At 36.6% G+C, this 72,089-nt stretch overlaps 2 protein-coding genes and 3 pseudogenes across 2 annotated transcripts; 1 reads left to right on the top strand and 4 right to left on the bottom strand.

Moving 5' to 3' along the window:
* On the bottom strand, positions 4,848–5,786 carry LOC108636129 (annotated as a pseudogene).
* Positions 18,697–19,635, top strand: LOC102178148 (olfactory receptor 6C70-like). The gene has a single exon (XM_005680449.2). The coding sequence runs from the start codon at positions 18,697–18,699 to the stop codon at positions 19,633–19,635; it is 939 nt and encodes a 312-aa protein (XP_005680506.2).
* Positions 27,568–40,717, bottom strand: LOC106502105 (annotated as a pseudogene).
* Positions 43,075–44,520, bottom strand: LOC102178431 (annotated as a pseudogene).
* Positions 51,039–51,974, bottom strand: LOC102178706 (olfactory receptor 6C76). Its single transcript, XM_005680450.3, has one exon. It carries the CDS (start codon positions 51,972–51,974, stop codon positions 51,039–51,041), a length of 936 nt encoding a protein of 311 aa, XP_005680507.3.

The following is a 72,089-nucleotide window of genomic DNA, read 5'->3' on the forward strand; positions in this document are numbered from 1 at the left end:
AGCTGGACTATAAAGAAAGCTGAGCGCCTAAGAACTGATGCTTTTGAACTGTGGTGTTGGAGAAGACTCTTGAGAGTCCCTTGGACTGCAAGGAGATCCAACCAGTCCATCCAAAAGAAGATCAGTCCTGGGTGTTCATTGGAAGGACTGATGTTGAAGCTGAAACTCCAATACTTTGGCCACCTGATGCAAAGAGCTGTCTCATTTGAAAAGACCCTGATGTTGGGAAAGATTGAGGGCAGGAGGAGAAGGGTATGACAGAGGATGAGATGGTTGGATGGCATCACCAACTCAATGGACATGAGTTTGGGTAAACTCCGGGAGTTGGTGATGGACAGGGAGACCAGGCGTGCTGCAATTCATGGTGTCGCAAAGAGTCGGACACGACTGAGTGACTGAATTGAACTGAAAGCCTGATGCAGTATTTTCTATATTGGATTCCCTCAAGAGTTTTAAAAATATGAGTCTAACTTGCCTACTTTTAAAGATTCTGGAGTAATAATAAAGCAGGCAATTTGTTACACCACTTTATTTGACTAAGCTAAAACAAATTTACTAAAAATCCTCAGTCTTTTCAACAGTTATGCTGGAAAATATTAATTTTTCAGAAATATTTGTTTTTCTTAAATTTCTCTCTATATTTAAGCCCTGTAAGCTGTTTTCACTATTTCAGACACTGTGTATTCAAACTTACAATTTCCTCCTTATATTAATATCTATTCTTTGTTTCTTATGGCACCTTCAAGAATAGGACTCATTATGTTTCTTAGCTATAAAGAACAGTTTTTTATTTTCAGTTTGATATGCTGGTGATAAATTCACTTTGATATTTTCTGGAAATTTCTGTTTCACTTTTTAAAAGTTTGATATGTAACACATTACAATGAGGGCACATCACCAGGTCTTCCTGTTTTCCATAGCATTGATAAGAATATCTTGCATACAGTTTTTTTTTAAAACATATACATATGTTGCTTGTGATAATATACCTAAGGTTTTAATTGCTGATCATGCAGTGTATTTTACAAAGTGCATGTACCAATTACACTCCTGTGGAGAGTGTATAAGAATTCCAATTTTTTGCCATCTCATTTGGACTCTTTGTGGGTGCCTACATGTCTGTTTGCAGTCATATGTCATTTTCATATACTTCAGTTCAGTTCAGTCACTCAGTTGTGTCTGATTCTTTGTGACCCCATGAATCGCAGCACGCCAGGCCTCCCTGTCCATCACCAACTCCCAGAGTTCACGCAGACTCACGTCCATCTAGCCAGTGGTGCCATCCAGCCATCTCATCCTCTGTCGTCCCCTTCTCCTCCTGCCCCCAATCCCTCTCAGCATCAAAGTCTTTCCCAATGAGTCAACTCTTCGCATGAGGTGGCCAAAGTACTGGAGTTTCAGCTTTAGCATCCTTCCTTCCAAAGAAATCCCAGGGTTGATCTCCTTCAGAATGGACTGGTTGGACCTCCTTGCAGTCCAAGGCACTCTCAAGAGTCTTCTCCAACACCAGAGTTCAAATGCATCAATTCTTCAGTGCTCTGCCTTCTTCACAGTCCACCTCTCACATCCATACATGACTACTGGAAAAACCATAGCCTTGACCAGACGGACCTTAGTCGGCAAAGTAATGTCTCTGCTTTTGAATATACTATCTAGGTTGGTCATAACTTTTCTTCCAAGGAGTAAGAGTCTTTTAATTTCATGGCTGCAGTCACCATCTGCAGTGATTTTGGAGCCCCCAAAAATAAAGTCTGACACTGTTTTCACTGTTTCCCCATCTATTTCCCATGAAGTGATGGGACCGGATGCCATGATCTTCGTTTTCTGAATGTTGAGCTTTAAGCCAACTTTTTCACTTCCCTCTTTCACTTTCATCAAGAGGCTTTTTAGTTCCTCTCCACTTGCTGCCATAAGGGTGGTGTCATCTGCATATCTGAGGTTATTGATATTTCTCCCGGCAATCTTGATTCCAGCTTGTGTTTCTTCCAGTCCAGCGTTTCTCATGATGTACTCTGCATAGAAGTTAAATTAGCAGGGTGACAATATACAGCCTTGACACACTCCTTCTTCTATTTAGAACCAGTCTGTTATTCCATGTCCAGTTCTAACTGTTGCTTCCTGGCCTGCATACAGATTTCTCAAGAGGCAGGTCAGGTGGTCTGGTATTCCCATCTCTTTCAGAATTTTCTGCAGTTTATTGTGATCCACACAGTCAAAGGCTTTGGCATAGTCAATACTTACTTCCCAAATATGTATTTATTTAGCCAGATGATGCATGAGGCATGCAGGATCTTAGTTCCCTGACCATGGATTGAACCCTTGGCCCTCAGCAATGAAATTACAGAGTCTTAACCACTGGACCACCAGGGAAATCCCAAAATATTTATTTATGTGAGGTACATATTGAAGACAATTTCCTCATTTTCGTTGCTTTTCAAATCAGTTTTATTTGGATATAAATTATATACAATGAAATGCATCCATTTTAACTGTAAAATTTGACACATTTTGAAAAATATAGCCATCCAAGTAATTACCACACTGCAAGATATATAATGTCTCCCAAATCCCCAAAGCATTCCCTCATCTTGCTTCCAGTGTATAGCTCACTTTGATCTCATTTAATCATTGACCTGCATTTTGTCACTACAGGTTTTTTTTTCCCTTTCTAGATTGTTAAATTTAGGGAACACAGCATGTACTGTTTTGTGTCTGATATCTTTCACTTAGCATAATGTTTTTGAAATTTTCTATTTTAGTTGTTTTAGCAGTTTATACTTTTGCACAGTTGAGTGGGTTTTTAACTGTATGAATAAACTAGAATATGTTTCTCTGTTTTTTATTTAATTTTATTTTACTTTAAAATATTGTATTGGTTTTGCCATACATCAACATGAATGAATTCTCTGGTTTGTTTTAAACAAGCATTTGACATATTTGCAATTTTGAGCTCTATGAGTCAAGTGGCTACAAACAATCATGTATATCATTTTGGGGGAAGTCAATTTCCATTTTTCTTAGGTAAATAGGAGAGTAATAGCTGAGACATAGGGATACTATGTTTAACTTTTTAAGAAACTGCCAGAATGTTTTCCCTAGCGGTTGTGCCACTCCACATACGCCCACCAGCACTGAATGATAATTTCAGTTGCTCTCTGTCCTTGTGACTTACATTGTCAGCCTATATCCTAATAGTGGCCATTAGAGTGAATGTTTGACTCATTTCAATTTGTATATTCTAATGATAATGATTTTGAGCTTCTTTCCAAGTTCCTATTGACTATTCATGTAATTCCTTTATGAAGTGTCTACTAAGTTTTCTTGTCATTTTTATCTGGTAGTTATCATTTACCTGGTAATTATAATTTATCTGGTAACTATAGTGCTGGCTTAAACTCATAATTCGAAAGACTAAGAGCATGGCATCTGGTCCCATCACTTCATGCAAATAGATGGGGAAACAATAGAAAGAGTGACAGATTTATTTTCTTGGGCTCCAAAATCACTGTGGATGGTGATTGTAGCCATGAAATTAAAAGATGCTTGCTTCTTGGAAGAAAAGCTATGGCAAATCTAGACAGTGTGCTAAAAAGCAGAGATATCACTTTGCCAACAAATGTCTGGATAGTCAAAGCTATGGTTTTTCTAGTAGTTACGTGACACGAGAGTTACATCATAAAGCTGAAGAATTGACGCTTTTGTTGGTTGTTGGCTCACTGGTTGTTTTAATACCGAAGCTAAAGTTCCAACACTTTGGCCACCTGATGCAAAGAGCTGATTTGAAAAGGCCCTGATCCTGGGAAGGATTGAAGGCAGAAGGAAAAGGGGGCTATGGAGGATGAGGTGGTTGGATGGCATCATTGACTCAATGGACATGGGTTTGAGTCAACTCCAGGAGATGGTGAAGGACAGGGAAGCCTAGCATGCTACAGTCCATGGGGTCACAGAGCTGGACACAACTGAGTGACTGAATAAAAACAACAACAATTATCATTGAGCTTTGATAGCAAATTGTTAAGGATGTTTGCATGTGTCATCATAAGGAGTGTTGATCTACAATTTTATTCTTGTAATTTCTTGGCCTGGTATTTGTATCATTTATATGGATTTCATAAAGATTGAAAAGTGTTATCTTTTGTGTGTTCTGTAACAATTCACATAGAATGTGTTATTTATCTTTTTGATAGTATTCATCCACATGATTTTGAGTCAACATGATTTTGGAGTTTTCTTTGTGAAAAGATTTTTAGACATTAATTTAATTTCTGAAACAGAAACAAAGGTACTATGAGAAAGATTCTTTATTTATTTTTGAGTTAGGTTTGTAATATTTATCTTTCAAGTAACTTGTATTTCATCTAAGATGTTAACAATATTGGTTTAACATTGCCAATAATCATCTCTTATTAATATGTTAACATCTAGAAGCTCAACAGACTGACCATAACTAGATATACTGTGGTGATGATTTTACCATGTATAACAGTATGGAGTCACTGTGCATTTGAAGGTAATAAATAGAGCATATCAATTATAATTCTAAAAAAGGAAAGACTTCTCTATGCCAGTAATATATAATACCTGGGGACATAATTTAAAAGAAGTAAAAGGAATGACTTAAACATGGTAGGTCTGGTTAAAGAATTATAAGTGATATATTTTGTTCTTCATAGAGCAATGTTCAATAATTAGTTCTTCAGTATATGAATAGAAGTGAAAATTAATGACTAAGTGGCTCTGAAGTCAAGCTGATTGGTCTACAAGCTAAAAAATATGAAATTCTCTCTTAAATTTGTGAAAATGAGACAGATGTGCACCTTTGGAGCTGGCTTATTGACAGGTACATTTTACTTTCTTAAGAGAAATGCAATTTTTTTGAGTGAGTCATCAAAGGCTTGTTTAACTTGCTTATTCCTCAGAGTATATATGAAAGGATTCAACATTGGTGATATGGAAGAAATAAGCAGTGATACACCTTTGTTAATATTTACCTCTTCTTTTGCAGACGGCTTGATATAGATGAAAATGCAACTGCCATAAGAGATGGAAAGTACAATCATGTGGGAAGAACATGTAGAAAAAGCTTTTTTTCTTTGTTAAAGAGAAGGGAATTTTAGAATTGTCCTTATGACATAAACGTAGGAGAGAACTACACAAAGGAGAGTGATGATGAAGATCAGTACGGAACAGGCTATAACCATCTGCTCAATTAACCATGTGTCTGAGCATGAGATCTTCAGGAGAGGTGATATATCACAGACAAAATGATCAATGATGTTTGAATCACAGAATTCCAGATGAAAATCTAAGCTGAGTGGTGGGAGGATAGTCATAAGTGCTGCCATCCAGCAGCAGATGACCATTGTTTTGCACAGTTTGTTACTCATGATGGGCATATAATGCAAGGGTTTGCAGATGGCCACGTAACGATCATATGACATGGCTGCCAAGAGAAAAAATTCAGTTACCCCAAAGAGATCGGTTAAAAATAGTTGTATGAAACATGCCTTATAGGTAATCACTCTGTCCCCAGTTGACATATTGTAGAGGAATCTTGGAATACAGGTGGTTGTAAACAAGATTTCTAAAAAAGAGAAATTTTGGAGAAAAAAATACATGGGCGTTTTAAGGTGAGGATCCACCAAAGTTAGGATAATGATGGTCAGATTTCCAGTTATACTCAAAATGTAGGTGATAAATAGAAAAATAAAGAGCAAAATCTGCAACTGAGGATCATCTGTCAGTCCCAGAACGATGAACACTGTTACTGCGGTGTGATTTCTCATTATTGACTCCTGGATTTTGCCAAACCCACCTGTAAATGTCAGAGAGATTTGAACTGCAGAATTGAATGATGAAAACAGCCAATGATGAGAACTCTCTTGGTTATCTGAGTCATCCAATATCCATGGGCTTTAATTATTGATGTAAGGAATACATTTCTTGTTTTACATGAGCTGAGTTTCCCCATCTATTTGTACCTAATGATCAAGTGAAACTTTTATATATGTTTTAGTTGCTGAATTGCAACCTAACTTTTCTTTTAGTAAACTCCAAAATTAATTCATAGTTAATTAAGGATTTAACTTTTAGCCTGGGTGGTATAGTAATTACATTAATTTTTCATTTTCTATATTATAGATCTTTTTATATGGCCAAATGTTTCCTTTAACTCATAAGTAAATAAAAAAAATATTAACTTCAATCTCATTCCTTTGCTTTAGAATTTGGGAAATATTAAAATCCTAAAATAAAATTTTGTATGCTCACTCAGTCTGGTCTGACTGTTTGTGATGCTATGGACTGTAGTCCACCAGGCTTCTCTGTCCATGGAATTTTCCAAGCAAGAATACTGGAATGGCTTTCCATTTCCTCCTCCAGGAGATATTCCTGGCCCAGGGACTGAACCTATATCTCTGTGTCTCCTGCATTGGCAGGCAGGTTGTTTACCACTGTGCCACCTGGGATTTTAAACTTTCAGTTTTCTCTAAAACATAATTGTTGCTTTCTAAAGATTGAGAATTCATTATAATGGCAAAACATGTCTTTATTCTAAAGCATTTATATTTGTAATCTTAACTTTCTAGTCTAAGCTTAATTACCTGTATCTTGGATCTTCTCATTGGATAACACTATGTAATACAGTCTGGCTATTTTGTTACACCCTTCATCACATTGTGAGGTAACGCTGAGTGCAGTGAATGAACTGCTGAAGGATATAAAAGGTTTACTTTGATGCTTTCATTTAACACTCAGGTTGAAGCATATTTACATGCTCTATTATGGTTAAAAAGTCAATGCAAAAGTTGGTGAATATCCTCACTATGAAACTCTCTTTCCTCCATTTTCATTTCTTTCAAGTCCACATTTTTGCCTTTACTTTTTTGTGTTGCATTTATTTCTCAGACACTTACTGTCTGGATTTGAACCTCAGCAGCCATTATAAAGCACTCCATCATGTATCTTCCTGGGACTTACTTCAGTCTAAGTCATATATCCATATAATTAAATATAATCATAATACTCCATGCCTTAGAAAGCATCACTATGAACAAAGCTAGTGGAGGTGATGGAATTCCAGTTGAACTATTTCAAATCCTGAATGATGATGCTGTTAAAGCACTGCACTCAATATGACAGTAAATTTGGAAAACTCAGCAGTGGCCACAGCACTGGAAAAGCTCAGTTTTCATTTTAATCCCAACAAAAAGCAATGCCAATGAATGATCAAACTACTGCACAATTGTGCTCATCTCCCATGCTAGCAAAGTAAAACTCCAAATTCTCCAAGCCAGGCTTCAACAGTACATGAACCATGAAATTCCAGATGTTCAAGCTGTATTTAGAAAAGGCAGAGGAACCAGATATCAAATTGCCAACATCCATTAGGTCATAGAAAAAGCAAGAGAGTTCCAGAAAAACATCTGCTTCTGCTTTATTGATTATGCCAAAGCCTTTGACTGTGTAGATCATGACAAACTGTAGAAAATTCTTCAAGAGATGAGAATGCCAGACTACCTTACCTCCCTCCTGAGAAGTCTGTATGCAGGTCAAGAAGCAACAGTTAGAACATTCCAACATTCCAATCAGCAGTTAGTACATTCCAGACCATGGAATGACAGGCTAGTTCCAAATTGGGTAGGAGTGTGTCAAGTCTGTATACTGTTGCTCTGCTTATTTAACTTATATGCGGGGTGCATCATGTGAAATGCCAGTCTGGATGAAGTACAAGCAGCAAACAAGATTGCCAGAGAAGTGTCAATAACCTCAGATATGCAGATGACATTACACTTATGGCAGAAAGAGAAGAGGAACTAGAGAGCTTCTTGATGAAAGTGAAAGAGGAGAGTGATAAATATGGCTTAAAACTCAACATTGAAAAAACAAAGATCATGGCTTCTGGTCCCCTCACTCCATGGCAAATAGATGGAGAAATGATGGAAACAGTGACAGACAATTTTCTTGGGCTTCAAAATTAATGCAGATGGTGACTACAACCATGAAATCATAAGATTCTTTCTCCTTGTAAGAAAAGTTTTGACCAATCTAGACAGCATATTAAAAATCAGAGATATTACATTGCTGACAAAGGTCCATATAGTCAAAGTCATGGTTTTTCCAGTATCATGTATGAATGTAAGTATTGGACCAAAAAGAAAGCTGAGCACCGAAGAATTGATGCTTTTGAAGTGTGGTGTTGGAGAAGACACTTGAGAGTCCCTCGGACTGCAAGGAGATCCAACCGGTCAATCCTAATGGAAATCAACCTGATTATTCATTAGAAGGACTGATGGTGAAGCTGAAATTCCAATACTTTGGCCACCTGATGAGAAGAGCTGACTCATTTGAAAAGATCCTGAGGCTGGGAAAGATTTAGGGCAGGAGGAGAAGGGGACGACAGAAGATGAGATGGTTGGATGGCATCACCAACTTAATGGACATGAGTTTGGGTAAACTCCAGGAGTTGGTGATGGACACGGATGCCTGGAGTGCTGCAGTCCAGTTCAGTTTAGTTGTTCAGTCGTGTCTGACTCTTTGTGACCCCATGGACTGCAGCACACCAGGTTTCCCTGTCCATCACCAACTCTTGGAGTTTATTCAAACTCATGTTCATTGAGCCGTGATGCCATCCAACCATCTGTTGGAGGGATATTAATTGAGGTTCAGGGTAGATAAAGTTGGATGAAAGGTTGATACCCTCTTGAACAGTTTATTGTCATCTGATGGTGACTGTAGCTCACACTGAGAGTCCCTGTTTTGTTTCCTTTTCATGAACTCAGTTCACCACCCAGTAGTTCCCTTCATATCTGATTCAGATTTGCTTGGGTCTTGAAACAATCTTATCTTTAGTAATCAATATATTGTTTTTCCCTGAGTCCAGCTGTTCATTGATAAATATTTAATAATGTTGACATATTCAAATTGGCAAAATCCTGCTCTAACTTTAACAAAACATTTTAATTTTAAAAAAGGTTAACAAAATGAATAAAATCTCTGCTATTGATATGTGTGTGTGTGTGTGTGTGTGTGTTATTCCCAAACCAAATCTGCTAATGATTTCTAGGGGCCATCATTCTAGAAAAATGACTGTTGGAAATTTCCATCAAATACTAGCATTAGTATTCACCTTATTGGTTGGTACACAGGGAGGGGGAGAGATAAATTGGGTGGTTGGGATTGATATATACACAGTAATGTATGTAAAATAGACAACCAATAAGGACTTACTATATAGCACAGGGACCTCTATTCAATACTCTGTAATGGCATATATGGGAAAGAAATCTAAAAAAAGAGGATATATGCATATGTATAACTGACTCAGGGCTTCCCAGACAGCTCAGTGATTAAGAATCTGTCTATCAATGTAGGAGACGCGAGAGACATGGATTTGATCCCTAGGTCAGGAAGGTGCCCTGCAGGAGGAAATGGCAACCCACTCCAGTATTCTTGCCTGAAAAATCCCATGTAGAGGAGCCTGGCAGGCTATAGTCCATGGGGTTTCAGAAGTGTTGGGCATGACTGAGCCACTGAACACAATGAGCACAGTTAACTGATGCACTTTGCGGTACACTTGAAACTAACATGACAATGTAAATCTATACTGCAGTAAAAATTTTAAATATCAATTAAAAATGTCTGACACTTTGCTTAGAGACAGAAATCTATCATGACATTCCCATCCACCTCCCACCTTCTGCCAGAAAACATGCACACATAGTGTGTAAATGACTGAAGGAGCAAACATTTTCATACTTACCCTGTCACCATTAAGTTATTTCATGGCACCTGTTGACAGTTTATTTGAAGATACTCATAATGATACACATGCTGAACAGGAATATGCTAGAGGAGACATGTGAATTCTGTTTTCTCAGGGAATCACATTCAGCTAGGAAATCCCTGAAAATGCCCAGAGCCCTCCTATATCAGACAGCTCCCTCTGTGAGAGACCCTGTGCCATTTTACACTGAGAATATATGTTCTTCTCTTGCTAGCTCAAATAAAGAATGTCTTTTCTAAAGGGCTAAAGGTATAACACGGGAGAACAATTGACTAGGAGTAGTTGATATGATGAACTTTTTGGTCAGGAAAATGTATTTGGCACCAAATGTTATAACTAGTTAACTCATGTATCCCACCTATAATGAGTCAATTGAATCAACAAACAAAAGAGTCCTTGGAGACCCACATTTAAAAGTCACTAAGGAATGTTAATATAAGTTTTGGCAATCAACTTTCCACAAGGTAGCAGTGGGAACATTGTCTTTGAGGACAAGAAAATGCAACAATAGCATTAGACACACTGTGATGGTGCAGGATAATAAAAGTCAATGATAGAATGTTTGATTTTTTTTTTACAGTGTATAAGGCAATTAAATTGGCATAACAAGCCTTTATCCACTTTCTTTAAACAACTCATGGATACTATAAAAATATGAACATAAAAAGGAAAAAAAATGATGTAGTAATTACCAGCATAAATTATGTTGTAAAAGTAGCATCAGAGATTTTTCCCTTCAACCAAAAGTACATAACCAAATTTGTAAACTTGTAATCTACCATTTATATACATCCTATGGTAATTCTATTTAATTATAAAGATATAACTTTTATATGTTTTTATATGAAAATTTTGTTTTCAAAAATGAAATGCTACCTTTAGGTGTATCCAGGCAGACTCACTTGTGATGACTCAGCAAAATAGCACCTGAGACACACTGTTACCATCAGGGACAAAGTCTTACATTTATGGCACAGGAAAGAGTTTAGCCAAATGATGGTCATTTCATACAGTTGGCCATACCTAGAAATCAGTAGGCATAGGGTGTATACACATGTGATCTGACTTTGAATTATAGGTATACAATTTTGAGAATTGTAACTAAATGTACTTTTTCAGGGAAATTTGTAGGGAGATACATACAAGGAACAAGCTGGAATGAAGATTGCTGGGAGAAATATCAATAACCTCAGATATGCAGATCACACCACCCTTAATGGCAGAAAGTGAAGAAGATCTAAAGAGCCTCTTGATGAAAGTGAAAGAGGAGACTGAAAAAGTTGGCTTAAAGCTCAACATTCAGAAAACTAAGATCATGGCATCTGGTCCCTTCACTTCATGGCAAATAGATGGGGAAACAGTGCCTGACTTTATTTTGGGGGGGCTCCAAAATCATTGCAGATGGTGATTGCAGCCATGAAATTAAAAGACCCTTACTTCTTGGAAGGAAAGTTATGACCAATCTAGACAACATATTAAAAAGTAGAGACATTGCTTTGTCAACAAAGGTCTGTCTAGTCAAGGCTATGGTTTTTCCAGTGGTCATGTATGATGTGAGAGTGGGACTGTGAAGAAAGCTGAGTGCTGAAGAATTGATGCTTTTGAATTGAGGTGTTGGAGAAGACTCTTGAGAATCCCTTGGACTGCAAGGAGATCCAACCGGTCCATTCAAAAGGAAATTAGTCCTGGGTGTTCATTAAAAGGACTGATATTGAAGCTGAAACTCCAATACTTTGGCCACCTGATGTGAAGAGCTGACTCATTTGAAAAGACCTTGATGCTGGGAAAGATTGAGGGCAGGAGGAGAAGCGGACAACAGAGGATGAGATGGTTGGATGGCATCACTGACTCGATGGACATGGGTTTGGGTGGACTCCAGGAGTTGGTGATGGACAGTGAGGCCTGGAGTGCTGCGGCTCTTGGGGTTGCGAAGAGTCGGACACGACTAAGCGACTGAACTTAACTTATTCTTTTCTAAGATATTTTTATACATTCAAGGATATCAATCTTTGCAAGTCTTATGTTGTAAATCCCATTTCATTATTTGTTATTTAACATTTAATACTATTGTGTTGGCCAAGAAGCTTTTTCAGTTTTTAAGCAAAAATAAAGGATGCATTTTTCATTTTCACTAAGAACTTAATTGAACAACATATTCACTGTTTTGTTTCACTACTTTCCAACATTTTTCAAGTAACTTCATAATTCTATCTTGCCAAAACTTTTGATACTTTTGAGCATAGAGCTGTTCAAGGTGTCTTTTACAGACTTCCAGTAAATTGGAATTTTTTCCATTAAGAGGGCTGTGTAAAGACTGAAATAAACTGAGATCTGAAGGTGCAATATCCAGGGAATATGTCAGGTGAATTAGAACTTCCCAGCCATGCTATAACAGTTTTCGCCTGGTATTCAAGGAAACATGTAGTCTTCCATTACCCTGATGGAATATTATGGGTTTTCCATTCACTACCTCCAGATGCTTTTCATTGAGTGCTGCTTTTAGGTGGTCGAATTGGGAGCAGTACTTGTTGGAATTAATAGCTTGGTTTTTCAAAAGGAGCTCATAATAGGACTCCCTTCCAATCTCATCATATACACATCACCTTCTTTGAAAATGGGCCTTTGCTGTGGTTGGTGGTAGTTTTTGCTTGTCCTATGATCTGTTTCATTCCACATTATTCTACAGTATCCACTTTTCATCATCTGCCACAATTTGTTTTAATTTTCATTATTTTTAAGTAGAGAATTGCATGCGGAAATACACTCAAGAAGTTTTTTCTTGCTTAACTTATGTGCAACCCAAACATTAAAATGATTAACAGAACCAATATGGACTTCCCTAGTGGCTCAGATGGTAAAGAATCCATTTACATTATGGGAGACCTGGGTTTGATCCCTGAGTTCTGAAGATCCCCTGGAGAAAGGAATGGCAACCCACTCCAGTATTCTTGCCTGGAGAATCCCCATGGATTGAGGAGCCTGGCAGGCTACAGTCCCTGGTGTAAAGAGTCGGACACGACTGAATGACTTTCACTTCACTTCAACATAACCAAGCTGTTGCAAATGATTTTCAGGGCTTGATTTGGATGTTTTGAGTATGTCGGCTATCTCCTGTTGGTGTAACATTCATTGCTCTCCATTATTGTCTTTATTTGACTGCTGTCAACTTCACTGGTCGACTTGACTGTGGAATGTCATCCAGTGAGAAATCTCCAGCACAAAACTCTGCAAACCACTTTTGACACCTTCAATCAGTCACAGAACCTTCTTCATACACTGCACAAATCTTTTTGTGTGTGTGCTTCGGTTGCATTTTTACCTTTCTTGATATAATAAAGCATAATATGCTGAAAATGTTGTTTTTTTCTTCCATCTTCAGTATTAAAATGCCTCACAAAAATTCACCAATTTTGATGGTTTTTTAAAATGCATACTGATATAATAGCTGTCACATTACAGTCTAAAAATAATTGTTTTGAATGATGTTAAAGATAACTAAGCATTAGTAGAGGCAGCTCACAGAAAAAAAAAAAAAAAAGTTGAACGTTTTGGCCAAACCAGTGCTTACGGTGCTGGTGGTATCCTGAAAATTTGCTTGAATTGTAGTAAAATATGCTTCCTTTTGTTTTATTGTTTCTGAATCTTTTGCTATTATGGCTTTACTGATTCTGATGTTGTCAAATATTTGCTTACATTTTCTTCCTATTATTTTATTATTTATTTTCTTTATATTAGCATCGGCATCCAAGATGCAGAAGTCAACAAAATAAGGCAGTATCAAAAGAAAATATATAGAGAAAGTCTATAGTGAGGTAGGAGGGACAAATAGCAGGTGAGCTTGGTATCATGGAAAACAAATGTAAAGGGTTTCATGTGCCATGAGGTTTGGAAATGTTGATTTTTAAATTTTTTTCATTCTTTATATGTGAATAATTTGGCATTAAAGTTCTCTTATAGAGTTTCCCCTCTTCATTATTAATTCACATACACATTACTATCCATACCATTATGTATATTAGTAATGGTGTCACTATGAATTATTTTGGAGACGGCAATGGCACCCCACTCCAGTACTCTTGCCTGGCAAATCACATGGATGGAGGAGTCTGGTGGGCTGCAGTACATGGGGTCACTGAGGGTCAGACACAGCTGAGCGACTTCACTTTTACTTTTCACCTTCATGCATTGGAGAAGGAAATGGCAACCCACTCCAGTGTTCTTGCCTGGAGAATCCCAGGGATGGGGGAGCCTGGTGGGCTGCCATCTATGGGGTCACACAGAGTCAGACACGACTGAAGTGACTTAGCAGCAGCAGCAGCATGAATTATTTTCTTATGATTCTTTGTTTCTAAGGTGATTTTCTTCCAGTATTCTCTATTTTGCAAATTTGATCTTCAAGATGTCTTCTATGTCAACTTGGAATTTCCCACTTAGTGCTGGAGCATAGTAGTGTTGTCAGTCTTTGAAAAAACAAAGCTAGGAAAAAGAAAACATGTTAAGAAATCATTAGTTTACACTGCTGCTTCTAATTTTAATTCAGCACCACTGAATTATTTTCTCATCCTATTTGATTCTCCCCCACTCCTCCTTTTATCCCTTCAGTGGAATTCCTAGTTCTCAACATCAGTATATTTACTAGTTTACCCAATGCTAAAATTCAGACAAGGTGAAATCAGAATTACTCAGTCAGTACTATCAATGATAAGATGCAAACTATATGAAGTTAAAAATGTGTTTTTAATCCTTTTACCCTTTAGACTGCCCCACAGAGGGTCCATGATCAGAGCATGATGTTTTAAAAAGTCACACATAAATAATTTTTATTTCTTTCTTTGCTTTTGACTCCTGTGGTTCTTTTATTCACAGCATAATACTGTTATTTCATTTGATTTTTATTCAATTTCAGTGTTTTTTTCTTGCAATATGATTCTTTAAACTTTACATAAAATAATGATATGGTTGAAAAATACCAGTTTTGTTTAAAAGGGAAAAACCATTTTCTTGACAAAATATTTGCATGTATGATGACAACTACAAACTGCCATTTGCAAGTTACCTCTACAAAGATTAAATCATGAGCCACTGCAGCTGCTGACCTTCAATACCCATGAAAGGACTTGAGGGTGAAGATCAGAAGTGAGGAACCCTGTGCTCTGGAAAAAAACCTGATAGAACAGGCCTTCAGATAGATATTTTCAAAAGATTTTATGAGCCCATTTTTTTTTGCATCTCCTTGTATCTAGACAGCACTAAAATCATTATTGGTGACATCTCTTCCTTGTGACTAGCAACAAGCCTTGCCCAAAATGTGTGCTTGACTGCAGGTATCACCCCTCATTAAAATCACATATAATGATGACCTTCATCCCTACCTCTCTGGAGCTGTTTCTCAGAGCTATCTGAAATACTGTCTGCAGGGTTATTGTCCTCATTTGCCTCAAGTAAAACTTAATTCACAACTCTTATGTGCATTTTTTTTCGGTTGACAGTGGTATGAAAATGTCAATCATTTATCATACATTTATTCAGTCAAAAGTTAAGCATTCAAATTCTGGGTATGGTTTAAGCCATTAGATTATTTATCTACCTACCTACCTATCTGTCTATCATCATATCTGCTTGTCAGCTAACCACTCATTTACTTAATTAGAAGTATTGCATAATGGGTAACAAGCTACACTTTGGAATCATGAATCTGATTGCAATCATGTCTCCATGGTTTTTAAACTTTGTCTTGAGTGTGAATTAGTGAAATGACTTCCCTAAGTATTAGTTTTTATAAAAGTAAAGGTCATACATATGTGTACTTTGCCTATTGATGACTAATTTAAATATTGTAAATACAAAAATTAGCAGTGTTTTATACATACTAAATTTTTAACAAAAGGTGGACATTATAATAATTAGTAATATTTCAAAAAGCTTGGATGTAGGTGCACATCCTCAAATCACAAAATAAAATATCCGTTCTCAAATCATAGTAATATACAGAAGTTCTAATTTTTTTAATATTGAAGAGAGGTTTTTTTTAGAAAACAGTAATAGTATTAGTGGTAGGTAGCAACATGCTGATCTCCTAGTGATAATTCACATTTTGGAAAAAACATAACCTCAAGAGGATTTATCCTGGTATCTTGGCAATCTGCTGGTTTGCAGAGTATATATGATTGTTTTGAAATGAGTATTTTTTAATGCGATGAGTTTCACAATACTTCATATCAGCATGCTTGAAACAATAAGCTTATTTTTGATTAAATGATAAAATCAAGGGATAAATGGTGTTTTGTGTGGCTTTTTGAGTGTTATTTCATCTTTTCTACTTTCCCGTAGAGACACTATCCCCTTAGGTTTCTTGTAAAGAAGCACTCACTCCTTTTAAATAATTTGAACCTGGCAGATACTTTCCAAGCAGCAAACTAGCTAGTCACCTCACCTATGATAATCTTTATGGATGTTGGTATGGTGAGATTGGTTGATCAGATATAAATTTTCTAGTAACAGAGAGAAGTTTACTAGAAATCTTTATTATTCAAGACATATATTCAGTTTCCTGTGATAGTGAAGAAAATTCCATTACTAATATAGTCACACTTTACTCTTTGGAATTAACATGGGAGTTTATTTAATATTATTTTCCAATAATATGTTTGACTATATTATGGTTGATGTTTATTTACATACTTTAGAGAAAAAAAAAGATAACCAACATATTTTACTAATGGTGGTAAGTAGTGTCTTACTTTTCTTTTAATATTTAAGAATAATTATTGCTACCCTGTAAATAACATACAAACAAATAACAGTGATTTAAAGGTGATATTAACTCTCGTTGAATAAAGCATTGATTATTTCTCATCTATTTATGAATCTGTAAATGCAAGAACATGAAGCTTGAGATATACATTTGCACTTACATTTCCAGTACTTCATGGTTTATACCAGACACTGTGCTGTGTGGGAATGTGGAGGGAATGATGATTATTCTACTGCTCTAGACAAAGAGAACCTTGGCAACTCTAGATGTCAATCAAACATTACAAGGTTGGGGGATGTTTTTCTTGGAGAATTTATATCACATTTAATACATTTTTGAAAAACCAGAAAAATTAAGTCCCTGAGGAGTACTAATTCTGACCCAACACTTTGATACATGACAATTTATAGCTGATAATTATGGATTTTCAAATCTGCACTGGTTGCAGAACAAATATCTGCTCCTTGATTTTGAAATTACTCTGATACCAACAATTAACCTACAAGAAAGTTCAATATATTTTTCAGAAAAAGTAGAAATTAGGGAAAGAGCATGTTAGCAAAATAAACAGGGCCAAATGAAGATCAGATCAAGGAAGGAAGGTTTAGATTCATCTATGGTTCTCTAAGAGCTGCCTTTTCCATTAACAGCCTGTAGCTAATTCATTGGAGTGCTAATCTAAGAGGATAAGAATATGCTATCTTTTCCAATTTGGATTCCTTTTATTTCTTTTTCTGCTCTAATTGCTGTGGCCAAAACTTCCAGAACTATGTTAAATAGTAGTGGTGAAAGTAAAAATAAAATAAAATAAAATCTGAAAAAAAAAAGAAGAATATGCTAATATCCATGAAATGAAAAACAAAAATGTCCTTTGCTTTTAGTTATATAAATAATAAATAAAAGTATATATCTAAATAATGTGGGGTTTGTGAATTCCTATGTGAAGTAACAGGCTAAATCATGTAGAAGGAATGTATTATATATTCAATAAGAAAAGGAAGAAAAGCTTCAGAACAGGCAAAAATATTGATTGACAAAGTAATTGCTGAGAAGGAAGGTAATTTACATTATTTTATTTTAAAATGAAGAAAACATTGTATACTCTACGATGTAGTCTATTTTCCTTTTCTTCAGTGCTTACAGTCTATGTTTATTTGCAGATAGTCTACTATTTCACAAATGGTTGACAAAGATTTCTTCAGAGTAAGAGGAAAATAAAGTTCATCGTTGGGTATATTTTTGTTGAAAATATGGCTCTAAAATACATAACCAATTAGTACTCTGAGTTCACTAAAATTCTTTCGCTTTTATAAAAAAATTAGAGAATAAAAATATGTTTTACTGAAAGATTTCCTTTTTATGAAAAACATATGCACTGTAATTTAATATCTGATTAAAAGATAATTTAATGGCAAGTGATGTTAGACTCTGAATATGTATAACTGGGTGGAGATTGTGATGATCTTTTCTGTGTTTTCTCTTTTATTATTTGGTCTCCATTACATGTACCAAAATGTTGAAGTTCTAAATGCATTGTTAATTTTTTGTAAATGTAATTATATCTGCTTTATATTCATTTTCAAGGTTTCCTAGATTCGACTAGTATTTATTTTGCTGGGGTACTGCACACTTATGTTCTCTTTTTCTCTTGTCCTTTCTTTGACTTCATCAGCAGTTCCTAGAGAAGTCTCTTCTCTAGGTGACTAATTGGGATTGAATCAAATGTCCCTTTAATATGAAATCTAAAGTATCAGAATTTAACTGTAGGTTTTAATTCACTTCACTGGTATACTTTTATTTTGATGAAGTTAATTAAAAATGAATGAATTATTTTTGAAGTCTGAACCAAGGATTTATTTAATTTATTTAACAACGGACAAATTGGAATCAGTTGTAATTGACTGGGAGTTTGTAAATAAGGCTGAAAAAAACCCCACCTCTTATAGCTTTTATAGGTCAATTTCCAAAATGGAGTTGACTTTGATAATAATAGTATTTGCAGCAGAGTTCTAGAGCATATCTTTAAACTCAGGCAAATGGGTATGTTTGTGCACATGTATCCTTTAATATACCATATCTTAAAGATAAATCTATTCCTGTAGTTTCTTATTTTTGTGCCTTTTTATTACAAGAAATTGTTTGAAATCACAGAGGAGAAATGAAGAACCATACAAGGCACACAGAGTTTATCCTTCTGGGACTGACAGATGATTCCCAGTTACAGATTCTAATTTTTTTGTTTCTGCTTCTAAATTACACGTTGAGCATGATCGGAAACTTAACCATCATTGCCCTCACTCTGGTAGATTCCCATCTCAAGACCCCAATGTATTTCTTCCCCCATAATTTCTCTTTCCTGGAAATTTCATTCACAAGTGCTTGCATCCCCAGATTCCTAATCACCACTGTAAACAGAGAAAAGATGATTTCTTATATTGGTTGCGTGTCTCAGTTATTTTTTTATATATTCTTGGGAGTTACAGAATTTTTCCTTCTGGTGACTATGTCCTACGACCGCTATGTTGCCATTTGCAAGACTTTGCATTATACATCTATCATGAGCAGCACAATTTGTCATCAGCTGGTACTCAGTTCTTGGGCATCTGGCTTCCTGGTCATTTTCCCTCCATTGATTTTGGGTCTTCACCTGGACTTCTGTGCATCAAATGTTATTGATCATTTCATTTGTGATATTTATCCTATCCTACAACTTTCTTGCTCAGATACACGTTTACTAGAAATGATTGCATTTTTATTAGCTGTGATAATCCTCATGGCCACACTGCTATTGATAATTCTTTCTTACTTTTATATACTCAAGACAATTCTAAAATTCCCTTCAGCTCAACAAAAGAAAAAAGCCTTTTCTACCTGCTCTTCTCACATGATTGTTGCATCCATCACTTATGGTAGTTGTATATTCATCTACATAAAGCCCTCAGCAAATGAAAGGATCACTTTAAGCAAAGCAGTGGCTGTATTAAATACTTCAATTGCCCCTTTGTTGAACCCATTCATTTATACTCTAAGGAACCAGCAAGTTAAACAAGCCTTCAGAGATGTATTTAGAAAGATATTTTCTGCTTCAGAAAAGTAATACTGTTTATTGAAATAATCAACATGAAGCATAAAAAAAATTGAACAAAAACTCTTTTATTATTTCTAGTACAAGAATTGATCTCTAATATTTAATTTATTATATCACTTATGCTTACCTGAGCTTAGAAATTAGAAACCCTTTCCATTCTATGTATCTGAAGTTAACTTTCTGTTCTTCAAAATGAAATATTTCTGTGTTAGAAATATAAAATTGCAAAATTTATTTTCTCTAATAGCATGTTAGAATAAAATGAATGGAAGGATTTGGTGGTATTATGGAATATAAGTTTTTGGAGTATTGTATTCCTTAAGTAATTTAAATGAATGTTCCATGATTCATTTAAAAGCCATAGTTTTAAAAATTCTTAAACTGAATCATTAAGTATGCTTAAGATGCTCCAAGAGAACTTATTCTTTAAAAGTGTAATGTAGACTAGTATTTTGTAAAGTGTTTTTTGGATCAATTTTAAAATGTTTGTCAGCTTCAGTTCAGTTCAGTTCAGTCGCTCAGTCGTGTCCGACTCTGCAACCCCATGAATAGCAGCATGCCAGGCCTTCCTGTCCATCACCAACTCCCGGAGTTCACTCAGACTCACGTCCATTGACTCAGTGATGCCATCCAGCCATCTCATCCTCTGTCGTCCCCTTCTCCTACTGATCCCAATACCTCCCAGCATCAGAGTCTTTCCCAATGAATCAACTCTTCACATGAGGTGGCCAAAGTACTGGAGTTTTAGCTTTAGCACCATTCCTTCCAAAGAAATCCCAGGGCTAATCTCCTTCAGAATAGGCTGGTTGGATCTCCTTGCAGTCCAAGGGACTTTCAAGTGTCTTCTCCAAAACCACAGCTCAAAAGCATCAATTCTTCAGCCCTCAGCCTTCTTCACAGTCCAACTCTCACATCCATACATGACTACTGGAAAAACCATAGCCTTGACTAGAAGGACCTTAGTCGGCAAATAATGTCTCTGCTTTTGAAAATGTTATCTAGGTTGGTCATAACTTTTCTTCCAAGGAGTAAGCTTCTTTTAATTTCATGGCTGCAGCCACCATCTGCAGTGATTTGGAGCCCCCAAAAATTAAGTCTGACACTGTTTCCACTGTTTCCCCGTCTACTTCCCATGAAGTGATGGGACCAGATGCCATGATCTTCATTTTCTGAATGTTGAGCTTCAAGCCAACATTTTCACTCTCCTCTTTCACTTTCATCAAGAAGATTTTTAGCTCCTCTTCACTTTCTGCCATAAGGGTGGTGTCATCTGCATATCTGAGGTTATTGATATTTCTCCCGGCAGTCTTGATTTCAGCTTGTGTTTCTTCCAGTCCAGCGTTTCTCATGATGTACTCTGTATATAAGTTAAATAAGGAGGGTGACAATATACAGCCTTGACACACTCCTTTTCTTATTTGGAACCAGTCTGTTGTTCCATGTCCAGTTCTAACTGTTGCTTCCTGACCTTCCTACAGATTTCTCAAGAGGCAGGTCAGGTGGTCTGGTATTCCCATCTCTTTCAGAATTTTCCACAGTTTATTGTGATCCACACAGTCAAAGGCTTTGGCATAGTCAATAAAGCAGAAGTAGATGTTTTTCTGGAACTCTCTTGCTTTTTCAATGATCCATCGGATGTTGGCAATTTGATCTCTGGTTCCTCTGCCTTTTCTAAAACCAGCTTAAACACCAGGAAGTTCATGGTTCACGTATTGCTGAAGCCGGGCTTGGAGAATTTTGAGCATTACTTTACTAGCACATGAGATGAGTGCAATTGTGCGGTAGTTTGAGCATTCTTTGGCATTGCCTTTCTTTTGATTGAAATGAAAACTGACCTTTTCCAGTCCTGTGGCCACTGCTGAGTTTTACAAATTTGCTGGCATATTGAATGCAGCACTTTCACAGCATCATCTTTCAGAATTTGAAATAGCTCAACTGGAATTCCATCACCTCCACTAGCTTTGTTCGTAGTGATGCTTTCTAAGGCCCACTTGACTTCACATTCCAGAATGTCTGGCTTTAAATGAGTGATCACACCTTCGTGATTATCCAGGTCATGTAGACCTTTTTTGTACAGTTCTGTGTATAATTTTTGTCAGCTTAGTAAACATTAATAATTTTCTATTTTTAAATTGAAGCATGGTTGATTTACAATGTTGTATTATTTTCAGGTGTACAGCAAAATGATTAAGTTATATATGTTCTTTTCTTCAGCCTCTTTTCCCTTGTAGGTTATTTCAAAGTATTACACACATTTTCCTGTGCTGTACAGTAGGTCCTTGTTGGTTATGTATTTTTATTATAGTAGTTGCATATGTTATCAAAAACTCCTAATTTACCCCTCCTTTGCTCTTTGGTTAATGTAAGTTTGTTTTTTGTGTCTGTGACTTTATTTCTTTTTTGTAAGTAAGTTAATTTGTATCTTTTTTTTTTAAATCCACATATAAGCAATTGTGTGTCATGACTGGGTGCTCAGTTGTGTCTGGCTCTCTGTGCCTCTGTGGACTGTACCTACCAGGCTCCTCTGTGCATCTAATTTTCAAGCAAGAATACTACAGCGTGTTGCCATTTCCTATTCTAGGGCATCTTCCTGAACTGGGAAATCAAACCTGTGTCTCCTCTGTCTCCTGTGTTGCAGGCAGATTTTTACCACTTGAGCCAAGTCATATAATGCTTGTCTTTCTCTGCCTGGCTTACTTCACTCATTGTGATAATCCCTAGGTCCATCCATGCTGCTGCAAATGGCATTATTTCATTCTTTCTTGATGGTTGAATAATATTTCATTGTATGTATATGTACCACACTTTTTTTTATCCAGTCATTTGCTGATGAGCGTTTAGTTTGCTTCCATGTAAGGGCTGTTATAAATAGTGTTGAAATGAATTTTGGGGTGCATGTGTCTTTTCAAATTTTAGTTTACTCTGGGTATGTCCCCAGAAGTAGGATTGCTGATTCATATATTAGTTCTATTTTTAGTTTTTTTAGAAACCTCCATACTGTTTTTCAGTGACTGCATCAACTTACATTTCCATCAACAACGTCGGAGTGTTCTCTTCTCTCCACATCCTGTCTAGCATTTATTGTTTGTAGATATTTTGATGATGGCCATACTGACTAGTATGAAGTGGTACCTCACTGTAGTTTTGATTTGCATTTCTATAGTAACCAGTGATTTTCAACATCTTTTCATGTGCCTTTTAGTCACCTGTATATTTTCTTTGGATTAATATCTATTTAGATCTTCTGCCCATTTTTGATTGGGTTGTTTTTTCCTTAGATAGTGAGCTGTGTGAGCTATTTATATATTTTAGAAATAAATCCCTTGTTGGTCACATCATTTGCAAATATTTCCCCCCATTCTATTGATTTTCTTCTCCTTGTGTTTATTGTTTCCTTTGCTGTGCAAATCTTCTAAGTTTATCTAGGTCCCATTTGTTTATTTCTGTTTTAACTTCCACTATCATTACCATTTCCATTCCATTACCATTTAATTTCCATTCCCATAAAGTAGGCCTGCTGCCTAGGTCCACCAGGGCTGACCCGGTGCCTGTGCCTGCAGGTGTGTGCCTGCAGCCTGGTTCCACTGGGGCAGGTCTGACATCTGAATCCATTATGGCAGTCCTGGTACCCAGGTGCCCAATGATGATCTGGTACAGGATGGGGCATGAGCCCAAATTTGCAAGAGGTGGTGGGATGCTATGTTGAGCCTGGTGCCTGGGGATGGACATGCTCTGGAGCCTGTGGGGACCATCCTAGTGTTGGGGTCCACTAGGTGGTCTGGCACCTGTGTCTCTGGAAGCATGCTTGGTCTTAGACTGTGGTATTGGTTTTGGAGCCTGTGTACATGGGGGTGGACCTTCAGCCTAAGTCTGTGGGGGCCATTCATGGAGAATGGGAACACAAGGGCAAGTCTGGATCTTGGACCCACACGGGCTGGTGGTGCTGGAGTAGGCACTGGCCTAGAGCTTTGGGCCATGGGCCCAGCCTGGCATAGGAGATAGCTGGGTGACCCTGATGCTGGGGTCTACAGTGAGGTCAGTTTCTCAGTGCTATCTATAATCCTGTCTCCCAGGCTACAGCCCTCATTATGCTCCAAATGAAACATAACTCACAACTCTCACGTGTGCATTAGTTTTTTGATTGACAATACTCTTTTCAATAAGTGGTACTAGACTTCAGCATTAAGCTCAACTCCATCAGATGGTGAGCCTGGAACCTCAGGGAGGGCTGGGTGGTGATGGGCTTTCCCTCTCAAAGCCAGTCTGCAAAGCTTGAAAGTGGTGCCCACTTCTTCAAATGAACATACATCAACAAATGCCACAGACGTTACAAAAAATTGGGGGAACAACACCAAAAAAAAAAAAAAAGTGCTAGTATGCAACCTTAACCAAATGGATCTTCTTTGTATTAAGCTTTCTTAGTCTTCTTTCAAGCTATGATGTTGCCACCATTTCACTTCTTTCACCTCTATTTTAAAAGGATGTTACTTTTCAACACAATAAAATCTCAGTAGCTCAAATATTAATTGCTTATTATCCTTGTTTTGATGGGTTATCTGACAGCTCAGCAAGAAATAATATGCCTGCAATTTAGGTTCGATCCCTGGTTGGGGAAAATCTCCTGGAGGAAGAAATGGCAACCTACTCTTGTATTCTTGCCTGGAGAATCCCATAGACAGAGAAGCTTGGTGGTCTACAGTCCATGGGGTTGCAAAGAGTTAGACATGACTGAGCACGCACTGCATGTGTGATACTTAAAATTCCACATATAAAGAAATTAGAGCAACTTTTGTCTCTGACTTCCTATACTTTCTGAATTTTAGATCTTGATGTCCTGAACTTGTTTTGGTTTTAACATATAGCTTTTACAGTGAAAGTGAAAGAAAGTGAAGTCACTCAGTCATGTCAGACTCTTTGTAACCCCACAGACTGCAGCCTACCAGGCTCCATCCGTCCATGGGATTTTCCAGGCAAGAGTACTGGAGTGGGTTGCCATTTCCTTCTCCAGAGAATCTTCCTAATCCAGGGATCGAACCTGGGTCTACACACATTATAGGCAGATACTTTACCATCTGAGCCACTAGGGAAGCCTAATCTAAATCAAGTAATTAAAACTATTTGTCTCTTTTGCAATTATATATAATATAATAATTATATTCATCATTTATTAACTTATTAGCCACACATTTCTAAGTGTCACATAATTACTCTGTTTTCAATAATGACTACTTTAGTGTCTCTTGTGCAGATTTATTTCGATATTTCTCACTTTAGTACCTAAGAGCTCTCTGTTGTATGTTTCATGAGGTCATGTTGATGATTTATGTTTCGAAGTTTCAGGGAGGTGATAACTCCATTTTTACCTCATGTTCCTCTTATCAAAACATAAATTCCTAAATATGCTGCAATAGGACAGATCATGCTATGTAAAGTCTATGACATAAATTCTGAAATGTTTAGACAATAATGTTTTTCTTTGATATCAATAAAGAAATTTAACAGAGATAATTAGGCATATTGATAACTTCAGTTCATGTCAGTCACTCAGTCGTGTCTGACTCTTTGCAACCCCATGAACAGCAGCACACCAGGCCTCCCTGTCCATTGCCAACTCCCAGAGTTTACCCACATTCATGTCCATTGAGTTGGTGATGCCATCTAATGATCTCATCTTTTGTCATCCCCTTCTCCTCCTGCCTTCAGTCTTTCCCAACATCAGGGTCTTTTCAAATGAGTCAACTCTTTGCGTCAGATGGCCAAAGTATTGGAGTTTCAGCTTCAACATCAGTCCTCCCAATGAACACCTAAGACTGATTTCCTTTAAGATGGACTGGTTGGATCTCCCTGCAGTCCAAGGGACTCTTTTTTTGTTTTTTAATTTTTATTTTTACTATATTTTACTTTACAATACTGTATTGGTATTGCCGTACATTAACATGAATCTGCTATGGTTGTAAATGAGTTCCCAATCCTGAACCCCCCTCTAACCTCCCACCCCATATCATCTCTCTGGATCATCCCCGTGCACCAGCATACACACCAAGGGACTCTTAAGAGTCTTCTCCAACACCACAGTTCAAAAGCATCAGTTCTTCGGTGCTCAGCTTTCTTTATAGTCCAACTTTCACAACCATACTTAAGAGTGTATCATTGCAGGTAAAGATCTCTCCTACTAGCTGGTGTGTATACTTTCAATTACAGTGTCTTTCAATTACTTTCATTTATTTTTCAGTTACAATGTCTTTTCCCAACCCTGCCCCCACCCCCAAACTACTTTGCTGCTTGATAGGTTATGTACTGCAGCAGATTAAACATGACTTGAAATTAAAATCCAGACTCCACTCTTTGTTACCTGTAATATGCTGGTTAATTTGCTCAGTCTTCTTCTGTCTACATTTTTTTTTTGTCTTTTTTAAAATTTAAATTTATTTGTTTTAATTGGAGGCTAATTACTTTACAATATTGTATTGGTTTTGCCATACATGAACATGAATCCACCACAGAGGTGAAAAGACAGCCTTTGGAATGGGAGAAAATAATAGCAAATGAAGCAACTGACAAGCAACTACTTTTTAGTATAACTGAAATAGTTATGGGATTGGTAAAGGCAGAATTATGCCAATAGAAATAATTTAAAAGAATACTGGCACTTTCAATCCCTACTTTACATTTAAAAATAAATAGTTTCTGAGGTTTTCATTGAATATCAGGCACAATTTTTCAAATTTTTAGAACAGTTTTTTTTTTTTTTTTGTCTTTTTTGTTTCCTGGCCAGTAGAAGTAATTGTTTATTTTCAATGAAAATAATGAAAAAGTGAATGTATTATCAGGAAAGGTTTTCTTTCTTTCTTCATTCCTTCTTTCTTTTTTTTTAAATTGACAAGCCCACATGTTACTTGCTTCAAATTCTAAGTTATAAAATTTAGCAATATCATCTTCAATTGTCCCTTGATCATAATTCTAATATTTACTTGCTTTTATAACTTTCTATTTCTGTTGTTTAGGATACTTCTGATATCTTTTAAAATCGTTCTGTTGCCCTTGTATTAATGTGTAGTTGTATTATGAGCATTTAAAATTTGATATTCTAAATCACTCATACATCTATTCTAATTTTGTAACTCATAATAAGTGATGTCACTTTTAAATTTGTTTTAAATTAGATGCATCCCTTTTAAGTGAATAGAAACTATATAGCTAATGCATCTTATTAGTGACTGTGAAGATGCTTCCATTTTTTAGAATTCAGATCATTCTGAAACTCCCATTGATATAGTTATTTCCTGTTTGACGTTTCATTATTTTAATTAGCCTGGAATACCTATTTAGACAAATTTATTTTTAATACATGTTTATTGCTGTTGATTTGTTTTATTTGATTATTAGTATTTTAGAGTGAAGTGAAGTCGCTCAGTCGTGTCCGACTCTTCGCGACCCATGGACTGTAGCCCACCAGGCTCCTCCGTCCATGGGATTCTCCAGGCAAGAATACTGGAGTGGGTTGCCATTTCCTTCTCCAGGGGATCTTCCCTACCCAGGGATCGAATCCAGGTCTCCCGCATTGCAGGCAGATGCTTTAACCTCTGCACCACCAGGGAAGCCCCATATTAGAGTACTATTAGTAAAATTAGTATTATTATTACATAATGTATCTTCTATATAATTTATGTACATTAAATATTATTACTTTCCTAATTCTCTTAGATCATTAAAGAAAAGACTAGGTCAGAAGTGGAGACAAGTTTAATTATGTGGAAGTATATTTTATAGTTTCACAATAAAAGAAAACACCATGTATGAGTTTGATTTGACAGAAATTTGATTACGGTGAGATTAGGAAACAGTATTAAATGTCTTTGAGAAGGATAAAATGATAAAATTTTAGGTACAAAGCAATGAAATAATTAGAAGCTGTAGTTAAGTATTTAGAAGGATTTCATTCTACTCTGATAAAAACTTGGATTCTTTTGAGAGGAATGTAATCCTCTTTATGGAGTTATTGAAAGCTTGCTTCACTTGCTTACTCATCAGCGTGTAAATGAAGGGGTTAAACAAAGGGGCTACAGCAGTGGTGGGCACTGAGACACCTTAATTTATGGCCACCTCTTCCTTTGCCGAGGGTTTGACATAGATGAAGATAAAGCTTCCATAGGTGATGGAAACTACAATCATGTGGGATGAGCAGGTAGAAAAGGCATTTTTCCTGTGTTGGACTGAGGGAAACCTCAGAATTGTCCTAATGATGTATGTGTAGGACAGAAATACAGATACTAGGGTGATAATGAGGGCAAATACAGCCACAAGGATAACTATTTGTTCTATTACCCACGTATCTGAGCACAAAATCTTTAGGAGGGGACCAGCATTGCAGCTAAAATGATCAATGACATTGGAAATATTCTAGCTGGAGCCTAAGGGGTAGGATGATCATCATCAAACCTGAAACCCAACAGCTGAGGACTAAGAAGGTCCAGACTCTATTGTTCATGCTGGTCGTGCAATGTGGGGGTTTACAGATGGCCACATAGTGGTCATGGTACATGGCTGCCAGCAGAAAAAATTCTGATGCTCCAAAGAGAATAACAAAAAAATATTTGACTTGCGCAAGTATCGTAGGTGATGGTATTGTCCCCAGTTGATATACTGTACAGAAACCTAGGAATACAGCCAGTGGTAAATGAAACTTCCAAGAAGGAAAAATTTCTGAGGAAGAGGTACATAGGAGTTTTAAGATGGGAGTCTACCAGTGTGAGGGTGATGATTGTCAAGTTCCCTGTTACACTCAAGAGGCAAGTGAGAAATAGAGAGATGGAAGCAGAATTTGCAGTTGTGGGTCATTTGTCAGTCCCAGAAGGATGAAAGTTGTTATTGCTGTGTGGTTTTTCACCACTGAGTTTTGAAATCTATCTAATTGACAAGGGAAAATCAGAGATTTTATGAGGAGGTTGGTATATGAATCCTGTACCAAAACACTCTGCAATTACAGCCAAACAAACCAGTCTACATTTACTTATCCCTTCACATCAGTCTACATTTCTTTATGCCTTCACATTGGTCTACATTTAGTTAGCCCTTCACATTATAATCAAGATCATCACTGTTCTGACAGTCTTTCTGAATTTACAAGCTTGAGAGAGGATTATTCCTTTAGGATTTATGTTATTATCAAACCAACTCTTTCTAAGATCATTGTTTGTCCCTTAAAATTTACAAATGTTTGTTAATTCATGACATGGACTAAATTTACAAAACAGTAGTGAAAAAAGATAATACTACTTCATGTGTATTTAACCTTTTTTTAAATCCAAGACAAACTTTGTATATGGGATGTATCCAGATGATGAAGATGAATTCTCTTCAACTGTTAATTTATAAGGATTCTTTAAAGGGTGAGATGCATCTCTCCTAGAAAACATAGAAGAATGATGACAAAATACAAGCCTGGATCCTGACATTTTCCACTGTCCATTTATTCTTTTCTACTTGTTTTCCTATTCTTAATTCAAAGTTGGTTTCAAGCACTACTGTTTTATCTATTGGAGAAGGAAATGGCAACCCACTTGAGCATTCTTGCCTGGAGAATCCCATGGACAGAGGAGCCTGGTGGGCTACTGTTCTTGGGGTTGCAAAGAGTCGGACACAACTGAGCACTCATTTTATCTATAGTGTGAAGTAAGATTGTGCTCTTTGCAGAACAAATATGCTCATGTGCATTCATGTTATTTTTCAGGTAACTGACTGTGGTTCCTGACACTTTGAAGTGACAACTTTTTTAGTATCATCAAAATTATTCTTCCATGCTGTGCCTGTTTTCATTATGGTTTCAATGCCTTTGAAAAGATATTAGTGTCTTATCTTCTCATCTCATCCCTGCTCAGTTTATCCTTTAAGCTTCTTCAACCTGACCTTCAATTCCAATGACCCCCTGATCTTCTAACACTATAAAATTTTATTACATTTGAAATCAATGGCACATTTTTGCAGCTATTTTACCTGGAATCAATATGTTCTTTAAATTAAATTTCAGTTATTTTTCACATCTAAAAGTACTAACCACTATATGATCATGGCAAGAAACTGGGGACCCAATTAGTCATTTTTCAAAGGGATCCTAAACCATCATTCTCATTTTTCTAATTTTGAATCTCTTTTTTTTAGTGTCTTACACAGTCTCTTCATTCTCTACTCGTCTATGAAATATCACTGTTTCCTAGTATTCTATCTTGAGAGCTCTTCCTTTTTGTCTTTTGTTTGGTATTCTTCTTTCTGCATATTCTCCAAGCACATTTCAGTTAGTAGAATTGATCTGTCTTTTATTTGGTGGATTACAAAGGCCAGGAGTTTTACAAATAAAAATCATTGTTAAGTGTATATCACCAGTTAGATGTTTCACAGACACCTCACAGACTATGAGGACGAAAGGCTCTCCCCTCTGGATCCAGAGGGACAACAGGGTCGGTGGCCCACTGGCAGGGATGTTGCAAGATATCACTATGCTGATGAAATTCTGGGTGTTCAAAGCTATGATTTTTCAGTAGTCACGTATGGATATGAGAGTTGGACATAAAAAAGGCTGAAAGCTGAAGAATTGATGCTTTTGAACTGTGATGTTGGAGAAGACTCTTGAGAATTCTTTGGACAGCAAGGAAGTCAAACTAGTCAATCCTAAAATAAATCAACACTGAATATTCACTGGATGCTGAAACTGAAGCTCCAATACTTTGGCCATCTAATGTGAAGAACCGACTCATTGGAAAAGACCTTGATGCTGGGAAAAATTGAAGGCAGGAGAAGGGGGTAACAGAGGGCAAGATGGTTGGATAGCATCACCGACTCAATGGATGTGAGCTTGAGCAAACTCTGAGATAGTGAAGGACAGGAGAGCCTGGCATGCTGCAGTTCATGGGGTCACAAAGAGGCGGATACAATTTAGTAACTGAACAGTAATCATTTGGTAGGTGGGTTATGCTTCCAATATTGGACATGACTTAGTGACTGGACAACAACAATGCCTTCTGCATATACAAAGATACACTAGTATCCATATGTATTTTTGCACTTATGACACACACAACTTTTTTGTAAATGTCTTGTTATTTCTAGGGTACATGGCTCCTCTGTGAATTTTTAATTTTTTAAATTGTAGCAAATCTCCAAAAGTGTTCCCACTATATTTATTGAAAAAAATATGCCTATAATTGTCCCATACAGTTCAAAGTCTTGTTCAGGAATCAACTGAACAATATTAGCAGTAAATTAGCACTGGATTGGTTTCTTTCACACTGATTCTCAATTAGAAGCCAAATATAGAATGGCCTTTCTATTACCCCTAGGTGGTGGGAGTATGGTTGAGTTTTTTAAGTACAGTAGAAATCTCAAGAGTTTGGAATCAGACACACTCAAAAAAGAACTCTGACTTATACAGAGATCCACAGCAACATTCAGTAAATTATAAACATCATAGTTATTATTAAGCTTTTACTCATACTGCAAAATAGTTTTCTGCTCCATTTCCACAGCTACTGATCTCATTCTTTCATGAACCAACTGTGACTAAATCACAGCTACACAGTTAATATTGCTTCTCTTATTAGAGAACAGAGAACAGGATGTTAATTCTGATTGTCTTCAGTTCAGTTCAGTCATTCAGTCATGTCCCACTCTTTGTCACCCCATGGACTACAGCCTGCCAGGCTTTCCTGTCCATCACCAACTCCCAGAGCTTGCTCAAATTTGCTGGATTCCGGTGGATCCAGGGAATTCGAAGCGGGGACAGCTTTGGCGTGAGAAAAACTTATTTGTTTATTAATATAAGATTAGATTAATAAACAACAGTGTAGTAGGAAGATTAAGTGGAGAGAAGAGGCTGATTAACTTGGGTTACGTGGAAAACCAATAAAGCTCCAGACAAGGAGCTTGCACCGTCTACGTTAGGCCACCGGTGCCCATTTGAATATCGGAGAGTGCCCCGCCTTGGGCTCTCTCTCTTATGGATCTTAGAAACCGGGACAAGTAAGTAGACGCAGTGAGCCTCCATGCCCCAGATGGGAATTCAGCCTGAAATTAGAGTAAAGAGGAGACACAGGGGAAACCAGTCCAGTGACTTGCCCTCCTTCTATTGTCCTTCAAGGCCTTTTACACTTTTGATTATACATAGAGATCAATGGGTAATACAAAATAATGTAGCGTTCACAGCCCAGACTCTTTCTGTATATCTTTTTGTATACAAAAGATCTCAGGTGATTTACATTATCTTCTGGCCAAGAGGCTTGTTAACACTTTTTGGCTCTCTTCCTTAATGAATGTTAATTTCATTTCCCCTAAGTGTTTTTCTTTAATCTGCATCTCCTTAAAGCGCTAAAGTTACATCTCTATAGAACAAAGGCACAGTGGGTTATAACAAAGAAGGTACTTAACTCAAAGATCTAATGTTGCTAATACCAGGTCTACTACTTGTTTTTCTATATACCAACTATATCTAAAAATAAAGGATATGAAAATTTGGCAGGAAGTATTGGCTCAACAAATGAAACCTTTAATCAGTCCTATTCTAATGTTTTTGACTCTTCGGAAGCCCCTACATTCCTAGGATGTTTTAAGCTTCCTGTGCCTCCTGCTGTCAGGAGGCCTCAAACAATCACATATGCAGCTGTACGAGTCCTGCAGGCAGGCTAGAAAGCCATCAGAGGGGTTTTTGGATTGAAATACTCTTTCAAATGCAGAAGACTAAAGCCCTGAATTGACTTTTTCCAGAGAATGTCAGAAGAGTGGAAAAGCAGGCAGATTCTTATTTTTTAGGGGGTGGATGCTCAGGAAATTCCAGGGGGAAAACCTGAGGTCTGATTAGCCTTGCCATCAGAGCTCTGCTGCATGACCTTGTCACGGGTGGAATTCCTCACGCTGGCTCCCGACACAAATTCATGTCCATTGAGTCAGTGATGTCATCCAACCATCTCATCTTCTGTCATCCCCTTCTCCTGCCTTCAGTCTCCCCCAACATCAGGGACTTTTCCAATGAGTCAGTTCTTCACACCAGGTAGCCAAAGTATTGGAGTTTCAGCTTCAGCATGCCTTCCAATGAATATTCAGGACTGATTTCCTTGAGGATTGACTGGTTTGATCTCCTTGCAGTCCAAGAAACTCTCAAGAGTCTTCTCCAACACCACAGTTCAAAAGCATCAATTCTTTGGTGTTCAGCTTTCTTTATAGTCTAACTCTCACATCCATACATGACTAATGGAAGAACTATGGTTTTAACTATCCGGACCTTTGTCAGCAACGTAATGTCTCTGCTTTTTGATATCCTGTAGGTTGGTCATAACTTTTCTTCCAAGGAGCAAGGTTTTGTTTTGTTTTTTGTTTTTGTTTTTTTTTTTTTAAATTTCATGGTTACAGTCACCATCTGCATTGATTTTGCAGCCCCGCAAAATAAAGTATCTCACTGTTTCCCCATCTATTTGCCATTAAGTGATGGAACCAGATGCCATGATCTTTCTTTTTAGAATGTTGAGTTTTAGGCAAGCGTTTTCACTGATTGTCTTAATGGCAAAATTTACCTACTTATTCGACCTATTCAGTTCAGTTCAGTCACTCAGTCATGTCCGACTCTTTGTGACCCCATGAATCGCAGCACGCCAGGCCTCCCTGTCCATCACCAACTCCCGGAGTTCACTCAGACTCACGTCCATCGAGTCCGTGATGCCACCCAGCCATCTCATTCTCTGTCGTTCCCTTCTCCTCCTGCCCCCAATCCTTTCCAGCATCAGAGTCTTTTCCAATGAGTCAACTCTTTGCATGAGGTGGCCAAAGTACTGGAGTTTCAGCTTTAGCATCATTCCTTCCAAAGAAATCCCAGGGCTGATCTTCAGAATGGACTGGTTGGATCTCCTTGCAGTCTAAGGGACTCTCAAGAGTCTTTTCCAACATCACAGTTCAAAAGCAACAATTCTTCGGCACTCAGCCTTCTTCACAGTCCAAATCTCACATCCATACATGACTACTGGAAAAACCATAGCCTTGACTAGAAGGACCTTAGTTGGCAAAGTAATGTCTCTGCTTTTGAACATGCTATCTAGGTTGGTCATAACTTTTCTTCCAAGGAGTAAGCGTCTTTTAATTTCATGGCTGCAGTCACCATCTTCAGTGATTTTGGAGCCCCAAACCTGTAGTTTGCTTTTTAATTTTTCTGGTTTTCTAAATGATCCTTTATCCAAACTTTATTTTTATTTATTTTTTTATAGATCCCCTTTTATTGCTAAATATCAATGATGTGTATCCAAACTTTAAATTTAACCAGCTTTTGTTCTATTTTTCCTCTTGAGAAACACAATATCACTTTTAAGTCATACTTTCCATCTTCATATTTTATTAAATAAGTGTAAATATATCTTCTCATTTTTCAGAAGACAAAAATCTTGTCATTCTCCTAATTTATACTGGTATTATCCTTTCAGAAACCTTCCCCAAAATGCAAGGGCAAAGGTGATATTTGTCTTAATGGCCTTTGTCCTCACAGCTGAAAGCCAGCTGAAAACCCTACTTCTCCCTGCCTGACTTCTCATGGTTTACTTGGCTGTGCATTGATGGTACTGTAAGGTAAGCCCTGACAGTTGACTTTTCTTTTCATAATGCAAGTGCCTGACTTATGCTTTGATAGTCAGGGCATCCACTTCAAAGTAGGCATCAATAAACACATTGCCAGCCACCAGACTAGGTAAAAATCCAGGCCAACACCACCCTCCACCCCTCCTGTCAGGCTCTTTTGTTTTAGAGAGCTTGAAAGTGAAGTGAAAGTGTTAGTCACTCAGTCTTGTCTAACTCTTTGTGACCCCATGGACTGTAGCCTGCCAGGCTCCTCTGTCCATAGGATTCTCCATAAAAGAATACAGGAGTGGGTAGCCATTGCCTTCTCCAGGGCATCTTCCCCATCCAGGGATTGAACCTGGGTCTCCTAGGTTGCAGGCAGATTCTTTACTGTCTGAATAACTAACTGATCATTCGGTTCTCTTGTTTTTTCTCTTCCCAGGCTTTAGAATGCCTCACTTGTGTCTTAAGTTCACCATCAAAGAGTGAGCCCTTGAGACTCTGCCTAGTCTCCTCTAACCCTTTTCCATTTCTCTTCCCATCACCTCAGTGTGTGGCCACAAATGTGCCGTATGCTTTCCAGGATCTGTAAGAAATATATTTTTAAAGTTTTCTGATATTTTGTTATGGCTAAAGGGAGTCTTGTAATCATAAGAGCCACAGGTCCAGTCTTATCTATAGGCTGAGACCTGTGCAGACCATGCCAGTACTCCTACACCCTGAAATTCTCCTGAACTTACTCTTATATAATGAAGCAACACCAAACTTTTCTGTCACCCCTGCCTCCCATTAAAGCACATCCACTTAATTCTATGTCAGGAGCTGCTTCCACCTGGCTATTGGGAAATCTGAGACAGCCTATTTTAAATGGAAATATTCCATCCAGTGTCTACTACCTGTCAAGTACAGAGCTAGGTTCTGTATTATAAAACTCATTCAACTTATACTAGAATTCTCACTGTAGCCATTAATTAATGTGCTACCCTCTTCTTCCATTGCAGAAGGCAATGGCAACCCACTTCAGTACTCTTGCCTGGAAAGTCCCATGGACGGAGGAGCCTGGTAGGCTGCAGTCCATGGAGTCACAAAGAGTCCGACACGACTGAGCGACTTCACTTTCACTTTTCATTTTCATGCATTGGAGAAGGAAATGGCAACCCAATCCAATGTTCTTGCCTGGAGAATCCCAGAGACGGCAGAGCCTGATGGGCTGCCGTCTATGGGGTGGCACAGAGTCGGACACGACTGAAGTGACTTAGCAGCTTCTTTCATAAAAAATTGCATTTAACTACATTATTTAACCAGAGAAGGCAATGGCATCCCACTCTGGTACTCTTGCCTGGAAAACCCCATGGATGGAGGAGCCTGGTAGGCTGCAGTCCACGGGGTCACTAACAGTCGGACACGACTGAGCGACTTCACTTTCACTTTTCATTTTCATGCATTGGAGAAGGAAATGGCAACCCACTCCAGTATTCTTGCCCGGAGAATCCCAGGGACAGGGCAGCCTGGTGGGCTGCCGTCTATGGGGTCACACAGAGTTGGGCATGACTGAAGCGACTTAGCAGCAGCACATTATTTAAGGTATGTCACTCCGAATAGGATTCATCAAGGAGGTTCACAGTATAGATTCTTCTTCTCAGAGAGACCTAAATGTTTTTAACCAGGTAGTGGAGTGGAGAGGTTAGGTGCCCATGAAAGAATAAAAATTACACTATTTTGGTATGATGATCAAGGGTTTTATATGCATATTAATGCTTAAAATATACCCAGGCAATTAAGGAAGTCTGTTGCCTTACTTGGACATCATTACTTACATCTATCTACACTTGCTTTCCAATTAGGCTGCCCCGATATCACATTCAATCACTTATATATATATATATATATGTGTGTGTGTGTGTGTGTGTGTGTGTGTGTGTATACACACACATTATATATATATACACATATATATTATATATATATTAATATTAAATACATATTATATACATGTATATATATAATGGTATACAATATTATACACATATAATATTGTATACATATACAATGTATATATAATATATTAATATATAGTAATATTTAATAATATTATTAATATTAATATATAATGATATACTGTGATATGATACATAATATAATATATGTGTATATGTATATATGTACACTTGCCTTCCAATCAGGCTGTCCCAATATAACATGCAATCACTTATTTTATATATATATATACACATATATATGTGTGTATATATATGTATGTCTGTATATATATATGTATATATACACATTATAATTTCAGATACACATGAAAGAGACAAGGTAGCTTCTTCCCCTGTATTATGAGTTTTATTTTGTTAATATTATCTGTGACAATTATGTATATTCTTCAGCAAGAAGAAAAAACTCTATTTCTGTTCAGGGAACAATCAGTTCAGTTCAGTCTCTCAGTCATGTCTGACTCTTTGTCACCCCATGAATCACAGCATTCCAGGCCTCCTTGTCCATCACCATCTCCCAGAGTTCACTCAGACTCACACCCATCGAGTCTGTGATACCATCCAGCATTCTCATCCTCGGTCATCCCTTTCTCCTCCTGCCCCCAATCCCTCCCAGCATCAGAGTCTTTTCCAATGAGTCAACTCTTCGCATGAGGTGGCCAAAGTACTGGAATTTCAGCTTTAGCATCTTTCCTTCCAAAGAAATCCCGGGGCTGATCTCCTTCAGAATGGACTGGTTGGGTCTCCTTGCAGTCCAAGGGACTCTCAAGAGTCTTCTCCAACACCACAGTTCAAAAGCATCAGTTCTTCGGTGCTCAGCCTTCTTCACAGTCCAACTCACATCCATACATGACCACTGGAAAAACTATAGCCTTGACTAGACGGACCTTAGTCGGCAAAGTAATATCTCTGCTTTTGAATATGCTATCTAGGTTGCTCATAACTTTTCTTCCAAGGAGTAAGCGTCTTTTAATTTCATGGCTGCAGTCACCATCTGCAGTGATTTTGGAGCCCCCCAAAATAAAGTCTGACACTGTTTCCACTGTTTCCCCATCGATTTGCCATGAAGTGATGGGACTGGATGCCATGATCTTCATTTTCTGAATGCTGAGCTTTAAGCCAACTTTTTTGCTCTCCTCTTTCACTTTCATCAAGAAGATTTTTAGTTCCTCTTCACTTTCTGCCAGAAGGGTGGTGTCATCTGCATATCTGAGGTTATTGATATTTCTCCCAGCAATCTTGATTCCAGCTTGTGTTTCTTCCAGTCCAGCATTTCTCATGATGTACTCTGCATATAAGTTAAATAAGCAGGGTGACAATATACAGCCTTGATGTACTCCTTTTCCTATTTGGAACCAGTCTGTTGTTCCATGTCCAGTTTTCACTGTTGCTTCCTGACCTGCATACAGATTTCTCAAGAGGCAGGTCAATAACGGGTATTAATTATTTACAATGACAGTTAGGAAAATATGTCCCATCTGAAAAGTCTCTGGGTTCCTGCTGTTTCTCCATCATTGAATTAAATAGTATGTCCCTGGAGACATCAATTAGTTATATCTACAATTTTTCACTCCATTGGTTTTAAAATATTTCCTGCAAATGACATGAACCTCTCAGAAAAGACTAAGTCTTCTCTTCCTTTGGACATGTGCCTTATAAAATTTCTTGAGGTACATATGGCAAGGCCAACCTTGCTTTAAATGAATCATCACAGGAAAAGACATTCATGCAGAGAAACTAATGAAAAATTCTAAAAAGTAAAAGTGCAGATCTGGCTCAACTAAGATGAAGACACTAACAAACTAATGGCAAACATCATTTAGTGCCACCCTAGCTCTTAAATTCTCAAGATTTTTCTATACATCAATAAGTAATGGAAACTGTTTCCTTTGGTGACTCTTTCACCCTCCAAAGGAGTGGTCTCTTTGCGAGCCTCTCATACCAATCAATAGCTTATACAAGGAGAGTAAAAGAATATTCTTTGTTTTCAAACTGTGAAATTTTTCCTATCTCTTCAATCCTTGTTTTTGCTGTGTAAGTCCTATTTTGCCTTTGTTAGGTAAGATCAATTTATTCACAGTTTCTCTTTTAAGCGAATAAAACAGTATACTAATAGTCCACAATGCCTTATTCTTTGACTTGTCCTTGACTGTGGTTTCTCTAATAATTTATTTTGTCTTAACTACTTCAAGACTGCAAAAAGGCTATAATAAGTAGAATAAGCTGTGAAGTAACTAAAATCTGTTATCCCTGAAGTCATCTTTTTCTCATACTTCTCCTTCTGAATGCACATCACCCCAAAATTGTTAGTGAAATACTTTCCTCAACCTTGCTTTATCCTCTGCAGTGCCTCATAAACAGCAAAAAGTGTATCTCTCTGCTGAGTCATCAAATTACTGTCTGTTGAGTAAGTTAGATATTAAGGGCTTCCCAGGTGGCTCCAGTGGTAAAAAACCTGCCTGACAGTTCAGAAGATATAAGAGACTAGGGTTCGATCCCTAGGTTGGAAAGATCCCCTGTAGAAGGGCCTGGCAACCCGCTGCAGTATTCTTGCCTGGAAACTCTCCAAGAACAGAGGAGCCTGGCAGACTACAGTCCATAGGGTCGCCTAGAGTCTGACACAAGTGAAGCAACTAAGCATGCACAAAATAGATGTTGAGGAAAAATTAAAATATTTTTGCTTAAATTTTTCATTATAAAATACAATCTAGAATTTAGATTTATAATTTAGAAAATGTTGATATTTTAAGCAGTGTAATAGTCTTTTGGGGTATAAATTCCAGGGATTTGAAAGGTATGTTTCTGTATATTCTTGAATTAAACTGCATAGGTGCCAACTTATCAGTGTAAAAATATAGCCCTGGTTATGACCTGACTTTTACAAAGGACTATTGGATATTTCATAGTATGTCTGCTGCAAGTTTCCATATTACAAACTGAAACAAGTTTAAGCACATCATACAAGAAAATAACAACACATATTTCTTACTCTTATCTCTCAAAAGAGAAAGTAGTTCTCCTAGCTCCCTTATGGTACTTATTCATTTGACAATTTTTCCTGGCTTCAGCTGGCAGCTCCCTACTCTGTTTGCCTGTGTGTGATAAGGGAAATGCCCCTCTGCACTGGTCTCACAGGATCTTCACCCCACATTTTCTCTCTGGTCATCTTTGGAGGGTCTTCAATATTGCATCTTCCATCTTCATATCAGATAGAGACTTTCATTAGAGACTCTCTTATTTTAAACTTTGGAAACACTTTCCTTTGGGCTCTGTCATGAGGCAAGGAGGACCAGAAGTAAGGGAGGAGAACAAAAGGAATTTCTTTGGGATGTGGAAGAGCTATGACGGTTTTAAGCAGGGAGCTGCCTTTCCTAGTCCAACATTAAGGATATTTACAGTCTTCTGCTCAATCTTCTGGAGGTTCCTTGGGATCATCTGAATGAATAAAGTAAATAATCCTCAGTAACCTAGGTTCTGACATCACTAACGAACCTTTTGCTTAATGTACTTTGGCAAAGTAAGAAAACCAGGCGACAGCAGGGACACTGTCTTTTGAGAGGGTAGATGGAACAATAGCATCAAACAGAGGACAGGTTCCCATTTTACTAATAGAAAAACAAACAGACAAACAGATTTAATCCCCTACTACATTTCCTAAAAATATGAGGTTTTAATAATTAATCTATTTTGCTTTCATTTGGGATTTTCCATAACATTTTATGAACTTTTTGATCAATCTAATCTAATCTAGTTTTATTTATTATTAGGATTTATGTTATTGGAGACTATATTATAGGATTTGGCTATTATCATGTCAAGAACTATTCAAATTTTGGGTCTAGGACATAGAAGAGGTTAAAAGAGTGCATTTGATTAAACTTAATAAAAATCATGATTTTATATGTAGAACTTCATATAAGAATGAATCATACTGAGAAAGTACTATTATGTAACTACACACAGATTTAGTCCTAGGTATTTTATTATTCTATTTTTATCCCCTTTACTATTCTTTTTTTTTGTTAATGTATATATGTGATATAGCTAACCAGTATTTTTGCAATTAGTAAAGGCCATGATCTTAATAAATATATCTTATAACAAGTTATATTTTTGCTCTAAGATTCTTCAAAAACATGTAACCACATTAGGAATAAATTATAGTTTCTTTGTATGGATTTGCCAATGGAATTTACCCTACCATAGAGTTGTATTATTGAACAGCTTTAAAGAAAAACTTTTTTTTTTTTTATGAAATCTATCATGCATGAAAAACAGTGTACAGTCATAGAGGTATCCACTCTACACGTTAAGAAACAGAACATCCCCTGTACCTTAGAAACCTCCTGTTTGTCCTCTGTAATCACATCCTTCTCAACTGCTGTGTGTTGAATTAATTGACCACTTAGTTACTGTTTGCACTCTTCAACCTGCTCTGTGCTGGAGTAGGCTGACCCATGAGGACTAGGCACAAGCTCCTTTTTCCAGTGGACTTGACTTTGTTTAACCATTGAGAGCCCCTTGTAATATCATTGTCAAGTCTTACATCAAGATTATACTGCTTTCATTTTTTGAAATTTGTACATAATCTTTTAGTTATGCCTGGAAAGTTCTGTGTAGAACTGGTATTATTATTATTTTTTGTATGCATTTGCTAAATACTTTGTAGAAACCATTAGATTCTGGATTTTTTAATGAGTTGTAATAACTATACAAGTATTCAAATTTTATATTTTTTCTGTACCAGTTATATTTTATAGAACAATACTATTTACAAACTTATTGGAAAAATTATAATTATCCCACTTTCATGTCTATATTTATGTGCAGTGATGTGCTATTTCTCAATACAATGCTTGGATTTCTCTTTTTTTTCCTAAACACTCAAAAATGATTTAATTATCTCAGTAGTCCACTTATTTTCTTTTGCCTTGCTGTCCTTCATTTTCTGCTTAGTCTCTATTTTCTTTTTCTATAATTTCTGCTTTATTCTTTACTACTTTTTTCTTTGAAGTTTAGTTAAGTTTAATGTCTTGCCTATTTCCTTTGCATTAATGCTGAGATAATTGGTTTCAAGATTGTATTAATTTTTTTTTTCAAATGGAATTTGGACTCCACCTATGCTGCTAGTCACCACTTTTTCTGTATCTTACAAATATGATACTCTGTAACTTTATATGACAGAGGAGCCTGGCAGGCTAGACGATGGTGTCTGTAAAAAGTTGGACAGAAATCACTTCCTTTGTCTTTCTAGTTCTTCCATTGTTTGTTGTTGTTTAGTCACTAAGTGGTGTCCAACTCTTTTTGACTCGATGGACTGTAGCCCGTCAGATTCCTCTGTCCATAGGATTTCCCAGGCAAGAATACTGGAGTGGGTCTCCATTTCCCTCTCCAGGGAATTGTCCAGACCCAGGGATCAAACGTGTGTCTCTTGAGTCTCCTGTATTGGCAGGTGGATTCTTTATCACTGTGCCACCTGGAAAGCCCATGGGATGTGCATAGGTTGCTAATGCTGGCAGTTTCAGACTTGCATGTGGAAAGGATGGTTTGTAAGAGCAGTCTCCATATCTGGTGTCATCACTAGGATAATTATCTCAGGTAATTTTCATAGCGAAGATGGTGCTTTTCTTGTTTTCATGTTTCTCTAATTAACATTGTTTGACACATAAATTTTGATATTTGCTTGTATATCAGATATTCCTATATTCCATAAATTTATTCCAAGTTCTTTTAAAGAAAAAATTAAGGCAGTGGATATATATATATATATATTCTTATATATTCACATAAATAAAAACATACACAAGTAAATATATATACAATGTAAGTACATGTGTATGTTGTTGTTTAGTTGCTAAGTCGTATTTAACTCTTTGTGACTCCATGAACACACCATGAAGCCCACCAGGCTTCCCTGTCCTGTGCTGTCTCACCAAGTTTATTCAAACTCATGTCACTGAGACAGAGATGCCATTCAAGCATCTCATCCTCCGTCGCCCCCTTCACCTCTTGCCCTCAATTTTCCCCAGCATCAGGGTCTTTTCCAAAGAGTTGGCTCTTTGTATCAGGAGGTTAAATTATTGGAGCTTCAGCTTTAGCACCAGTCTTTTCAATGAATATTCAGGGTTGATTTCCTTTACGATTAACTGGTTTGATCTCCTTGCTTTCCAAAGGACTCTCAAGAGTCTTCTCCAGCACCACAGTTCAAAAGCATATATTCTTTGGCACTCAGCCTTCATTATCGTCCAGCTCTCACATCCAAACATGACTGCTGGAAAAATCACAGTTTTGACTGTACAGACCTTTGTTGGCAAACTGATATCTCTGCTTTTTAATACACTGTCTAGGTTTGTCACAGATTTCCTTCCAAGGAGTAAGCATCATTTCATTTTGTGGCCTCAGTCATCATCCACATTGTGTAGGTACATGATTTTATACATTTATATGATTTAATATACTTAAATGATTCTTTTATACATTTATAGCTAAAAAAACTAGTGCCATATGCTGTTTGAATAAATTAGGCTGTGATAAATATCATCACAATGAATATTATTGGAAGTACCTACATTAATAGAAGACTAGCTTCAGCCATTTCCTTACATTATATCATAGGGAAATGCTATGGATCATTCCATAATGATTTTGTGCTTATATATATATAGAGAGAATTGTATTTTAAGAGCAAAACCAATACAGTATTATAAAGTAAAATAAAGTAAAAATAAAAATTAAAAAAAAAGAATATTGTATCCAAAACACCATAAACAATTATATTTCTGAGAATCAACAAAAGAAGACAGAAGAGATAAAACAATTATTTATTGTTTCTCTGGTAAAAGTTGTTGTGTGTTTCAGTTATAAATTTTCATGAAATCAATGGTTTGGAGGACAGTATCATTCTCATAATATCCTTAAATGCTTGTTTCACCTGCTGGTTCCATAAGGTATAAATAAATGGGTTCAGCATAGGAGCCAAGGAGGCATCAAGTATAGCAACCCCCTTTGTCAAAGCAATCCTTTCCTTCGCTGAGGTTTTCACATACGTGAAGATGCAGCTTCCATAGAGGGATTGAGACAACATCATATTGGAGAAGCAGACTGAAAAAGCCTTTTTCATTTGTTGAGCAGAGATTCTCAGAATTGATCTGAGGATATAGAAGTAGGAGAGGACGCTCAAGGTGGACATGAGCGTCAGCACAGCTAAAACAAAACTCAAGAGCTCTAGTGTGCTGGTGTCTGTGAAGGAGAGTTCCAATAAAGGAAAGGAATCACATGTGAAGTGGTAAATGACATTAGAGTCACAGAAATCCAGCTGCAGCCCCAAGGTCAGTGGTGGAAAGATCACTAAGAATCCAGCCAGCTAAAAGCCGCCTACAAGCTGGTAGCAGATCTTGTTACTCATGATGGTTGTATAATGCAGAGGTTTGCAGATAGTCATGTAACTATCATAGGACATAGATGCCAGGAGAAAAAACTCTTGAACTGAATAGAATCAAGAAAAATAGCTGAGCTACACAAGTGTTATAGGAGATAGATTTGTCTCCAGTTAGAATGCTCATCAAAAATCCAGGGATACAGACAGAAGTAAATGATATTTCTAAGAAGGAGAAATTCTTGAGGAAAAAATACATGGGAGTCTTCAGATGGGAATCCAGCAGTGTAAGAATGATGATAGTCAGATTTCCACAAACACTCAGCACATATGTGAGAAATGAAGAAAATCACAGCTTGTATTTCTATATTATCAGTCAGACCCAGTAGGATTAAATCTGTCACTGATGATCTGTCTCTCACTTCTGGCTGTTGATTTTTGGCAAATCTTGTGGCATAATCAAGACAGACAACAGTAAATGGGTTAGACAAGCATAAATATTAACATCTTCTTTTTAAAGTAATAATTGTGTCTTCACCAAAATTATGTACATTCTTCATTTCTTCCAGTTTCATTATTCATCTTAGATTTGTGTCTTTTGTTTAATATAAGTCTTATTACTCTGCATAATGTCCTTTGATTTCTTGCTACATGTTCACTCTGCTTTCATTTACCATAATTGCTACTTGGGAAATCTAGTGATTGAACATGAGCTCTTCTCATGCTTCACAGTTGAGCTAACATGGAGAGAACCTTACTCTTTTGTTATTCAAGCTTTTTAGGATAAAAAGTACTAACTGATGATGGCAATAATTGGTCAACCCAAATCTAATTAATATAGGTCAGTGACATTCTGATTGCTCTCTGAGAAAATAGCCAATCATACACTTACTTGTTCATATATTTCCCATTTCTTCTAAAAATTAGAGTATAAGTCATTCTAATGCTGTATTTAGAACATTTATGTATATTAAAATGATTTATATAAATAACATAAAATATTTTGTAACCAAAAACTTATATCATTTTCACATATATTAATGAGGCCTCTGAACACCCAAATTTCTTTTTGCATTACTCAACATGAAAATTTAAGTTCATGTTTTTACTTATTGGTTCCAGGCATATGTGTAAGTCACTTCAATAGTGTCTGACTCTTCACAACCCTATGGACTGTAGGCCACCTGGCTCCTCTATCCGTGGGATTATCCAGATAAGAATACTGGAGTGAGTTGCCATGCTCTCCTCCAGGGTATCTTCACAACCCAGGGATCAAACCCTCGTCTCCTGCGACTCCTGCATTGCAGGTGGATACTTCACTGCTGAGCCACCGGGGAAGCCCTCATGGTTTCATAATGCCTAATAATTCCTTTTGAAAATCTACCAAATAATGGTATCAAGCAACATGTTCACAAAATATGCTAATGATCTCTAAGAATGATTCACAAGTGAATTTAGATGAGAAATGCACAAATACTTTACAAGTATCTAAGCGACTTAGCAGCAGCAGCAGCAGACCTATTGTGGACACCAACACCAAGAGTATCCACATGTCCTTCTAAAGTATAAGTGTAATTTAAGGAAAGCAACCTATGCTGCACATATTTCTGCTAATTGCCATTGAAAGTGCTAAAATCTAGAAATCATCATTTAAACTTCTCAACTATTTAGATTGTTGACTTTAACTTTAATATTAATATGCATATATATTTATGTGTATTCTTATGTATTCATATATATGAGAGATATAGGCATCAGAGAATCAATGCTATATAACATATAAAAGCTGAAAACATATGAAAATAAATTGTGAATACTTACATAAAATTGATCATAAATCACCATTTAAGGTTCTCAACTATTTAATTATCAATATGCTATTACATTAATATGTATGTATATTTATGTGTATACATATATATTCATGTGTATGAGAGACAGGCAGCAATCAATGTTATATAAGATATAAAAGCTGAGCATCCTATGAAAATAAGTTGAGAATATTTATTGTCAAGTGCTTGATGGTTAGATTAATTATTTAAAGTGATATATTTGATTCTCTTAAATCAGAAATGATCAATCATAGATATATTTCCTTCCCTCCAACAGAGCTATAAATCCCTCATAAATACCTTTTTATCCCATCTCCAAATACCTAATGAGATATTTTCCACATATCTTTTCCCAACATTGTCCAAAAACCTGGAATCTTGAAATATTTTACCTGTCATATTGACATAAATCTCTAAATGAAAGTTTACTGCTATTAATGCTGCAAATTTGAGAATATTTCTTTAATAGGCTTCTCTGATATTTTGAGGTAGGTGGGCATATCCATTTATTTTCCTTTGAAAAGGAGTCAACTTAGCACCTTTAATGTGCTTTGCTACATATAACTTCATAAATATTCCTTGAGACAAATTTTTAATGACTTTTGGGGTAAACAGCAATAGGGCACTAATGAATAATGTACAAGATCTGCTTTGGCAATCATGTTTTAATTGGTTGATCACGGGACCTATGGCGCAAGGGAAGTTTGAGGAATTCATGCAGCTGGATGTTAGCCAATATTGGAGGAGAACTGAGGCTAAGCAAACCAACACGCTCTGATTTTTATTTTTATATGATCTAAGCATGATTCTTAAATGGTGTGCAGAAATCTGTTTAATGTGAAAAATAAGGTACAGAACGATTAAAGAAAAACAACAGGTTCCATGGGCTGTGGAACGTTAAAATTACGAGGACTTTTTAAGATAGAGCATTGAGCAAATATTTCTTTAGAATGAATTTGTCTTTCAATACTTGAGCAAAGTCACTAAAATTAGAAGCACATCAGATTTCACTTTTACATTTGCTTATTTCTTCTGACTTCTGAGTATGAAATCCAAGACACATTTATATAAAGAATATATATGTAATGTATATCAAAACTATTCTTTATGGGTTCACAAAGAGTTGGACAGTATTGAGTGACTAAGCACACACATACATAACTATTCTTTCCAGGTGAGCACATTAAGTGCAGTTTATCCCACTGTGACCAAATTCAGTGTTATCACACACACACAGTGAGCTATCTGAAGAATGGCCACCTAATGTCAACAGTAGAAATAATATCTGGGCTGTGGGATTTTGGATCATTTTAATTGTGTGGTTTTGTGTGCTTTTTTTCTATCAATATAGAACTATCAATCCCCCCCCAAAAAAGAAATATGCATTAATGTAATATCTTCTTAATGAACATATAAGTAAAATCTATTCAATAACTTTTTTTACAATCAATAATAACATTTTAGTACTAGAAGTCTAATCAATGTTATTAAAATACATCACAATGACAATGTCAAATATAACATGAATAAAAACATCACAACGTGTATCTTTATCTTTCCACTTCAAAGAACTTGTTTTGCCGTCATGTGATCTTACTTTTAAGAAAATCTACTTGAAGTTTATATTTATTTTGAAATATTTACCTTCACTGGTAAGTGTTCTTAACAAATTATAATACACATTGTTGATACATCTTTTAACACATTCTAATTTTGGAAAATTTCCCTTGACACTTAGTAATATATTATTAGTTCCCTTGTCACAAAGTAATATTTAAGCATTCAAAGTGAGCATATGCATTTATAATAGTTACATAGTTGAATACCATTTTGATGTTCAGTTGCTCAGTTTTGTTGGTCTATGTGACCCCAGTGACTGCAGCATGCCAGGTTTCCTTGTCCTTCACCATCTCCTGGAGCTTGCTCAAGCTCCATAATCAACCAAATTATTACTTTGGGGTATTATGAATGATCAAAAATTTCTAAAATTAAATCATGTATTAGAATAAGTCACACACATACATTTTTATATAATTGTTCTATTTCATTTTGAATGTAGATTCTACAAATGAAATTACTTTTCCTTCTTAAAATTTTCATACATATTCCTATACAATTGTTTGTATTTATCTCATATGTTTATAAGAATGGCTATTTTACCATAAGCTCAGTGCTACAGGATAGTTTAAACTAATATCAATGTTGTAAAGAAAAAAATGTCTGGGTGTTTGTTTCTGAATGGATATTCTATTTTGGTAATATATTATTGATTTCATAATTTTAATTAAGGTCATTTACCCTTCAGTGTGATGTTTACCAAGTCATGTCTTCATGATGAAATTTGAATATGAGATATAAAGCCCCATGTACTTGGTAGAAGTGGCTTATTCATACTGATAGGGCTCATTATTGTAAAATAGAATTTTATGGTAATATGAAAATCTGAAAAATTGGTAAAAAGAGGTACACAAAAAAGAGAAATATCACAAACATTTAGTTCTAAGGGGTAAACTGAGAAATAAAGCACTAAATAAGGGAAGAGAGAAGAAATAAATGTAGTTCTTCAATAAAAATCAAGACATTGAGAAGTTGGATAAATTTGTGCCCATCACTGATTAGTCAGAGCTGGTTTTTAGGGGAAGAGGAACCTCATCATGTATCTGCTTGTCTGGTTTAAAGCAAACCATAGCAGCAAAAATACAAGAAAAAAGCAATGATATTCATTTTATATACCAATCTGTTTTCTAACGTACTGTTTCATTAGTATATACTTGCTAAGAATGTGTTTACCTCTACATGAAAATTTAAGCACTGAAAACTTTTTTTAAAAAATCAAATTATTTTTATTTATTTTTGACTGTGCTGGGTCTTTGTTGCTGACTGTGGGCTTTTCTCTAGTTGGGGCAAGCAGGGAATACTCTTTGTTGCAGTGTCCCGGCTTCTTACTGCAGTGTTTTCTCTTGTTGCAGAGCATGGGCCTTAGGCGTGGGAGTTTCAGTAGTTACTGCCCCCCCGGGCTCAGTAGTTGTGGCACAGGCGCTTAGTGGCCCCAGGGCAAGTGGGATCTTCCTGAACCAGGGATCAAACCTGTGTCCTCTGCATTGACAGGTGGATTTTTAAACAATGGAACACGAGGGAAGTCCCTGAAACCTTTTTAAAGGCGATTCTTTCACAATGGGTTTTACTACATGATCTTTTGACTCTGATTATTACGATTGCAAGTCTGATGAAGCATGACACTTGGACAAGGCAAAGGGCCAATTCTTTCCTTTCATAAATCTATCTGGTCTATGCTATCCTTTTAAGGTGGCTCAGACAGTAAAACATCTGTCTACAATGTGGGAGACCTGGGTTCGATCCCTGGTTAGGGAAGTACCCTGGAGAAGGCAATGGCAACCTACTCCAGTATTCTTGCCTAGAAAATCCCATGGACGGAGGAGCCTGATGTCCATGGGTTCGCAAAGAGTCGAACATGACTGAGCAACTTCACAACAATCCTTTTAAGAGTATCTGTAAGTGGCTATTACCTTAGGAAGTGCTTCTATCTCTGGAAGTAGACATGTTTTCCATACAACCAAACTGGCAAAATGAAGTTGGCTGAAATAAAATCGAGTGGTTACTCCAAAACTACTTCTCATTGTCAAGCAGGATTTTCTGCCATCTCCACCTACGTCTCAGTTGACAATGTGACCCAGACTATGTGACTGAAATTAATCACTATAACAATAATAATAATAAATGTTAACATTATTGCACCATTACTCAATTACTAGCAGTTTTAGATGCTTAAACTATATGTAACATAACAAATCTATGATTAAACAGAATTACTGACTTTCCTTTGCATGTGAAAATTTTGCAACCAAGAGAATTCAAGCTACAAACGACAAAACTAGAGGCAAATCTAGACAACTTAATTCTAGCATATATATATATATATATATATATATATATATATATATATATGCAGCATCCTATGGCTATGAAACATAGTTCATGGTCAGGGATCAAAGAGATGATTCTTTAATTGACATCTACTCAGAGGGGTATCAATAAGCTTCTTCCAACTGATACTTCTATTGAACTGAGTGTCAGGGAGTCTTGCTTTTTATCATGAAGTGAAAAGGATGAACTGAAGTCTACAAGGAACTGTACTATCTCTTATGTGATGAAGAACAATTTATTCTGGAAGAAGGAAACAAAATTAAACCAAATGAAGATAGATTAAAATCTTTAACAGAGAAAAAGGGAAACATTTGAGAGAAATTATGAGCAATAAATAGTCATGGGATAAGCGAATCTATCTTTCCAGCTCCTGAGTTAAGCAGAATTTTCTGGGATCCTACAAATCTTCCTGAGTTTTTTGTTCTAGATCTTATTTCCCCCTTAACTTCATTTTACTTTTAATGTTTATTTGGCAAGCAATATAATCTCACATAATATATTGGTCAAATCTTATAAAAGTTTATTAGAGATACCAATAGAGAAAAAATACTATTAGCTAGTATTTGTATGTGCGAAGTAAGATTCTCATAATGGAAAATATTTCCAAGCCAAATACTGCCATCTCTGTATATAACTACCTTCTAAAAATCTGTTTACATGATATTGCAATTTCTTTAAGTATTAGCTCTATAAAAGTTCTGTATTCAAGAAATTTTTATTAAAGAAATAGTTTCTGCATTATTTTTCTTATCTAAATTCTCATACAATGAATTGCTAAAAACAAATATAAATGTAGAAAAGTATTTTTCCATTACTAATCTGTTGTCCTGATGACAAATACATAGAATATTTTAAAATTTTTATGTAGAATGTAAGTAAATTGTAACTTAAATTTCGTGCTCAAATTATTATTTTTCCACATTGCCTAACTCCTATATTACTTAGTTATTTGTACACCTTTATGACTGAGTTTCCTCTATCTCACTTGATGAAAATCATTAGAAGTATAGTATGTGTAAATATACAGAGAGAGACATATATATGATTATATACACATAGAACACATATATACGTATTTGCATGCTTCTAGAGACATGAGTAAGTACTTTTGAATTTAGACATATATGAATTAATAGTAATTTTATTCTGCTCAAGTATTTTAGGTGATGTTTAATGTCATGCATGTCATTTGAAATTAATAAATGGAGCTTCTCATGTAGCACTAGTGATAAAAAGCTTGCCTGCCAATGCAGGAGTTTTAAGAGATGTGGGTTCAAACCCTGGGTTACGAAGATCTCCTGGAGGATGGCATGACAACCCTCTCCAGTATTCTTTCTGGAGAATCACCTGGACAGAGAAGCCTGGCGGGCTACAGTTTGCTGGGACGCAAAGAGTCGGACGTGAATGAAGCGACTTTGCACTCACACACATGTTAATATATGAAGGGCCTTTAGTTCTAAATTTAAGCTTATAATATGAAATTGCATAAGAACATTCCGAAATAATACTGTGATAAGTTTATACAAGGAAGATTTACAATAAGAATATTAAGTTCAAAATAGCCTAAACAATACTGTTTCTATAAAGAAATAGAATAAGGTAGAATATATATCAGAAAAGATATTATTCACTGGTTCTATAGTTAAAATTGTATTTGTTTTAGTTAAAATTTAAGTCAGGTCACTGTTTTGAGAACAGCATCTTTCTTACAACATCCTTAACCGCTTGTTTTACTTGCTGGTTCCGTAAGGTATAAATAAACGGATTGAGCATAGGAGCTACAGAGGTATTGAGCATAGCTACTCCCTTTGTCAAAGCAACCCCTTCCTTTGCTGAGGTTTTCACATACATGAAGATGCAACTTCCATAAGAGATTGAGACAACAATCATATGGGAGGAGCAGGTTGAAAAGGCCTTTTTTCTTTGTTGAGCACAAGGGATTCTCAGGATTGTTCTGAGAATGTAGGAGTAGGAGAGGATTACCAACATCAAGGTAGACATGAGCATCAGCACAGCTAAAACAAAGCTCATGAGTTCTAGTGTGCTGGTGTCTGTGCAGGAGATTTGCAGTAAAGGAGCAGAATCACAGGTGAAGTGGTCAATGATATTGGAGTCACAGAAATCCAGCTTCAGCCCTATGGTCAGTGGAGGAAAGATCACCAAGAATCCAGCCAGCCAAGAGCCGCCTACAAGCTGGTAGCAGATCTTGTTACTCATGATGGTTGTATAATGCAGAGGTTTGCATATAGCCACATAACGATCGTAGGACATAGATGCCAGGAGAAAAAACTCTGTTGAACCAAGAAGGATAAAGAAAAAGAGCTGAGCTGCACAAGCATTATAGGAAATAGATTTGTCTCCAGTTAGAATGCTCATCAAAAATCTAGGGTTACAGACAGAAGTAAATGAGATTTCTAAGAAGGAGTAATTCCTGAGGAAAAAATACATGGGCGTCTTCAGATGGGAATCCAGCAGTGTAAGAATGATGATAATCAGATTTCCACAAACACTCAGCACATATGTGAGAAACAAAAAGAAAAAAATCAAAGCTTGTATTTTGGGATCATCAGTCAGACCTAGAAGGATGAACTCTGTCACTGATGTTCTGTTTCTCATTTCTGGTGGCTGATTTTTGACAAATCTTACTGGCAGATACAAGACAGTAATAAATTGATTAGATAAGCATAAATGTCTGCACCTGTTTTTCAAGTAATAATTTTATTTTCACAAAAAGTTTCTGGACTTTTATATTCACTTTCCCAATTTTATTATACATCTTAGGAGTGTTTCTTTTGTTTAATATTAGTCTCATCTGTAGGATGTAATGTCCTCTGATCCTTACCTCATGTCTATTGTGTCTTCATTTATTACTCTTGTTACCTGGAAAATCTAGTGATTGAACATGAACTCTTCTCATGCTTCATTGTTAAGCTAAAATAAAGAGGAAATTATGTTCTCAATTTGTCTTTTCCAGGCATTAAAACTCTGACTGATAATGGAAATCAGCGATCAGCCTAAACTTAATTAATATTTCATAGGGAAAATTCTAAATGTTCTTTTGGAGAAGTAGTGAATACTACCTCTGTTATTTATTACCCTTTTTAAAAAATACAAATATCAAGTCACTATAATGTATTATAGACTTTTATTTATATCAAACTATGGTTTATATAATATTATCCATATTTTAAAACCCAGTAGTCCATTCAATTTCCAGAAGTTAGAATCACTTAACTCTTACCTTTATTCTTGATTTCTTAAAAATATGACTTTTCATGATATGCAATTAATGCAGTGACTTTTAATAGATTGTTTAAAAATTTCTAATAAAATAAGTTTTACAGATTAAGTTAATAGCTTAAACAATATATTTACAAATATGTTAATGAAGGACAGAAATACTCATAAAATTAAAATATGAAATATGCAAACACTTTGTATATGTCATTTAGAACTATCTTGGACATCCAGGCCAAGAATATGTATCAAGTTTTTGTAAAGTGTGATTATACCAAAATTAAGGAAAATGTGGTGTGTTTTACACATTGCTGTTAATGATAGAAATCACCATTTCAAATATCTTTATATTTCAGTTTATTGGTTTACCTATTGAATATATATGTAAGATAATATATTGTAATATTATTATATACACTGTTTGTAATTATATGTATCAGAGAAGAAGAGAATCACAACAGAGAGTCATAATCAATGCTTTATAATAAATAGAAGCATCAGATTAAAATAAACAGAATACTTACATATGGTCAAAAGACTGATGATTTGTGTGACATATTGAGTACAAGCTAATGTGCTCAGTTAAGATAAATGAAAAGAAAAGTAGTAGTCTAATGCTTCATGGAGAAATAACTATTCTCCCTGTCTTTCCATAAATCTCTCTATTCTTCCATAAAACCCTTCAAGTTTCAGGAGCTAAATAGCTAATGGAGCAGTTTTCTCATATTATTCTTCACCATTTGTCCCAAATATGGAATCCTGAACATATCCCACCAGCTATCTTAGCAGCAACATTTTCATGTGAAAGCTAAAAATGAAAAACATTTGAGAAATCTTTTGTAACAAGCTCTTCTGATATTTCACAGAAGGCCATTTCCATTTATTTTTCTTAGGAAAAAAGAAAACCTAGAAAATTTAAAGTGTTTTGTTACATAAATTTTTTTTTTTTTTGCTTCAGAAATATTCTTTGAGATAAATCCTTAATGACTTCTGGGAAAATAATAATAGGGCACTGATGAATCATGCACAAGATTAGCTTTGGTGAGTATCTTTTAATTGATATTATGGGACCTGTGTCCCAGGAGAAAGTTGAGAAAATTATCCAGCAGGGTGATGGTCAAGTATTTGGTGAGGTGGGAAGTGTAGTGAAAATAAGCCAACATTTCCTGATCATATTCTTATGATGGATATATCCTTCACAACATATGGTATATGTTTAAAATATGAAAGCAAAACAGACAGAAGACTATTAATGAAGAAAGACATGGTCTCATCATGTGTAAAATAACTTTAAAATTATTAAATCTCTTGAGTTGCATCATTTCAGCCATACTCCTTAAGAAGTACTTCTACTTTCATCAATTGAGCTAAATAACTAGTATACACCAAAATCAGAAACAACTGAAATTTCACCTTTATGTTTCTGTATTATTTCCAATGTATTGTCATAGAATCTAAGATACACTTTAATATTTACCAAAACTGCTCTTACTAATGAGCAAATGAGGCACAGTTCATTCCACAGTGAGTAAATACAATGTAGAAAAAGATAACTTCTTCAAAATGGCATCTTGTTGTTGAATATATCATATAGGTGAAAACTAAGATACTTAAATTACTTTTGTGTACCCAATAATGATACTTCAAAGCAGTCTTAATTAATAGTTGAATTATTAGATATTTTATCACCACTTTAAGTATAAATATAATTATAAAAACACAAAATGATGTTTTTCCATTTTAAAGAATTTGTCTTCATGTGATATATACATTACTTCAAGCACTTGATAATTAATAGGAAATCTTCATTTTAGCCAATAGTTAACCATTGGCTATGGGCTTCCCTGGTGGCTCAGTGGTAAAGAATATGCTTGTAAATGTAGGAAGGGTGGGTTCAGTCCCTGGGTTGGCTTCAAACCCTGAGTTGGGTTTTCCACATTGGATTTTTTTTTTTTAATTTCAATTTTTAATTAAACTTCACATTTAATTTCAACATTTCCATTCCTTCTAATTAAATGGTGTGAGATACTTACAATGATTGAAAATGGTAAAGGTGTGTGATTTATCTTTGAATTTACCTTATTTGAGTAACAATAATTGTGTTCTCTGATCCTTATATATGTATGTTAAATAGGTGTGTAAGCATCTTGCACTGTTCAGTAATTTCATGGACTAAGCTTTTTATGTTTACATACTTCTGACTATTTAATGTTAAAAATTTTCTGATGTTATGATATGGCCAAACAAAGGTCACTGCATGTGATATAAAAGCAGTTATCCCTAATATTTATCAATAATGATCTCATTAATAATTAATATTTAATAATTAGTCATAATTTCTGTTGACATCACTCACTGGAAGAAATCACCCACCAAACAGCTGCAGTTTCTCGCAATTCCAGTTTATTGTCTAACAAGAAGAGTATAACTTGGAAAAATATAGATAAATACTTCTGATGAAGCAGAGCTGGGAGAAAGTGATATGGACAACTTAAAATAATCTATTTTCACAGTAGAGGATAATTTTTTTCAAATATTTTTAACATAACTTATTCATATTTATTTAATTTATTAATTTTTAATTTTTATTTTATGTTGGAGTATAATTGATTAACAACGTTCTGTTAGTTTCAGGTGTACATCACAGTGATTCAGTTATGCATATACATGAATCTATTCTTTTTCAAATTATTTTCCCATTTAGGTTACTACAGAATAGTTAGCAGAGTTCACTGTGGTACAAAGTAGGTCTTTGGTGGTTATCTCCTTTAAACATAGCAGTGTGTACATGTCCATCCCAAACACTATCTGCAATCTGTTTTTTTCCCTTTACATATGTTGAATAGCTGACTCAATAGAAAAGGAAATAAGAGTAGGGAGGAGGCAGAGTTCTTTGGTAGAAATAATCATAAAGCATGGTTTTCTAAGCCTTGAATTTAGGTTCCATTCATTAACTGTGGGTTATTGTGAATTTTATTTTGAATCATTTATTCCTCATGTAGGATCTGAATAGCTATCTAGAGCTTTCAACTTGTCTTTTGAAATTAAAGACCAATATTAAAATCACACCTCAGAGTCTCCCTATGTTTGCCAACTGTGGAATTAATGATACATAGAGCTGGGAACATTATAGGGGGAAAAAGTAACAAATACAGAGAAATACTTTTGGAAGTAAAAAAGTGAAATATGAAAGGAGCTATAAAATAACTGTGAAATCTTTGACCACCCTATTTAATTTGAATTGTGTCCTCCTTTCCTTACAGTATATCAGTTTTGTTCATATTATTTTCACTTACTAAAATACAAAATAATTTAATTTTCAATTATGTTGACTGTTTGAAGTCTGTTCCTGCACTAGAAATAAACTCTACAATATCAAGAGGTTTTGTGTGCTTTGTTCCCTTCTGTATATCAACCATCTGAATCAATGGTTTGTGTTTATGTGTTGTTTATTTGTGGTTTCAGCTACAGATTTCATAATGATTAACCCACTCCAGTGTTCTTGCCTGGAGAATCCCAGGGATGGCAGAGCCTGGTGGGCTGCTGTCTGTGGGGTCACACAGAGTCGGAAATGACTGAAGCAACTTAGCAGCAGCAGCAGCAGTGCTTGACTGATGATAACATTGTTTTGGTGAAAACAAGTTGTTTTACCTACTGGTTCCTTAAGGTGTATATAAAGGGATTCAGCATGGGAGCAACAGAGCTATTAAGTACCGCTAACCCCCCTTTTTAAAACATATAAATTTATTTATTTTAACTGGAGGTTAATTACTCAAAGCCACACCTTCTTTAGCAGATGTCTTGACATACACGAAAATATAATTCCTGTGAGAAATGGAAACCACAATCATATGAACAAGTAGAGAAGGCCTTTTTCCTTTGCCTGGCAGAAGGGGTCTTCAGAATTGTTCTAAGGATGTGTAAAAGAGAATCACCAAGGCTAAAGTTACCATGAGTGTGAATGCTGCTAAGAAAAATGTCATAAGTTCTAGAAACTTTGTGTCTGTGTAAGCAATCACTGCGAGCCGGCGCACTGAGCATAGGCGGCTGCGGGCTGGTGCACTGAGCGCAGCCAAGAGGAGCTACTGCATGTCTGAGGTCAGGGGCAGCGGCCTAGAGTGCCAGGCTGCGACAGTGCAGGAACGACCAAGAGGACATACCCTGCGTCCAAGGTCAGGGGCGGCCAAGAGGAGCTACCCTGCGTCTGAGGTCAGTGGCGGCCAAGAGGAACTACCCTGCATCTGAGGTCAGGGCAGCGGCCGGGAGAGCCACCCATGCCTGAGGCCAGGGCCGGTGGCCGGGAGGAGCAACCCGAGGAATGGGGGCTGTGCAGACACAGGAGGGCCAAGAGGAGCTATCCCACATTGAAGGTCAGGAACGGCGTCAGTAAGCAGATACTGATCGTCCAAGGTAAGGAGCAGCGGCTGTGCTTTGCTGGAGCAGCTGTGAAGAGATACCCCACGTCCAAGGTAAGAGAAACCCAAGTACAATGGTAGGTGTTGCAAGAGGGCATCAGAGGGCAGACACATTGAAACCATACTCACAGAAAACTAGTCAATCTAATCACACTAGGACCACAGCCTTGCCTAACTCAATGAAAGCAAGCCATGGTGCAGGACAACCCAACCCAGGCAGGTCATGGTGGAGAGGTCTGACAGAATGTGGTCCACTGGAGAAGAGAATGGCAAGCCACTTCAGTATTCTTGCCTTGAGAACCCTATGAACAGTATGAAAAGGCAAAATGATAGGATACCAAAAGAGGAACTCCCCAGGTCATTAGGTGCCCAATATGCTACTGGAGATCAGTGGAGAAATAACTCCAGAAAGAATGAAGGGATGGAGCCAAAACAAAAACAATACCCAGCTGTGAATGTAACTGGTGATAGAAGCAAGGTCCGATGCTGTAAAGAGCAATATTGCATAGGAACCTGGAATGGCAGGTCCATGAATCAAGGCAAATTGGAATTGGTCAAACAAGAAATGGCAAGAGTGAACGTCGACATTCTAGGAATCAGAGAACTAAAATGGACTGGCATGGGTGAATTTAACTCAAATGACCATTATATCTACTACTGCGGACAGGAATCCCTCAGAAGAAACGGAGTAGCCATCATGGTCAAAAAAGAGTCCGAAATGCAGTACTTGGATGTTATTTCAAAAACGAGAGAATGATCTCTGTTCGTCTCCAAGGCAAAACATTCAGTATCACAGTAATCCAAGTCTATGCCCCAACCAGTAACGCTGAAGAAGCTGAAGTTGAACGGTTTATGAAGACCTACAAGACCTCGTAGAACTAACACCCCAAAAAGTTATCCTTTTTATTATAGGGGGCTGGAATGCAAAAGTAGGAAGTCAAAAAACATCTGGAGTAACAGGCAAATTTGGCCTTGGAATGCAGAATGAAGCAGGGCAAAGACTAATAGAGTTTTGCCAAGAAAATGCACTGGTCATAGCAAACACCCTCTTCCAACAACACAAGAGAAGACTCTACACATGGACATCACCAGATGGTCAACACCGAAATCAGATTGATTATGTTCTTTGCAGCCAAAGATGGAGAAGCTCTATACAGTCAACAAAAACAAGATCAGGAGCTGACTGTGGCTCAGATCATGAACTCCTTATTATCAAAGTGAAGTCATTCAGTTATGTCCGACTCTTTGGGACCCCATGGACTGTAGCCCACCATGTTCCTCCTTCCATGGGATTCTCCAGGCAAGAATACTGGAGTGGGTTGCCATTTCTTTCTCCAGGGGATCTTGCCGACCCAAGGATCGAACCCTGGTCTCCCGCCTTGCAGGCAGACGCTTTAACCTCTGAGCCACCAGGGAAGCCCTCCTTATTACCAAATTCAGACTCAAATTGAAGAAAGTAGGGAAAACCGCTAGCTCATTCAGGTATGATTTAAATCAAATCCCTTATGATTATACAATGGAAGTGAGAAAGATTTAAGGGCCTAGATCTGATAGAGTGCCTGATGAACTATGGAATGAGCTTCGTGACATTGTACAGGAGACAGGGATCAAGACAATCCCCATGGAAAAGAAATGCAAGAAAGCAAAATGGCTGTCTCAGGAGGCCTTACAAATAGCTGTGAAAAGAAGAGAGGCGAAAAGCAAAGGAGAAAAGGAAAGATATAAGCATCTGAATGCAGAGTTCCAAAGAATAGCAAGAAGAGATAAGAAGGCCTTCTTCAGCGATCAATGCAAAGAAATAGAGGAAAACAACAGAATGGGAATGACTAGAGATCTCTTCAGGAAAATTAGAGATACCAAGGGAACATTTCATGCAAATATGGGCTCAATAAAGGACAGAAATGGTATGGACCTAACAGAAGCAGAAAGTGTGAAGAAGAGGTGGCAAGAATACACAGAAGAACTGTACAAAAAAGATGTTCAAGACCCAGATAATCATGATGATGTGATCACTAATCTAGAGCCAGACATCTTCGAATGTGAAGTCAAGTGGGCCTTAGAAAGCATCACTACGAACAAAGCTAGTGGAGGTGATGGAATTCCAGTTGAGCTATTTCAAATCCTGAAAGATGATGCTGTGAAAGTGCTACACTCAATATGCCAGCAAGTTTGGAAAACTCAGCAGTGGCCACAGGACTGGAAAAGGTCAGTTTTCATTCCAATTCCAAAGAGGGGCAATGCCAAAGAATGCTCGAACTACCGCACAATGCACTTATCTCACATGCTAGTAAAGTAATGCTCATAATTCTCCAAGCCAGGCTTCAGTAATACATGAACCATGAACTCCCTGATGTTCAAGGTGCTTTTAGAAGGGGCAGAGGAACCAGAGATCAAATTGCCAACATCCGCTGGATCATGGAAAAAGCAAGAGAGTTCCAGAAAAACATCTATTTCTGCTTTGTTGACTATGCCAAAGCCTTTGACTGTGTGGATCACAAGAAACTGTGGAAAATTCTGAAAGAGATGGGAATACTAGACCACCTGACCTGCCTCTTGAGAAATCTTATGCAGGTCAGGAAGCAACAGTTAGAACTGGACATGGAACAACAGACTGGTTCTAAATAGGAAAAGGAGTATGTCAAGGCTGTATATTGTCACCCTGCTTTTTAACTTATATGCAGAGTACATCATGAGAAATGCTGGACTGGAAGAAACACAAGCTGGAATCAAGATTGCCAGGAGAAATATCAGTAACCTCAGATATGCATATGACACCACTCTTATGGCAGAAAGTGAAGAGGAGCTAAAAAGCCTCTTGATGAAAGTGAAAGAGGAGAGTGAAAAAGTTGGCTTAAAGCTCAACATTCAGAAAACGAAGATTATGGCATCCGGTCCCATCACTTCATGGGAAATAGATGGGGAAACAGTGGAAACAGTGTCAGATCTTATTTTTTTGGGCTCCCAAATCACTGCAGATGGTGACTGCAGGCATGAAATTAAAAGACGCTTACTCCTTGGAAGAAAAGTTATGACCAACCTAGGTAGTATATTCAAAAGCAGAGACTTTACTTTGCCGACTAAGGTCCGTCTAGCCAAGGCTATGGTTGTTCCTGTGGTCATATATGGATGTGAGAGTTGGACTGTGAAGAAGGCTGAGCGCCAAAGAATTGATGTTTTTGAACTGTGGTGCTGGAGAAGACTCTTGAGAGTCCCTTGGACTGCAAGGAGATCCAACCAGTCCATTCTGAAGGAGATCAAACCTGGGATTTCTTTGGAAGGAATGAAGCTAAAGCTGAAACTCCAGTACTTTGGCCACCTCATGCGAAGAGTTGACTCATTGGAAAAGACTCTGATGCTGGTAGGGATTGTGGGCAGGAGGAGAAGGGGATGAAAGAGGATGAGATGGCTGGATGAAATCACGGACTGGATGGACGTGAGTCTGAGTGAACTCCGGGAGATGGTGATGGACAGGGAGGCCTGGCGGTGTTGCGATTCTTGGGGTTGCAATGAGTCGGACATGACTGAGCGACTGAACTGAACTGAAGCAATCAGCAGCATAGGAGAAGAGTCACAGTGAAGTGATCAATGATGTTGGAATCACAGAAACCCAGCTGGTAGCCCATAATCAGGGTCGGGTGGAGGAGGGAAGATAATTAGGAAATGAACCAGCCAGGAGCTGATTACAAGCTGATTACAAGCTGGTTGCAGACTCTGTTACTCATGCTGGTTGTGTAATGTATAGGTATACTGATAGCCACATAATGATCATAGGACATCACTGGCAAAAGGAAAAACTCTGGAGGGCAGAATTAAAAAAACAAACAAACAAAAAAACCACTTGTGTCATGCAAGCATTATAGGAAATGATTGTGTCTCCTGTAGCAGGGCTGCTCAGAAACCTAGGAATACAGACTGTGGTGAATGAAATTTCTAAGAAAGTGAAATTCCTGAGGAAGCAATACTTAGGTGTCTTCAAACAGACACTGAATAGTTTTAACATGATGATGTTCATGTTTCCACTTACACTCAGTAAGGTGAACAACATAAAGAAGAATATTACAACTTGTACTTCTGGGCCATCTTTAAGTCCCAGAAGAATGAAGTCTCTGATTAATGCTTTATTTGGCATGACTAAACTCTGAATCCTGCAGGTCTGGAGGTAAAAATAAGAGTGGATATCAACTCCTTATATGATTTCAAATACATTTATAGCTCTCTTATTCTGTTCAAAGAACAATAAAACATGCATTAATAGGAAGTGACAAAATTTTATCCATCAGAATAATGCAAATTCTTATTAGAATTTGTCTAGTAGGGAAAAAAATTAATCTGTGTTTAATAACCTTAAAGTAAGCCAGAAAGAAAAACACCAATACAGTATACTAACACATATATATGGAATTTAGAAAGATGGTAATGATAACCCTGTATGTGAGGCAGTAAAAGAGACACAGATGTATAGAACAGACTTTTGGACTCTGTGGGAGGGAGAGGATGGGATGATTTGGGAGAATGGCATTAAAACATGTATACTATCATGTAAGAAACAAATCGCCAGTCTAGTGTCAATACAGGATACAGGAGGCTTGGGGCTGGTGCACTGGGATGACCCAGAGAGATGATATGGGGAGAGAGGTGGGAGAGGGGTTCAGGATTGGGAACTCACGTACACCCGTGGTGGATTCATGTCAATGTATGGCAAAACCAATACAGTATTGTAAAGGTAAAAAACAAACAAACAAACAAACAAAAACTTAGAGTTTAATCTCAGCTTTTGATAATTCCCTGCTGTATATTTTTGATTACTTATTAAAACACAGTGAGTTGTTTTTCACAGTCATAAAAATGAGTAATAATGATAAATACTTGGCGTACTTCACTGGGAAGTAGGCCATTGGGAAGATTAAACAAGTTACTAAGTATATAGTATTTCTGAAAACGTAATGTGCATAAAATTCTACATGCTAATTTTTCTATTCAAAAATTTATTTTTGATTTGGAATGTATTCTTTTTCTAAATAAGTTGTGATTTAGTCATAGTAAAAAGTTAAAGAGAAAATATTGTATTTATGAGCAATTCATTGAAATCAATTCTATTCTGCCTTTATGCAAAATTAACTCTATTCACTCTTCTTTAACTAAAGGTGATGTGAGCAAAATGTTAGCCCCTTGTTAGCCCAATGTTAGCCCATAAACAAAGTTACAAGGTAAAATTTCCTGTTGGACTCCTTAAATATAGTCAATCATTAAACAATTATAGAGATCATATTGTTTCCTATAAGACTATATACTTATGTCAGAAAGTTATTGCATGACAACCTTTATTAAGTTCTGCTTTCAAAAATAATAATTTGATAGCTGTATTGTTTATTAAACTAGTTTTGAAGGATGCAATAGGGAAAGAAAGTATATTAGAAGGAAGATAGTAACAGCAATGATAACAGTAATTAATTATACAACAAAGTATAATGAGTTTTATTATGTGTTATTGTCAATATTATTCATATTATAACAAAGATGTAAACAGCCTTTTACTCTGTGCCCAAAATGCTTTTGGTTGGTCCTTTTAAGAGACTCATTATGCAGATGAGGGAACTGACTGAAAAAATACTACCTGACTCCCTCCTCAGGCAAGTGTGATACATTTATGAGTTCAGCTCTGACAAATTTACAAAGCTATAGGCAGAGAAAATAATGCAAGAATTGATAGAGTGCCTTCATGCTGCATTTTAAAGAGAGTAATTTTAGACATATATGATTTCAAAAAGATAATTAATGATGTAGATAAAGAAAAAACACACTCACCTTTATGATAGTCAATAGAATCGAGTCATGGTTTAAACCTGAATATTTTTCTGATTATCAATAATAAGAGAAACATGATGTTTTAGGTAGAAAAGATTTCCTTCATTTTGACATATTTTACAAAATTAATTCACATTTGTGCACTCATGATTAAAAATTTAAATCTTTGGTTTGCATTTTCCTAGTCATAAACCAACCATTTTCAAATATCCAGTCTGTGAGGATGAAAAAATCCAGTCAGCAAACGTCCAAAAAATTGTTTTTGCAATTTAAATGTCATATGTTTTATGACTTTTCTGATATTGCTCAGTGATATAGGTTTCCCAAAATGCTTTTCTCCAACAGAAACTGACCCATTTAATATATTTTGAGTGTACTGTTACAGATGAGGGTTTTTTTTTTTTTTTTTTTTGAGGGAAACATAAAGAAAACTCTGAGGAAGAAAAACCAAGGCATCTATAATGCAATTAATCTTAGCTACAATTTTTAGTAAGGTTCCTTGGGAGCCATTAGGTATTGAAGGACTATAGAATTCTATCTATAATATTGGAGTTTGCAGGGAACAAAAGGAAAGACTGATGAAAAAATTATTTCTTGGTTATTTTTCAAATATTTTTCTGATCGTTGTTTTAAAAGAGAGACTCTCATTGACTCTCTTGCAAATTTTTGTGAGAAAAATGAATGTGTGGTAAAAATTTATTTGGAGCCTAGAAGAAATACCTTACCTATGTGGTTATATAGTACAAACAATGGTGAAAAGGTGTTTTTTGTTTTTGCTTTTCCTTTCTTTTTTAAATACAGCTGATGTTCTCTTTGGAAAAGGTCATACATTTTTAATGAGAGATTTAATAAAGTATTACAGATTTCTTCAAGTAAATATTTTGCATACTTGGATTTAGAAAGGAACAGATAAAATGTGTCACCAAAGATAGGGTGTATTAAACTTTAATTTTAGTTAAAATTAATTAACATAATGGTTTCTAGACTTCAATTAATGGTGTTATAGGGATGCCAGTCCACTTGGTCTGTGTTCTACCAAGCTAAAATAACAGCTGTTTTACTTTGCATGATAGGGAGTATTTGTAGGGCTGAATGTAATGATTATGGTAAATAGGGCTCTATTATCAGGCAGAGGTAAAGAAAAGATAACACCTAATAGTATGACTCTATCTGGAGTTCAGTTCACTTCAGTTCAGTTGCTCAGTCCTGTCCGACTCTGCAACCCCATGGACTGCAGCACACCAGGCTTCCCTGTACATCACCAACTCCTGGAGTTTATTCAAACTCATGTTCATTGGGTCGGGAATGCCATCTGACCATTTCATCCTCTGTTGTCCCCTTCTTCTCCCACCTTCAATCTTCCCCAGCAACAGAGTCTTTTCAAAATGAGTCAGCTCTTCATATCAGGTGGTCAAAGTATTGGAGTTTCAGCTTCAACATCAGTCATTCCAATGAACACTCAGGACTGATCTCCTTTAGGATGAGCTGGTTGGATCTCCTTGCAGTCCAAGGGACTCTCAAGAGTCTTCTCCAACACCACAGTTCAGAAGCATCAATTCTTTGGTGCTCAGCTTTCTTTATAGTCCAACTCTCACATCATACATGACTACTGGAAAAACTATAGCCTTGACTAGATAGACCTTTGTTGACAAAGTAATGTCTCTGCTTTTTAACAGGCTGTCTAAGCTGGTCATAGCTTTTCTTCCAATGAGCAAGGGTCTTTTAATTTCATGGCTGCAGTCACCATCTGCAGTGATTTTGGAGCTCAAAAGATAAAGTCTGCCACTGTTTTCACTGATTCCCCATCTATTTGCCATGAAGTGATGGGACCAGATGCCATGATCTTCGTTTTCTGAATGTTGAGCTTTAAGCCAACTTTTTCACTCTCCTCTTTCACTTTCATCAAGAAGCTCTTTAGCTCTTCTTCACTTTCTACCATAAGGGTGGTGTGATCTGCATATCTGAGGTTATTGATATTTCTCCCAGCAATCTTGATTCCAGCATGTGCATCATCCAGCCCAGCATTTCTCATGATGTACTCGGCATATAAGTTAAATAAGCACGGTGACAATATGCATCCTTGACACACTTCTTTTCCTATTTGGAACCAGTCTGTTGTTCCATGTACATTTCCAACTGTTGCTTCCTAACCTGCATACAGATTTCTCAAGAGGCAGGTCAGGTGGTCTGGTATTCCTCTCTTTCAGAACTTTCCACAGTGTTCACAGATTTATTGAATACAGGATTCCTTTTTCTAACGTCTGCTTGTTTAGGAAATGTATAATATAATGGATCAATAAATTAGCCACTTAGTGTTACCACCACTTTTGAAACCAAGTCTAAGCCAGGACAAGAAAACTTACATGTTTAGACCTTCTCCTTTTAATATTGAGTGAGTTCCTTGATCTCTTCAAGAAAATTAGAGATACCAAGGGGACATTTCATGCAAAGATGGGCTCGATAAAGCACATTTCAGCCAAAGGCTTTGACATAGTTAATAAAGCAGAAATAGATGTTTTTCTGGAACTCGTTTGCTTTTTTGAAGATCCAGCAGATGTTGGCAATTTGATCTCTGGTTCCTTTGCCTTCTCTAAATCCACCTTGAACATCTGGAATTTCACAGTTCACATATTGCTGAAGCCTGGCTTGGAAAATTTTGAGCAATACTTTACTAGCATGTGAGGTGAGAGCAATTGTGTGGTAATTTGAGCATTCTTTGCATTGCCTTTCTTTGGGATTGGAATGAAAACCTTTTTCAGTCCCATGGCCACTACTGAGTTTTCCAAATTTACTGGGATATTGAGTGCATCACTTTCACGTAATCATCTTTTAGGATTTGAAATAGCTCAGCTGGAATTCCATCACCTCCACTAACTTTGTTCATGGTGATGCTTCCTAAGGCCCACTTGACTTCACATTCCAGGATTTCTGGCTCTAGATGAGTGATCACACCATCGTGATTATCTTGGTCATGAAAATCTTTTTTGTACAGTTCTTCTGTGTATTCTTGCCACCTCTTCTTAATATCTTCTGCTTTTGTTAGCAAGGAGAGATAAGAAAGCCTGCTATTCATTATTGTTTTGTAATGCAATGGCTTATAGATAGCCACATAACGATCATATGGCATGACAGTCAAAAGAAAAAATTCTGTTGAGCCAAGGAATATGAAGAAAATGTCCTGGGCCATGCAAGAATTATATGAAATGGTCATATCCCCTGTTACAATGTTGACCATAAATCTAGGAATACAAACTGCAGTGAATGAGATTTCTAAGAAAGTGAAATTCCTAAGGAAGAAATACATGGGTGTTTTGAGGTGTGAGTTTAACAGAGTAAGGGTGATAACTGTCGTATTTTCAGTCACAGTCAGTATATATGTGCAAAATAGAAATAGAAAAATGAAAACATTTATCTCTGGATCATCTGTTAATCCCAGAAGAATGAACTCTTTCGCTGAGGTGTGATTTCTCATTTCTTATTGCTTACTTCTTCCTGGTCTGTAAATACAAACAAGAAACATGATTTAGTGAATACAGGATTCCTTTTTTCTAACGTCTGCTTGTTTAAGAAATGTATAATATAATGGATCAATAAATTAGCCACTTAGTGTTACCACCACTTTTGAAACCAAGTCTAAGCCAGGACAAGAAAACTTACGTATTTAGACATTCTCCTTTTAATATTGAGTGAGTTCCTTGATCTCTTCAAGAAAAATAGAGATACCAAAGGAACATTTCATGCAAAGATGGGCTCAATAAAGGACAGAAATGGTATGGACCTGACAGAAGCAGAAAATATTGAGAAGAGATGGCAAGAATACACAGAAGAACTGTACAAAAAAGATCTTCATGACCCAGTTAATCACGATGGTGTGATCACTCATCTAGAGTCAGACATCCTGGAATATGAAGTCAAGTGGCCCTTAGGAAGCATCACTATGAACAAAGCTAGTGTAGGTGATGGAATTTCAGTCCATCCTAAAGATCAGACCTGGGTGTTCATTGGAGGGTCTGATGTTGAAGCTGAAATTCCAATACTTTAGTCACCTGATGCAAAGAGCTGACTTATTTGAAAAGACCCTGATGCTGGGAAAGATTGAAGGTAGGAGGAGAAGGGGATGACAGAGGATGAGATGGTTGGATGGCATCACCGACTCAATGCACATGAGTTTGGGTGTTCTCCGGGAGTTGGTGTTAAACAGGGAGGCCTCGTGTGCTGCAGTCCATGGGGTCGCAAAGAGTTGGACATGACTGAGTGATTGAACTGAACTGAACGGATTCCCTTGAAAGGACTAATAATCATGTTTGTATAAGAAAAATATGTTTATCACATGTAGTTAACTTTCTTTTCAGAATTTGATCATATGGGTAAAGAAGTTGCATAATACTGTAAAATGTTTTAATGTTTGTTCAATCACCACATGTATAATGATTTTTCTGAAAATGAAATACTTTGAAATTTGTCTTTAAGAGTTATTTTCCACATTTTTCAATCTTAATGTCATTCTGGCTACATAATTAATAACTTACCAAAATATCAGAGCCATCAAAATTAATATGCATATACTCCTAAATAAACAAATTCAGAACTTAAGGATTTTCTTTTCTGAGTTAAACAATAATCTATTGCTTTTGAGAATAGATTCTTACAAGCAAAGTTAATTAATATAAATATAAATTGATTAGAAAATGGGAAAAATAAATGAGGTGAGAAAAGAAAAATATACTTACAATTATATAACCCCATGCGGTAGCAATTTTACTGTTCAACCCAAGTAAACTGTTGCTTTAATTTGAGTGTCGGTGTGGAATCTTTACTTATGGAGTATTTCATAGACTTCTCAACTTGTTTGTTTCTGCCTTTGATTTTTCTATGCAATAACATACTTACATAGTGCATTGGTGGAATTTGGCAGTATTATCCTGGCTGTGTAGAGTGAGGTGAACGTATTGAAGGATAAATCCAGCAGAAAATTTATTCCTAAATTGATGAGGCCCTAACAGAAAAGTGACAGTCCCAGGTGCTGATAGAAGGTGTTACATCCAAAAGACAAGCAAAGAGTTCAAGAGGTCCGCCAGGAAAGGGTTGGTGACATGGTGGCAGAGGTTCTGTGGCAGTCCCACATAGTCAGTTCATGTTGAGTCTGAAAGGATAAGACTTGGGTAATATTGCAAGATTTTTTACTGAGTAACAGTGTCTCTGATATTAGCTTGTTGTTTAGGAGGATAGCTAGAAGAACTGGAAATGGGAGAGGGTAACAGCGAAATGAACTTTTGTCCTGTGTTTAACTGGTTGCACAGCAGAACTAGAGACCAAGCTTTCCTGGAATGTGGGTCAGACTCTCAAAAAACTAAATAGATAATAGAAAAAGGGAAAGGAAAATAAAAAAGTGGGATCAGAGCAGTAGTTACTTTGGTGAAACAGGCAAATAAAGGGGATAAAGCTATGTATTTTGCTAGTTAATAAAGTGAAGCTCCTAGTTCCTAAGGAGCAAGCTCAAACTAATCTAGTAATATAATATATTACTAGGTTCTCAGTAACCTTTGTGAAAGAAAGATAGTTTAAATTTTTGTTTTACTTTGTTTGCCTTCCAGGCCAAAGACTATATTGACTAACTAGTGCTTCCAAAACAAACAGATTGCTTTTTTTCCTCAAAATAGTCACAGGGGATTGTTGCAGTGAAATAGAATTCAAATGTCTCTGGAGAGTGTCGGTGTGAATATTTCACCCTAAATTTAGCTGAATAATTTAAATAAGGTGTTCATGGGGAATAATTTAAAAAAAAAAGAAAAAGAAAAATGTCAGGGAGCAACTGCAAAGAACAACAGCAAGGAATTAGCAATCTTTGAAATTTTGGATTTCATATCATCCATGTAATTTTATTTTTCCTGAAATAAATGTTAACTGAAGTGATGTATTTCCATGAATGTAAACTTGTGAAGAAGCAGAAAATTGCAAGAGGAAAGTGCTACCAGTAGATTCCATGTGCTATTCAAATGTTTTACTTTTTATAAAATTATTCAGACTTCTTTCCATGGGTAATTTGTGTATTCCTTCTCACGCATTAATGTATTCAATTATTTATTTAGATCAGTATGAATTTGTGAATATTTATTTAATAGTTTGAATTATATCCAATGCTAATTTATTTTGTTGCTAGATTTTTTTTCCAGCTTCGGCCATAGGAAGCCCTTTCAATTGGGTACTGTCTTTTGACTTACTGCTATCATAGTGCTTTAAAAGGTCACTTCTTTATTTTCTGGCATTTTACAATGCTTCAGGATTATCTTGTATATTCCTTACCATAGCCCTTTAGTTAGATATTTCATCAATGATGCTTGAATACTTTTATTGGAGAGTGGTATTAGAAAGTATTAGTCACTCAGTTGTGTCCAACTTTCTGTGACCTCATGACTGTAGCCCACCAGGCTCCTCTGTCCATGGAATTCTCTAGGCAAGAATACTGGAGTGAGTTGCCATAGAAATCAGGATCTCAGCTGTGGGTGTGTTCATTGCTGTCAGAGTGCCATTGATTCTAGGTCCCCTGTAGCTCAAATGATAAAGAATTTGCCTAAGAGGCCGGAGCCCAGCGTCCTATCTCTGGGTTGGCTAGTTCCTCTGGAGAAGGAAATGGCAATCCACTCTCAATATTTTTGCCTGGAGAATTCCATGGACAGAGAAGCCTGGTGGGCTACAGTCCATAGGGTCGCAAAGAGTCGAACACAACTGAGCAACTAACACAGTCACACACAAGAGGACAGAACCAGGGAAAATGTATGAGCCTATGAACCTGCGTATAAATACATATGCATAATATTACTCTATCTTACCTTCTGGATTTATACTAAGCTAAAAATGAATCTATACTGTATCTTTGTTACCAGGTACATTATAATAACTTCTTCCTCTAGCTCCTCTGTAAGCTCTCACTGCAAAAGTAAGATTCCTGGCATCCACCATCCATTTACTTAATCCTTCAATTCCTATATACTTATATAACATATCAAAATTAGTGACCTATACAATGATAGGAAAATATTTTATAAGCTAGAGTGCAGAACTTATATACCTTTTCTTTGTTTTTAGTCTTACAAATTTCAATCATTTTTGAAGTTACTTAAGTCAGCAACTTTGAAACCTACTCCTTCAGTGAGATTATTGCAGACATTTAAAATACAGTTATTTTGGGAGTCATATTCTGCATTCCATTCTGTGATCCCCCAATCTTTTAAATGATTTTTTTAAACATTTGTATAAATTAAGGTTTACCCCCTCTTTTTAAAAAGTACTTTTTGGCTGTGCCATGTCTTCATTTCTGCAGGAGGGCTTTCTCTAGTTGTGAAGAGTGAGAACTACTCTCTTAGTTGTGGTGCACAGACATCGAATTGCAGTGGATTCTTTTGTGGAGCACAGGCTCTAGGACATAGGCTCAGTAGTTGTGATGCATGGGCTTAGTTGCTTCATGGCATGTGAGGTGCTTTTTACCAGGGATCAAATAGGTGCTCTCGACATTGGCAGTTGGATTGTTAACCACTGGGCCACCAGGGAAGCCCAAAGTTTACTCTTTGTATTGTAATTTTCTATGAATTTTGACAAATGCATAGGACCATGAATTCAGTATTACAATATTATAAAAAATAATTTCTTTGCCTTAAAGTCCCCATTCATGTCACCTATGTAATCTCTTTTTCTCAATAATCCCTGGAGGGCATTGATCTTTTTACATTATGTATTGTTTTCCTTTTTCTAGGATAGCATATAATTGAGATCATATATTGTGTTGCCTTTTCAAAAAGGTTTCATTCAATTAAAAATATTGATTAATAGATCATCCATGTCTTCACAGTTTGATAGCTCCTTTATTTCTATCACTGTATGTATTCATTTACCTTTTTCGGAGCATCTTGAATACTTCTAGTGTTTTGTAATTATAAATAAAGTTTCTAGCAAACATTTGCATGCATTTTTTTGTGTGGACATGAGTTTTGAAATCAGTAGGGTAAGTATCTGCAAGGGCAATTGCTGGATCATGTGGAAATTTATATTCAGAATTATTATTTTCTTTTTTCACTTGCCTTGTGGTATCTTAGTTCCCCACCAGGGACTGAATGCAGGCCATGGTAGTGAAACCTAGAATCAATCACTGGGTCACCAGGGAACTCAGGAAATCCCCATAGTATTGTAAAATTTATTTAATTTTAATTGGAAGATAATTGCTTTTCAATATTGTGTAGGTTACTGCCTATATGAATGTCATAAGCATAGCTCTTTAAGAAACTGAGAAATTCTTCCAAACTGACTGCATTATTTTGTGTTACCATTAGCAATGAATGAAAATATCAGACTTCCTGTTACTCTGCATTATCTTTAGCAATTAGTGTTGTTAATGTTTTAGTTTAGTCATAATATGTGCATAGTGGTATCTCATTATTGATACAATTTGCAGTTGTCTAAGGACAGTGATCCCTAACATCTTTTCATTCTAATCCCTCTGATTCAAGGAATTAGATCTGGTAGACACAGTGCCTGAAGAATTATGGACAGAAGTTCCTAATATTGAATAGAAGGTGGTGACCAAAACCATCTCAGAGAAAAAGAAGAGCAAGAAAGAGAAGTGGCTGTCTGAGGAGGTTTTACAAACCGCTGAGAAAAGAAAAGAAGTGAAAACCATGGGAAAAAGGGAAAGATATACCCAACTGAATGCAGTGTTCCAGAGAATAGCAGAGAGAGGGAGAGAGAGAGAGAGAGAGAAAAGGCCTTCTTACATGAACAATACAGAAAGGTAGAGAAAAACAAAAGAATGGGAGAGACTAGATGTCTCTTCAAGAAAATTGAAGAGGTCAAGGAAATATTTCATGCAAGGATAGACACGCTAAAGGACAGACATGGCATGGCCTAAGAAAAGCAGAAGAAATTAAAAAGAGGTGGCAAGAATACACATAAAAAATATACAAAAAATATTTTAATGACTGGGATAACTGTGATGATGTGGTCACTCACCTAGAGCCAGACATCCTGGAGTGTGAAGTCAAGTGAGTCTTTGGAAGTATTACTATGAACAAAATTAATGGAGGTAATGGAATTCCAGTTGAGCTATTACAAATCCTAAAGCATGAGGCTGTTAATGGGCTGAACTCAATATGGCAGAAAATTAGAAAACTCAGCAGTTGACCATAGAACTGGAAAAGATGATTTTTCATTCCAGTCCCAAAGAAGAGCAATGCCGAAGATGTTAAAGCTGCCATACTATTTCAGTCATTTCACATACTAGCAA

The sequence above is a fragment of the Capra hircus genome, chromosome 5, assembly GCF_001704415.2.
Source record: "Capra hircus breed San Clemente chromosome 5, ASM170441v1, whole genome shotgun sequence".
Classification (NCBI taxonomy): Eukaryota; Metazoa; Chordata; class Mammalia; order Artiodactyla; family Bovidae; genus Capra; species Capra hircus.

Coding starts and splice junctions, on each gene's coding strand:
- LOC102178148 (XM_005680449.2), top strand. CDS start 18,697: ATGAAGAACCATACAAGGCACACAGAGTTTATCCTTCTGGGACTGACA.
- LOC102178706 (XM_005680450.3), bottom strand. CDS start 51,974: ATGAGAAACAGAACATCAGTGACAGAGTTCATCCTTCTAGGTCTGACT.